The 53,274-nt window shown below is 49.5% G+C and overlaps 1 protein-coding gene and 5 non-coding genes across 8 annotated transcripts; 5 read left to right on the top strand and 1 right to left on the bottom strand.

Moving 5' to 3' along the window:
* Positions 1–8,927: 8,927 nt before the first annotated feature.
* LOC123017987 (carnitine O-acetyltransferase-like) lies at positions 8,928–43,755 on the top strand. Of its 3 annotated transcripts, none has more exons than XM_044419686.1 (14): positions 8,928–9,044; positions 15,136–15,354; positions 18,361–18,479; positions 27,975–28,028; positions 28,871–29,036; positions 32,362–32,536; positions 33,930–34,108; positions 36,462–36,562; positions 38,205–38,324; positions 39,451–39,573; positions 40,484–40,619; positions 41,591–41,653; positions 42,420–42,557; positions 43,221–43,755. In XM_044419686.1, the coding sequence occupies exons 1-14, from the start codon at positions 8,979–8,981 to the stop codon at positions 43,446–43,448; spliced, it is 1,887 nt and encodes a 628-aa protein (XP_044275621.1). In that variant the 5' UTR covers positions 8,928–8,978; the 3' UTR covers positions 43,449–43,755. The 3 variants fall into 3 exon arrangements, with proteins under 3 accessions (XP_044275621.1, XP_044275623.1, XP_044275622.1); XM_044419687.1 differs by lacking the exon at positions 8,928–9,044 and adding an exon at positions 9,134–9,327; XM_044419688.1 differs by lacking the exon at positions 42,420–42,557.
* On the bottom strand, positions 13,450–13,521 carry TRNAC-GCA. The gene has a single exon. It is a non-coding gene; the product is annotated as a tRNA-Cys (tRNA).
* On the top strand, positions 21,113–21,184 carry TRNAC-GCA. The gene has a single exon. It is a non-coding gene; the product is annotated as a tRNA-Cys (tRNA).
* On the top strand, positions 22,260–22,331 carry TRNAC-GCA. Its single transcript has one exon. It is a non-coding gene; the product is annotated as a tRNA-Cys (tRNA).
* TRNAC-GCA lies at positions 24,982–25,053 on the top strand. Its single transcript has one exon. It is a non-coding gene; the product is annotated as a tRNA-Cys (tRNA).
* TRNAC-GCA lies at positions 26,673–26,744 on the top strand. Its single transcript has one exon. It is a non-coding gene; the product is annotated as a tRNA-Cys (tRNA).
* Positions 43,756–53,274: the final 9,519 nt, after the last annotated feature.

Raw genomic sequence — 53,274 nt, 5'->3', positions numbered from 1 at the left:
ATGGTATCGAAAGCCGCTGAGAGGTCCAGGAGAACTAACAGGGACACACTGCCCCTGTCTCTCTCCCTGCACAGGTCATCATACAGGGCAACCAAGGCAGATTCAGTACCATACCCAGGACTGAAGCCAGACTGAAATGGGTCCAGATAATCATTTTCATCCAAGAGTGCTTGGAGTTGTCCCACCACCATCTGCTCTAGCACCTTGCCCAGGAACGGGATGTTGGCCACCGGTCTATAATTGGCCGCCACCTCTGGATCCAGGGATGTCTTCTTTAGGACTGGCCGGACTACCGCCTCCTTTAAAGGGGCAGGTACCCGGCCGTCTCTTAAAGAGGCATTGACCACCTCCAGGATCCAGGTCCCAATCCCGTCCTTGGCTTTTTTAAGTAGCCAAGATGGGCATGGGTCTAGTAAGCAAGTGGTAGGACGTACTTGTCCAAGCACCTTGTCCACATCATCCGTCCGCAACAACTGAAATTCATCCATTAATTGTGGACTCAACGGCGTCGATGGCATCTCCCCAGTAGAATCTGATTCAATAGTAGAGTCAAGCTCGTGGCAAATCTGAGCGATTTTCTCCCTAAAATGCTTGGCAAAGTTGTCACAGCAGGCCTTCGAGGGTGGCACAAGATCTTTCTTTGGGCCCAGATGTACCAGCCCCTGCACCACCCGAAAGAGCTCCGCTGGACGGCATTGTGAGAAGGCAATGGAAACGGAGAAGAATTTCTTCTTTGCCATCCTCACCGCCACAGCATAGGCCCAATAATGGGCTCTTAAGTGTGTTTGGTCAGAATCACCCCATGATCTCCTCCACTTACACTCTAGACGTCTCCCAAACTGCTTCATCGCCCGTAATTCAGGTGTATACCAAGGAGATGAACGGGCTCTGCCATGTGGGAGAGGACGCTTGGAAGCGATCGTGTCAATAGCCCTGGTCATCTCCTCATTCCACAGTTCAACCAGGGCATCGACAGGATCACCAGTCTTGTCAACCGGAAAATTCTTGGTTAGCTGAAGCACAGAATGGATATAGTGAAGTTTGTTCTGGATGGGGCTGACAGGGGCCTGAATCAGAAGCTTCACGAGACAGACTCAGGTGCGGCTTCTGGTGAGGGGCATTTGCAGAAAGGATAAAGGCAGGTACTCGACCGGGAATAGCCAATATGTGCACCCCAGACACCCTTCTTGGTGCCCACCTTGGTGTCTTCCCCCTTCTTACCTCTGCCTTGAACACAAGTCTTTTTGGCAGATTACTGCCTTTTGGGACTAGACACACCTCTGATGGCAGCCATGTTGTGGGAGTGCCAAGAGAGTTTTTCAAATTACCTCAAGTGCACATGGGTACAAAAGGACTAATTTCTGACTTAGGACACAATCCTATGGACTCCCAGCATTGTCTGGTGGGCCATAGGATTTTTCAGACCCCACCTGCACTCGTGCAGCTAGCATGGAAGAAGCACACTCGCTGCATCTCCAAGAGAGCGGGTGTGACTTGGAGAAGGGGAAGGCAAGGGATATGCTGGGGCTTCAGGCAGGGAAGCAGTGGCAGCTGGGGCCCTCTCCCTACCCCAATTCCTTCCAGTGCCCCAGTCTTTTTCCCTCCAGAGCTTTATCTAGATCACTGCCACCATGCCTTATGCTGGGTGTTGGATGCGCTGTATGTCTATGTGGGTGGGGGCTATGGGACCGCACCCTTCATGGTTTCAGGCAGGGTGTGGGAGCCCTCGCTAGACAGTAATTTATCTTGCTACATTTGGACCCCCCTCCTTCTAATTCTGCCAAGAGGGTGCCTGGACCCCTGCCCACAAAGTCCTGCCCTCCCAGCCCCATGGCTCAAAAGATTAATTACTGGGACTGTTTTCTCAAAGGTAATTTGTGTTGCCAACTTTTTCCTCCTGGCTCTGCTCAGTATCAGGAAATGCTGTGTGCCAAACGGGACTGTTGGTAAAGGGGCCATCACACAGTGGTTACAGAGCCCCCGCTTTACATGCAGAAGTTCCTGGGCTCAGTTCCTGGCATCTCCAGGCAGGGCTAAAAATCATTTTCCTATTCCAGGAGAGCAGCAGCCAGTCAATGGCGACAGCACCAAAGAACTGACTCAGTATAAGAACATAAGAGCTGATGGGCCAAAGGCCTATCTAGCCCAGCATCCTGTTTGAACAACCAAAGGCACCAGTCCACGTCCACCAGGGGGACCAGAATGCAATGGCACCCTCCTGCCTGCGCTCTGAATCAACTTGTAGGGAGAAGTACTGTCGCCTCCGATACCAGAGGTAGTGTATTTATTTATTTATTTATTCGATTGATATCCTGCCTTTTTCCTACGAAGGGCTCAAGGCAGCTTACATCATTCTCGTTTGGGTGCCGTTCGGGGGACGAGAGGGGGGCTGGCCTGGCCAAGGACTCTTGTTGAAATAGGCTTGCCTACTGCTGAATCTTAGGGAAGGGGAAGAATTTTTTTTTCCCTTTCTTTTTCTTTTTATCGTTCTTTTTCTCCTCCTTCGACCTGCTTTATAATTTTACCCTGCTTTAATCAGTGCTTTGAGTCATCCCTGGCCATGTCGATGTTTACATATCCTGGGGAACACACGGGCGCTGCTATTGGCGTGGTCACGGGCAATGGTCGTTCCAGCAATAGGGGCTTAACGTGTCCACGTAGAAGAAGGATGGACAGATGGCTGACACCTATCCCTCCTTCTGGTTCTGTCCCCAACCAGAGGGCGCCAGGTAGCCTTGTCAACCACCCCTCGGGCCTGACGGTGCTGCTGCTCAATGCCAGGTCGGTCAGTAATAAATCTTCCCTCATCCATGACTTGATTGTGGATGAGGGGGCCGACCTGGCTTGCATAACGGAGACCTGGGCGGGAAAGGGAGGGGATGTTGCCCTCTCCCAATTGTGCCCGCCCGGATTTCTGGTTCAACACTGTTCACGCCCAGAAGGGAGGGGAGGGGGAGTCGCGTTGGTTTACCGAGCCTCCATCTCTCTCACGGGTCTTCCGGTCCCTTCGAGAACAGGGCTGGAGTGCCTCTACTTGGTGTTGGGCGAACGAGACAGATTGGGGATTGTATTGGTGTACCGTGCACCCTTCTGCCCAGCAGTCTCCCTATCTGAGCTGACAGAGACCGTCTCGGACCTGGTGTTGAGGACCCCCAGGATGTTGGTCCTGGGGGACTTCAATCTCCATGCCGAGTCTGGACTGACCGGGACGGCTCAGGACTTCGTGGCCTCTATGACGGCCATGGGCCTGTCTCAACACGTCATCGGCCCGACCCATAAACGTGGACACACTCTGGACCTGGTTTTCTCGACGGGGCAGGAAGAGGATGACCTGAGGGTGAGAAACTTATGTTTGACTCCCTGTCATGGTCAGATCACCTCCTGGTGAGGTTTGTGCTCGAGAGCGGCCTCTCCCTCTATAAGAGTGCGGACCCGATTGTATGGGCCCGCCCCCGGAGCCGGATGGATCCAGATGGATTCCTGAAGGCCCTGGGGGAGTTTCCGGCTGGCAAGACTGGTGCTCCTGTTGAGGCTCTGGTCGAACTGTGGAACGGAGAGATGACCAGGGCTGTGGACACAATCTTTCCCAAGTGTCCTCTCCCACCGGGCAGAGTCCGCTCTTCCCCTTGGTATACACCTGAATTGTGGGCGATGAAGCGGGTTGGGAGACAACTGGAGCGTAGGTGGAGGAAATCACGGGATGAATCTGACCGAACACACTTGAGAGCCCACTATCGGGCCTATGCTGTGGCGGTGAAGGCAGCGAAAGAGAAGTTTTTTTCTGCTTCCATTGCCTCCTCACAATGCCGTCCGGCGGAGCTTTTTCGAGTGGTGCAAGGCCTGGTTCGCCCGGGTCCTAAGGAAGATCCGATGCCACCCTCAAAGGCCTGCTGTGACGACTTTGCCAGGCATTTCAGGGAGAAAATCGCTCAGATTCGTCACGAGCTGGACTCCACTAATGAATCAGAGGTCTCTGGGGAGACACCAATGCTACCGTCTGGTCCAAAATTGTTGGAGGAATTTCAATTATTGCGGCCCGATGATGTGGACAAGGTACTTGGACGAGTACGTCCCACCACTTGCCTATTGGATCCTTGCCCATCTTGGTTAATAAATCACTCCAAGCACGGGATTGGGACCTGGATCTTGGAAGTGGTTAACGCTTCTCTGAGGGAGGGTCGAGTGCCTGCCCCTTTAAAGGAGGCGGTAATACGACCGGTCCTGAAGAAAGCATCACTGGATCCAGAGATGGCCACTAACTATAGACCTGTGGCCAACATCCCGTTTCTGGGCAAGGTGTTGGAGCAAGTGGTGGCGGGACAACTCCAAGCACTCTTGGATGAAACTGATTATCTGGATCCTTTTCAGTCCGGCTTCAGACCTGGGTACAGTACTGAATCTGCCTTGGTTGCCCTGTACGATGACCTGTGCAGGGAGAAGGACAGGGGGAGTGCATCCCTGTTGGTTCTTCTGGACCTCTCGGCGGCTTTCGATACCATCGACCATGGTATCCTTCTGGATAGGCTAGCGGGATTGGGGGTTGGAAGCACTGCTTTGCAGTGGTTCCACTCCTATCTCAACGGTCGATTCCAGAAGGTAGTACTGGGGGACCATGTCTCTGCGCCATGGTAGCTATGCCATGGAGTACCACAGGGCTCCATCCTATCCCCTCTGCTATTTAACATCTATATGAAACCGCTGGGAGAGGTCATCAGGAGGTGTGGGCTGTGGAATCATCAATACGCTGATGATACCCAGCTCTACCTCTCGTTTTCCACTAATCCAGGTGAGGCAGTGGCTGTGCTGAACCGGTGCTTGGCCGAGGTAATGGGCTGGATGAGGGCCAATAAACTGAAACTCAACCCAGACAAGACGGAGGTCCTGTTGGTTGGCGGATCGGGCTTCGGAGAGGGTGGATTTGACCTGGTCCTGAATGGTGCAACACTCCCTCTTAGGGATAAGGTCCGCAGCTTAGGAGTACTCCTCGACCCGGAGCTTTCTTTGGAAGCTCAGGTGACAGCGGTGGCGAGGAGCGCCTTCCTTCAGCTTCGGCTGATTAATCAGCTGCGCCCCTACCTGGAGTTCGACTGCCTGGCGACGGTGACACACGCGCTGGTGACTTCCCGCCTAGACTTCTGTAACGTGCTTTACGTGGGGCTTCCCCTGAAGACGGTCTGAACACTTCAATTGGTGCAAAATAGAGCTGCCAGGTTCCTGATGGGGACGGGGCGTTATGCTCACATGACTCCAGTCCTCCGTCAGCTTCACTGGCTGCCCATTGAAGCCCGGGCCCAATTCAAGGTGTTGATTATGACCTATAAAGCCCTAAACAGCTTGGGTCCGGGCTACCTGAACGAGCGCTTACGTCCGTATATGCCCGACCGCCCTTTGAGATCTGCGGGAGAGTCCCTTCTCCGGGAACCCTCCATGAAAGAAATTCGGAGAGTAAGTACTCTGAGGAGGGCTTTCTCTGCGGTGGCGCCCAACCTATGGAATTCACTCCCCAAAGAGGTCCGCCTGGCACCGTTGTTACTGGTTTTTCGGCGCCAGGTAAAGACCTTTTTATTTAAACATCATTTTAATTGTTAAAATATATGATCTGGCCAGGGCAACTTCTTCTTCCTTCTCTTTTCTCCTCCTATATTATTTATTTACTTATTTTATACTGATAATTTTAATTTTATATTATTATGTTTGTAACTCAATGTATTTTTTGTATTTTTGTATTTAATGGTAATTTATTATGTTCTATTGTATTTCAATGTATTTTATTGTGTTGTAAGCCGCCCCGAGGGTTCGGCAAGGGGCGGCATAGAAATGTTATAATAATAATAATAATAATAATAATAATAATAATAATAATTCTCCTCCTCCTCATTCCCACAACAACCCTGTGAGGTAGGCTGGGCTGAGAGTCTGTGACTGGCCCAAAGTCACCCAGTTGGCTCCATGGCTGAGCGGGGACTCGAACCCAGATCGCCTGAGTCCCAGTCCCATGCTCTTAACCCCTACACCACACTGGCTCCCCAGTAAGAGATCTATAAGCCACCTTGCCTAGTAGCCATTGATAGCCTCATCCTGCATAAATTTGCCTAGCTGCTTTGTGAACCATCCCAATTGGTAGTCATCACTGCATCTCGAGGTAGCCAACTCCACCATCTAATAGGGCATTGATTGATTGATTGATTTATTAGAACATTTCTATGCCGCCCCTTGCCGAAGTCTCAGGGCAGCTTACAACACAATAAAATACAAAAGTAACAATATAAAATTAAAATTAACAATATAAAATAAATAAAAAATATACAATATAAAAGAAGTCACCCTGGCCAGATAAATAAGCAAATATTGTTATGTGTTCCTACACATAAACCACAATCAGGCAATGGGAGTTACCGAGATGCACCACTGGGCGTAAGGTATTTCCTTTCTCTTTTTGATATAACAATACTAGCCCACATTGGGCTTTTTGGTGATCTCTGACTTGAGATCACGACTGAAAGGAAAAGAGTCTTTGCAGCACATACAGTGTCATGCCCTAAAGTGCTACTGGACAGCAACTGTGCTGAAGGCAGGCAGTGTTGACTGCGAAGTTATAAATAGGAGTTGCCAGGTTTAGATGAGTTCCTTACCAGCCTGACTCTGAATAACAGTGTTTGGACTAAACCGGATTGCATAAAACAGCAACGAGCAAATTTGTTTCAGGTTGAGTCTGCTTAAAGGGATGGTGGTCAGTCAGTCACTCTTAAAAGACTGGATGCACAGACCTACATACTTACCACCTGTAAATCATACAGCTTTTATTTGGAAAGAATCTTGGAGGTCATCTGTTGTTGTTACGTGCCCTCAAGTCACCTCCGAAGCAGTTCCTTCTCATGGTGGACATGGGAAGATGGCAGCAAAATCTTGATAGTAGTACACTTTGTAACCTGGTTTATGCTGCCTAAGCTAAAGTGTTGCCTTTGGGTTCAAGGGAAGAAGCTGTTCCATCACCAGCATTAAAGAAACAGCCTAGTCAGCATGTTTGTGAAATTTATTTATTTATTTATTTATTAAAACATTTCTATGCCGCCCCATTCGCCGAAGCCTCGGGGCGGCTCACAACATAAAGTTAAAATACAAAAAATAACAATATAAAATAAGTCGCCCTGGCCAGAAAAAATAAGCATAATATTAACAATTAGAATGACGCTTAAATAAAAAGGTCTTTGCCTGGCGCCAAAAAACAAATAACGACGGCGCCAGGTGGACCTCTTTGGGGAGCGCATTCCATAGATTGGGTGCCACCGCAGAGAAAGCCCTCCTCCGAGTACCTACCCTCCTAATTTCTTTCACGGAGGGTTCCCGGAGAAGGGCCTCTCCCGCCGATCTCAAGGGGCGGGCGGGTGTATATGCATGTAAGCTCTCCTTCAGGTAATTAGAGAAGGTCCCTTCTTCTTGGCCACAGGCAGCAAAATATCTTGTCTGGCCTTACTCCTACACTCTCTCTAGGTCTGAGGAAGAGAGAATTTCAGCAGGCGTGTTGTACAAAAGATGTACGCTGCATGAAAAACTGTAGCCTAAAGAAACACGTTCAGTCAGCCATTGCTGGTAGAAGTTGAGAATTCCTTTGCTCTGGAAAGTCAAGGCCATATTATGATTAGGTAAAGCCAGTGGACAGTAGCTTGCTGGTTGGCTATTTAGAACTATACACCCCTTAGAAACTGGAGGGTGTAACTGTTAGGGAATGTTAAGATGGGGCGTGAAGCTTCTTGTGGCATGAGCCAAGGGTTCGCCCTGCTGCGGCTGGTCTTTAATAAAATTCTCTTGAATTAAGAGCCATCAGTGTTTGTGATGGTTTCTCTCCTGAGACAATTTGGACTGGCAATTCAGTCCTCTTAAGCAACCAAAAGCAAATATTTTCACAAGTGCACACTATCCAAAGGGCAGGAGCCCCTCCATCTTTTGCTAGCTCTTCTGCATTTTTTTAAACTTGCGATGTTCTTGTGCTTTTTTTTTTTTTACATCAAGTGGACCATTGATCAAGTGGACCATCAAGAGGGCTCCACACCTGCAAACCACCTGCGGTTTCTTCCACCACCTTTTGCCACATGTGTAAGCCAGGCCTCTGAGCAACATCATGGGGGGAACAATAGCTTTACAGAGAAAGCAAGACCATTGGAGAAGACAATCCTGACAGGGAAGGTCAAAGGCAGAACAAGAGGAAGGCCAAATATGAGACGTCACAAAGAGGACATTTTAGGGGGGTTTCATTCATCGGGATGCCATAAGTTGGAGACAATGTATTTATTTATGTAGGTTTTTATATACCTCCTGTTTTCCAAGAACAGTTTACAAGAAATACCAGAACTTGATGGTGTGTAACAATAAAAATCTGAAGCTACTTTCTGTCAATAGCTGTGCATGGCTAAATCACCCAGAGAGCTTCCATTATTGGGTATTACAGGAATGACAATAATAAAAGAAACATCCAACGGGTGAGGGTCTCTTTGCATATTCATATTGAAGAGTTGTAGCAGCTGATCAATTTCTGTAGTCCTGGAGAAGCTTGGCCAGAAGAAGAGGAAGACAAGCTAGGAAATACCTCAAAAACAGCACAATTGTATACATTCTCCACAGGGGCGGTTAAATACAAACTTGCAACAGCTCAATCAGGATGCATGCATCTGTCGCACAGCAGTGCTGCAAAACCATTTTGCAGTCTCGTCACAATGTGCAACCTACTTGCAAACAAATTTTGCTCGTCTGTTCGGGGGCGAAGGATGAAAAATACCTGGCTGCATTAATGCAAGCAAACGTATAATAATTCGCCTAGGAAAAATTGCGGGGGTAGAAGGCACCACGCCCATTTCCAGCTTTTTAGCTTCCTCTCAGTTTCAGGAAGTGACAAATATTTGCAGCCGGGTCAGTCAGAACTCCCCCTCGCTCCAATTCTGTAACCCCCCTCAGTTTCTAGGAGGCTGCATGGGATTCTTGCAATGGGAAGGTGGAGGTTGATGTGGCAGCCCTGGGGCTGCAGAAAGCCCCCCGTTTTGAAGACTGCGGTGAGTGGAAGCGCTTTCTGCAAAATAATTAACAAAAATTGGCGTGTGCAACGGTAGCTTTTAGTCAGCAGCGCGGTTGGGGTGGTGGTGTTGTAATCATCGCCAGTGTGCGGACGTGCAAGAAGCGGCGTTTGCACATGGAGGAGGGGGCGTTATTGGTGAGGTGCAAGCAGGCAGACCGGGGAAGTTCAGCTTCTGGCTTTAGTGGCTAGGATCCTGGAGCACGTTCAGTCGCTGGGCGATCCCGCGCCGGTCAGCAGGATGCGCTTCCGAGTAGACACGGGTGGGTGCCCGCACGCGAGTAAGCGGCCGATGAGCGCCGAGGTGCAAAGGCTTGCGTGGCGGGGGAAACGTTTTCCGCAAAGGTTCCCGCTTGCCGCCAGCGTTAATCGCTGCCTCTTTGCGAAGTGCGCGCCCCTTGCTTCCCATATGGCGAGAGCGATTAGCCGGCAAGGAAAGCTGGCTGCTGTTTTCCTGCAGAGCAAGGGAACCGAGTGCCGCTCGGCACCTGGACGAGACCTTCCCCGCGCTCTTGCGCGCTTCTATTTGTGTACGCTTAAAAGTTGAACGCAACAAATCTCTTCGGGTAAGGAGCGTGCTTAGACGGAGAGAAGTCCTACAACTCCCAACATTCCTCAGGCGACATGGCTTGCTAGGGGATGCTGGGAGTTGTAGGAATAATTCCGCCCAAATATGCATAGCATAGCTCCCTCAGGACACTTTTATTTCGGCCTGAGTTTTCTTCATCGCCATGCTTTGGATGAATTTATACATATATTTTAAAAACTCGTGATATTATGCCACTCCGTGAGTGTGCTTAAAGTTTCTCCACTGCTTCCCTGAACTTGGACTTGGTGCCCTCTCTTCTTTCCCTTCAAAACCCCCACTCCCGTCTCCAGTCTTTCTAGTTCATCTTCATTCGCTGTATAACTCAACTTCCAAGCAGCAAGTTGATAGTCGTCCCCCTTTTTTTTCTCGTGGTTTACGTAAGCCTGCTTTTTTTTCTTTTCTTTTTTTGGCTCGACTGTTTGTTTTGTTCTGCAAAACAAAGTATACACGTTGCTAGCATTTTAATCACTTCCCACCCCTTTGACATCATCATCAAAACCAGTAGCGTATTCTGAATATCACAGGCCTGGGTCCAGGCTTCTGAAAAGAACCCTTTACCTGGACTTCACTAGTGCCATTTCATGAAAACTGGTCTTGGGTCAGGTTCCTCGTTGTTGTTGTTAATTTCATTTCTGTACCACCCTGTAGCTGAAGTTCTCTGGGCAGTTTACAACAGTTTGTTAGCCAGCTTGAACGTCTGGCTCTGAGCGGTTTTCTTCCAGCAGGAAAAGAAACCAAGTGCAGGGCCATATCCAGGCGCTTGTTCTGCAGCCATTCTGTGGAGCCCTGGAATGAAACAGACCATCACTAGTTTGCAAACCCCAGGAGGAGAACCTCTTTCCTGAAATTTGCATTATGTTGGCAGATGTGCAATGTGCCCACAGGTCCAAGTATTTAAATTCGAATCAAAATTAACTTGTCATTAACAATTGAAATGTGCAGTGCCTCTTGAAGTGTCCTACTGAGTTTGCTCTGAGTTTTCTGAGTGGCTTGCCTGAGGCTCTTGCTCCTGCCGCACCCCTTAGGAAATAAGGGGAAGGCTGGAAGTGTTTATAGATTTACTGCCTGAACTGCTGCTAGGCAGTCTCAAGTTAGGCTAGGAAAAAGTTTAAAGAGGCCAGAAAGAGTGCTTGAGGCAGACTGCTCCAGTCAAGCACCTCCCAAGTGTGTGGTCCAGTATATCTGGAGGGTGCCGGGTTGGGGGAATCTTGCTTGGACTGCAATCTTACGCATGTTTGACAGAAAAAAACGTGTATCTCCTCGCATTGTGGGTGCTTTTTTCCTGCATAAACATGAGTAGGGTAGTGCCTTTTAAAGCACCCTGAGGCCATCCAGTCCTGGCCATGCCTTCCTTTGATTAGGAAAATTGCTGGCTAAACCATGAAGAAATGTTCTAGCAATTAGCTGGAAGGCTCTGGACTCTTCTGAATAGGCACATACTTTTCTTCTTCCTTCCCCACCTCTGCTTAGGATAATATCATGTAGGTTTCTGTGCATATGGCCAGCAACAAAGCTCCTGCAGATGGAGGGAGAAGCCAGGCTGTACCAAGCACCATTTGGATGAGGCTGCCTCTGGAGAATGGATACAGACCAATGGAATTTGTTCCTTGTAGGAGTTAAGCTGCCTGACTTCCCCTACACTCTATTTGTGCGTGCATAAATAAAATTCAATATTGCAAGGAATGCCTTCAGCCTCCAGCCATCTTTTCCTTCAGAGGAAACCAAGTCTGGGCAAAGTGCCGACCCTGGATCTTCTCCCTGCTCTAGCTAGTAGGGAGCACATACTAGAGACAACAAATTTGGTCTCCCATGCAAGGTTATAATGATCATATCGCTTCATAAGAGCATAAGAAAAGCTGTGCAGAGCGATAGCCCATCCAGGCCAGCACTGGGTTCACACAGTGGCGCACCAGCGGCTCTGGGGATCTCTCAAGCAGGAGGGGTGCAAGAGTTCTGCCAGCCCAAGCCCTCAGCAGCTGGCACCTGTAGGGAATAATAGTGGTGGCACATAGCCAGCTAAGCGAGCAGGCACTGATAGCCGTTTCCTCCATGAATTTGTCTGGTGCCCCTTTAAAGCTATGCTAACTGGTGGCCGTCACAACATTTGCAGAAGTGAATTGCATAGTCTGACTATGAGTTGGATGAAGGAATCCTTCCCTTGATCCGTCCTGAATCTTCCACCAATTAGTTCCTCAGTCTGGTGTCCCTCAAAAGCTTCTGACGAGCTCCTAGAATTCCAGACTTGGATGGGGCTAATGGGAGTTGTACTGTAAATCATGTGGAGGGTGCCAATTTGGGCGAGGCTGTTTAAGCCAGTTATGATGCATGCATTACCAGTGCGATCCTACTCAGACGGGTGCTCCATTCGCGATGTCAATCTCAGGTAAGTGGATCCAGGAGGACAGCCTAAGGTTGTACTCACTTATTTAGGATTACGTTCCACGGAACTCCTTGGGGCTTACTTCTGAGTAGACATGTCTAGGATCGTACTGTTCAACACTACATAAATGCAAGTGCCTTAATAATACTTGACCTGCATTTATCACTGCAATTATTTCTTTAATTGGTCAATTTAGAACGCTGCCTCTATTCAGAGTGGGCAACTTGTACCTTCCAGATGTTTTGGCTTGCAACTTTGTCAGTCCAGAAGTTGTCTGCACTTGTTTACTGGCTGAATTGCTGCATTTCTCTTTCAGCTTGCCAGAGCATTTCATCAGTAGCTAGTGAGCAAGGCCATGTGGTGATAAATCGCATTAACGATTTATTTCCTGCCTTGTTTTTCATTATAAAATCCAGGGCTTTGACTGCAGGATTCCTAGGCATTCTTCCAGGCAAGCCGGAGCAAGGTTCGGCCTACTTGGCTTTAGCAAGGTCAGCACATCACGAAAGGCATTTGTTTTCCATCTGTTCTCAGAGCAGAGTATGTAGCTTGAACTGTGCCTCTCCCTGTCCAGTTTCCTTCAACTCCAGCCAGTAGTCAGAAATACTGGGAGTTCCCGTCCAAAACACCTGAAAGGCTTGTGTCAGGCTGACTCAGTCTCTGGCCTGAGTCAGCCTCTCGAATGAGTGGGGACCGAAATGCTGTGGCCCTCAGGTCCAAGTCCACGACCGTCCGTCACTTTGCCACTTCTACACTCCTAGGGCAGAAAAGAGCAACCAAAATGATCAAGGGCCTGGAGCAATATTCCAATGGGGAATGATTCCAACAGTTCGGAGTGTTTAGCATAGAAAAAAGGTGAGGAAGGGGAGAGATGAGAGAGGTGCTTAAAATGATGCGTGATCTGCAGAAAGTGCAGAGGGAGGCATTTTGCTTTCCCTCCCATAACATCTCAAGATGATAGATTGAAAATTCAGGACAGATAAAAGGAAAGACTTCTTCATGCTTGTGGTGTCAACCTGTGGAATGCATTTCCATGAGATGTAATTATGGCCACCAATGTGAAGGACTTTAGAAGGGGATTTGAGAAATGCCTGGAGGAGAAGGCTATCAATGGCTGTTAGCCCTGGTGGCTATATGCCACCTCCAATATCATTATCCCTGTGTACACCAGTTACTGAATTTCACTTACTATGGATCTTTGTGGAATAAAACAATGACCTGTGCCAAAATATAGCATTTCTCCTCCCCCCAAAAGGGAAGGTCTTTGAATGTGATCTAAGGACCTCTTGATCTGCAGTAAAAGCTCTTGCTGCTGAACTCACCCGATTACATGGCCGATTGTCACCAAGTCCTCACACTAGTCCTATTCTTTACTCTCATGTTTCTGTAAAAAAGCCACTGCATTCCTCAAAAGGAAGGGGGCACCCGGACTTGAACCAGGGACCTCTTGATCTGCAGTCAAATGCTCTACCGCTGAGCTATACCCCCTGCACATGCACACGCCTCCCCAGCAAGCCTGCTTATGGATACTGGTTCTGCCACTTCGCTCCCTACCATCCCTTTAATGAGCAATGCCTTCAGACTCTCTCCCTGTGATGTCACTCTTCCCTCAGAAATGCTTCTGCTGAGGAGCAGGCTCTTGCACTTTTGAGCACCTCAAGTAAGTTAGAGCACCCTCTCCCCTTGTGCCCCCCGCCATGTGGGGCTGCCCCACCATGTAGTGATGACCACACACCTGGGCAGCTGGGAAAGGTGGGGCTTGGAGAATCCATGGAGCAGGAAGCCAGCCACGGTTTAACATTTCTTGTAAATCACCCCGAATCTTTCCCAAGGAAGGCCCCTAAGAAATTGATGAAATAAATCGCACCCTTGTTGGCTGCAAGTCACGGCAGGGGCAGGGAGACGGAGGGGGCCGTTGCGTTCCTGTCCTGCTTGTGAGTTCCTGTGGGCAGCTGCCAGGTTGGACTGCTGCAGGGGGCTCCCCTGAAGGCAGTCTGGAAACTTGAGCTCAGCTGCTGAGATTCTGGGTTGTGGCCGGCCCACAAACCTCCGGTCTTGCTCCGCCTGCCCTGGCCGCCCATGCGTTTCCAGGGTCAGTTCAGAACGGTTGGTTTTCATCCTTAACACCATGCATGTGTTGGGCCCAAGCTAGTTGCGGGGTTCCTTCCTCCCAGTGCATGGGAATTCACTTCCACAAGACCTATGGATGCTGTCCAGTTTGGGCAGCTTTAAAAGGGATTGGACAAGCTCGTGGAGGAGAGGACTGCCAATGGCTACCAGTGCTGATGGCAATTTTGCCTCCTAGAAGGATAAGGAAACTCTTCATCCAAAAGTGTTGGATTTGGTACGACCACAAAAGTGTTGGGATAGATGTTTTCGTCCGTAAGGCTTGGTCCACAAAAACCCAACTTCCTGTGTTCAGTATCAAAAGTATGAAAGGGCAATGGAGATTGAGTGGGTTCCTGCCCTCCACCTAGGCCGGTGGCGCCAACCCTTTGCAGCCCAAGAGCCAGATTCATTTTCAGAGAAGCACGGGGTGTATTCCCATGGTGGTGGGAACAAAGGCAGAAGCATGCCCAAAAGGGCTATTGCAGGTTGCAGTTCGTTCTGCTGGTGGCTAATCTCAGGAGGAGCAATCCAGTCTTTTAGAAGGTGGTGGGAACCGCTCAAAGACGGGGGAACCACCTCGGAGGGTGGCCAGCAGAACAGGGCTTCTCAGCCAACCTTCTCCAACCTGGTACTGTCCAGATGTTGTGGACTTCTGACTCTTATCAGCTGCAGCCAGCAGAGCTGAGATTGTGGGAGTGAAAGCCTCTCGGGGTCACCGGATTGGAGAACCTGCTTTAGCCAAGTGCAGCTCCCCTTCAGGGATGCCAAGCGCAACACACATCTAGGTTGCAGGTTAGCTCACACAGTGTCCGTGGCTTCTTTGCAGATTCTGCAGCCCTGAGTACCAAACTCCTGATGAGGGCCTGAGAAATGAAAGCACACCAGTGTGCATCTACCTGAGGTGGAGACTCAGCAGCCATTGAAGGGGTCAAGGGTCAGTTTAGCTGAAACGGCTGTCTGAACGCGGTGCGCTTGTTTCTTCTTCCCTTCCAGGTGCTGCATCGCACGCATGCGTCTTTCCCACTGCCCCGCCAGCCCCTGCCCCCGCTGGCCCAGACCATGGCCCGATACCTGCGCTCCCTGGAGCCCCTGGTGAGCCCGGAGGAGCTGGAGCAGACGCGGCAGCTGGTGACGGAGTTTGAGGCTCCGGGCGGAGAGGGGGAGCGGCTCCAGGCACGGCTGCAACGCAGGGCGGCTCGCATGGAGAACTGGGTAAGGACCCAGGAATCTCTGGCAAAGAGGGGAGTTAGAAGCGGACAAAGTGTCCAGTCCCAGCAGAGCTCCCTGTCTCAGGAATGGTTCCCCACAGCTGTTCTCTCCCATGCAAGTCCAATCATAGGCAAAGGGCTCTTAAATCCAAGAGAAGCGTTAGCAGGTTCCTCTCTTTGTTATGCCCCTTGGCTGCTCTCCCATTCAGTTAGAATCAGGTTTGTAGGCAGCAATAACCCAGAATTTTGGAGAATCTTCTTCATCGAGAACAAAGTGCATGCTGGCAGCCCATTTGCTTGCATGTGTTGTCCCAGGGTCTCTTCTCGATCATCCCAGAGTGCAGGACACAGAATAATGGGCTCAGGTTACAGCAAGCCCATTTCTGGCTGGAACATCAGAAGGAACGTCCTGGCTGTTGCAGCAGCACAACAGTGGACCCCCTGACCCCGGGAGGTTGTGGGTTCTCCCGCACTGGAGGCATTCAAGGTGCAAATGGACAGCCATCGGGGAGGGATGCTTTCACTTGGGCTCCTGCACTGAGCAGGCGGTCTGGCCTCCTCCAGCTGTACTATTCTATGATTTGGCTCACCAGGAATGGTTTGTGTGAACCAGGTGGGCAACTTGCAGCTCTCCCTAACCCTAAAACCATCATCATTGGCTATGCTAGCTAAGGGCTGGTGGAAATTATAGGCTAAAACATTCCTCAGCCCACCCCTGCAAGACGCTTAGTGTGTCATCTGAACTGGGGCCTCTGGCTTGTTGCGCCAAACCCTAGGTTATGATTCAGGGAGCAATAACCCATGATGCTCAAGTCAGACTCAAGTTGTCTGATGCTTTCTAGATGTTTTCAGTGGCAGCCCTATGCTTATGAATTGTTGTGAACCAGCTAAACTTCTTTGGCTATTGGGTAGTATAGAATCATCATCATCATCCAGAATTCCTGGCCATGGTGGTTAAGGCAGGTGGGGTCTCCAGTCCAAGACTGGAAGGCTCCAAGTTGAGCAAGTGTACTCCCCACTAGTCAGACCTCACCTGGAATACTGTGTCCAGTTCTGGGCACCAAGATTTAAGAAAGAAGCAGAAAAATTAAAAAGGGTCCAGAGGAGGGCAACAAACATGATCCAGGGTTTGGAAACACTGCCCTGTGAGGAGAGACTGAGAGAACTGGGCATGTTCAGCCTCGAGAAGAGAAGACTGAGGGGGGACATGATATCCCTCTAGAGGTACCTCAAAGGCTGTCACAAAGAGGAAGGTCAAGGTCTCTTCTTGCTGATACCAGAGTATAGGACACAGAATAATCAACTCAAGTTGCAACAACCCAGGTTCAGGCTGGACATCAGGAAAAGCTTCCTCACTGTCAGAGCAATACGACAGTGGAACCAGCGGCCTGGAGAGGTGGTGGGCTCTCCCACACTAGAGGCATTCAAGGTGAAACTGGGCAGCCATCTGAGTGGGATGGTGTAACGTGGTGTCCTGTACCAGCAGGGGGTTGGACCCAATGGCCTTCTTGGCCCCTCCCAACTCTACTATTCTATGAGTCTATGAAATAAATTCTTCCTGGTTTGTGTGATGGCTGTCCCAGTGGGGAGAAGCAAAGTCGGAGTGAACGAGCTGAAAGTGGCAGCCCATATCTTGTTCTTGTTAAGCCGGGCTTCTCTGGAGATCTGGCTTGCCGCTGGGTCTCAAGACAGACCATGCCTGCCCTCCTGGGGTGCTGCGGGGTCAGCCTCTGAGCTTTGTCCGAGGAGCAGAGCCCTTCCAAGACCTCCTTTGCTGTCTCCATTGGAGCAGGCGGGAAAGGAAGGCATCCAAAAATCCTATCCGGTACTTGCCAGGGGAATTAGTGACTGAGCAGGAGAGAGGGTTTTCCTTTTCTCTCACTGTCTTGTAATACTGCAAGATGTTATTTATATTCATTCATTTATTCATTAGTTAGTGAATATAATCATATACTTCCCAACTTGTCCATCAGGATGGTTTATAGTCATAAAAGCAGATTGGGAACAGATTTCTTCCCAATGCAAATCATAGCTTCAGAGGAGCAAATTCCTTCTGCACCATGGCAGGGGAGGAAAGGATCCGATTGTTTTTCGCCTGAATCGCTATCTACCAACCCATCTGAGTTCTTGCAAGTTTTTGTTTCTAAAACATCCACATTAAAATTTGCCCCTGACACAGTTGCACATTCTCTTGTGGCTTTGCGCCCTGCCTCTGTTTCCTCTGTGTCGAATTTTGGCTTCTTACAGAGGGCAGAACTGGCCCCTCATTCACTGCAAAGTGCTACTCGTGTTGCCGGCACGATAGAAATAAAAGTGATGGATGTTGGCCCACTCAGTGGCTCTCAAGTCTTTGCAAGACAGAACAGGGAGGGTGTGCTGGGCAGGGTGGGGGGCAAGCGGCTGCAGAAGTGTTTCCCCTCCAAGCAATTTCAGTCTCACCAGCATTGCTTTGCCAGTAATCTATTGTTACATACAAGTCTCTGAGCATACGCAAAGCGAAATGTTGAGCCCTTTCTGACATTTATTACCCAGAACTCTCTTTATGAACTCTTCCGCATCTCTCCCTTGGGGCAGAGTCCTGGGAAAGCGCTCATGCCGGCAGTCTGTCTGCTGTGTACCTAATTGGACTTCTCTCCAATGGTGAGATCCAGCGACCGGGATCGGGTTTACCTCTTCGAAAGGCAGAGAAACTACCCATTTCACTGTCCACTCACTCAAGAGGCTGCAGTTCCCCCCCTCCCCCATTCCCACAGCCAAGTAGACTGGTCCCTTCCTCTGCCCCTGGGCTGATCTCCCCCATATGTATTTCCTGCAGAGTCCATGACCTCAGACTGCAGTTGGAGCTTGAACCATTTCAGAAACAGTCTCGTCTTCCAAATCTGAGTTGTCAGTCTCACGAGGACGGGCCACCTCCCAGGTTCTGCCAGGAGACATGCACACAATAAGGAGAAAGTCTTGCAGGCTCTCTCTCTTGCTCCAGATATTCTAACGGCCTTTTAATTTATCCCAGATCACAGACTGGTGGATTCAGTCTGCCTATCTGGAAAGCCGCCTACCCCTGGCCATCCACTCGAACCCGGCCGTTGTGCTGCCGAAGCAGGATTTTAATGATTGGAAAGGACAGCTGAGGTAAGGACTGGGGTGGAACGGGGCTCGGGGCAGCTTTGGGGGCCCTTGGGCATGGCTCTGGAATGGGAAATGGCAAGGAGAATGTCAGGGTGGCGGAAATCCTGTCCTCCTGGCCTGCTGGCGGCTTCCAGTCTGCGGCCGTTTGGCTGCTGTGCGAACAGAATCCTGGACAGATGGGCCCCTTTTTGAACCAGCCTGGCTTTTCTTGCAGGAAGGCTGTGTGTTTGCAGAGCTCCTCGTTTCATGAGGACTAGCAGCTATGTTTTGCCAGCTTGCCATCCAGAGCATCCACTTGATAAAGGAGGATCTCCCCATTTTCCTTCCGAAGGAGCCTTCGTAAGAGTAGTTGCAACTCCCCCTTCTGCGAGGCACAGAGGTCCTGTCGCTTCCTCCAGGATGTTGTCAGTCCTGCAATCTCTGACCTGCGCCTCGCTTCTCCCTCCTTATCATCCCCTGGAATGCGCTGTGCGGCTCCTCCCCGTCTCTCCTCAGAATAAACAGCTTCTTCCGAGCACTTCGGACCAGTGCTGCAGCTGGTGTGGCTTGGAACAAGCTTCAGCCTTTAAACCTGAGGCCAAGTCCTATTCCAGAGGCTCTTGGGGGAAGTATGGGAGGCCTGGTTGTGGGGAGGGGGGCAGAAGGGCAAATGGAGCAGCCCACGAACAGCAGCATATTTTAGCTTGAAGTGCTTACTGCTTTAGAAATGCTTTGTGAGGCATTTCGGCCTTTGCAAAGGAAAAAAAAGCACAAACAGGAAAGCCCTGGACCAGCAACAGTCAGGAGAGGTGATGGGGCCAGGGAAGGCCCTACATGATGAGGCCTACCCCTTCGGTTCTCCAGTCCTGGCTTACAGTCTTCAGAACAATCCTATTCAGTGGCTGAGGGTCTGGCCCTTTCCTCCTTCCCTTCAGGAATCTGGGTGTGGCTGTGGATGATGGTGTTCCCACACAGCCAGCCCAGGACTTGGATCCTTCTGGGGCTGACGTGTGACACTGGATCCTGCCACACAGTAAGGAAGCCGCATGAGCCGCATGCGGGCAACTCGTGGCCCTCTGCACATTCATGGAACCATAGAATGGTAGAGCTGGGAGGGGCCACCAAGTCCATCGGGTGCAACATCCTTAGCAGAACATTCAGGATAGTTTCCTGGTGTTCATCTGGAATTTGCCTTCCTGGAACTTGAGCCTGTTCTGTGTTCTGTACTCTGGGATGATTGGGAAGAGGTCCTGGCCCTCCCCGGTGTGACGGGCGTTTCCATGACTTGAAGAGTGCCGTCCTACCTTCCCTCGGTCTCCTGTTCTCAAGACGAAGCGTCCCCCAGTTCTTTCCTTCCCGTTCCCAGGTCATCCGTGGTGCCCTCCTCTGAACCTTTTCTGTTTCGTATGTGACTTTCTCAAACGGCAGTGTCAGGAACTGGATACGGCACTGCAGAGGAGGCCTAAGCAGCGCTGAGGAGAGGGGAACTAGTGCATCAAGTGACTCGGAAGGGATCCTTCTACTAATAAAGTCCAGAATAGCACTCTCCTTTTTGCAACCCCATCACAATGTTGATTCATGCTCAGCTTGGGATTGACAGCGATCCCAAGCTCCCGCTCATTGGTCGTATCGTCGAGCCAATTATCCTCCATGCTCTAGCCATGCACCTTCCCAGGTGCAGAGCTTGGCACTTGTCCCTGTTAATTGTCACTGTGTCGCTTTCAGCACAGCACTCCCACCTATTAACATCACCTTGAATTTTGTTTCTGCCTTCCAGGGCGTTAACTATCCCACCCAGTTTTGTGTCATCCACAAATTAAATAACCATTTCCTGAGCTTCATCAGGTGTTGAAGAGCGCCAGGCCCGGGACTGACCCTTGTACTGCCCCACTTGTTATCTCTCCAGTGTGTAAAGGCGCCATGAGCCCAATTCTGTAGCCAGCGGTGAAGCTGCCTGACAGTTAATCCATTTAGTCCATGTTCAGCTAGTTTCCTGATCAGGGTATCCTGAACACTTTGCTTCAGCAGCTTTGCTGAGGTCAAGATACATGTTTTCCACAGTTCCACATGACATTTCCACGTTTCCTGATTACAAAAGGAGATCAAACAGGCAGGGTTTCTTTTTGGCAAACCCATGCCAGCTTTGTGTAGTCACCACATTGCTTTCCAGGCGTTTGCAGCCCCACCGCTTGCTGATCTGCTGCTGCAGAATTTTCCTTGTTGTGGCTTCCCTGGTTGCACCGTGCTGGATAAATCTGACGCAGCCCATCAGTGGCCCACCCTGGCACAGGGCACGGGCTGTGCAGTTAGTTTTCCTGCAAATCCTTCTCGTTGGATGAATGCTCCCCGCTCCGCTGAGTTGGTGTGTGTGTCCCCGAGCAGCAAGCTATTACTGCTGATGTGACTGCATCTGTCACGACACACACCCGCCCTGTCACCCAAACGCTTCAGAATGAGTAACCATGATTAGAGAGTTTATCCAAACAAAGAACTAGTTGAGCATGATGTAAAATGAAGCATAATTATAATTTGTGTGGGTGGCAAGTAACATGGTGATCTCTGCAATTAATAAACCTGCTATTGGCAGCAGATCAAAGTGGACTGAGTGAATGAACCAGTATCCCTAACTAGACTTCTTGGGAAAGAACAATGGCGTAGGGGGTATAGCTCAGCGGTAGAGCATTTGACTGCAGATCAAGAGGTCCCTGGTTCAAGTCCGGGTGCCCCCTCTTTTTAGAGGAATGTATTCTCAAATACAGCCTTCCCTGTTCCTAGGAACACAGAGTGGATAGAAACTAGAAATTCTTTTTAGCAGAAGACTGTGTGAAGGAATGGTAGGACAGACAACATATTCTATAGCGAAGCTTTTAGTGATGCAAATGTGTATAGGAGTTTAGCTCAGTGGCAGAGAATTCAGAATCAGACCTTGAGGCCCCAGGTTCAAATCTTTTGGAGGTTGCATTTTGAGTTCCTGTGCTCAAAAGCTCCTTATGGATGAAGTCTAGAAATACTAAACAGATAATGCAATATGAAGTATTATTTTTCCGCATCGAATGAAAAATGCAAACAACATTTATGTAATTTACCATGCTGATTCAGCAATCCATACATTTTAAATGGCTTAAATGGCCAAAGTGTTTTTCTGGTGGCAGTGGGTGAGGCTTCAGGAAGGGCACTCCGAGGTCTGAGACACGCTCCGTGGGCTTTCCATCTGGCCATATGGGTGCGCACTGTGGGAACAGGATGCTGGACTAAATAGACTGTCGGCCTGATCCAGCACAGCTCTTCATTTATGAGCCCCAGCATGACCGGCGGTACAACTGTCTGATCCAGGGAGAATCTTGAAGGCAGTGGGAGATCTGGGAGATGCTTTATCCTTCTCCAGCCCTTGGGAGATTTGGCAAATTGGTTAAGATGTTAGAGGGCCTATTCCCAGTGGCAAGATAGCAGACATATTCCTGGACAGTCCAAGGAATTCTCGCATTTCCCGCGGAGGGCAGAGAAGTGTCTGTGGAAAATGGCTTGCCAACCCTTGGAAATCTGTCTCTGGCTGCCACGGAAAGTTGTGGGGGTGAGATGAAGGGGATGCCATGGCTCAAGCTCCATGTCGGGTGACACTGTGCTCCGATGAACCTTTTTCGATGCACAAATGTGCAACGAGTTCTTACTTAGACATAAAGTTGTACAGAGAGTTCCCTTGTAGGTATAACGCTTGAAGGCCATTAGTCATAAGTATAGGGCAAAGAACTGTGTAGCAAAACCACTGTCCATAACTAGAGTTTAGGTGACAGATGATTTTGTGTTGGGGGTATAGCTCAGCGGTAGAGCATTTGACTGCAGATCAAGAGGTCCCTGGTTCAAGTCCGGGTGCCCCCTGAACTTTTGCGGAAGTTAATCAAAATTTTAGCATTCCCTTTTCACAATTTCTCATGGAGGGTAAAATTCAGACATATTTATTGGAAACCTTGGAATGAATGATGAATGGGACCTCCCTTATTTTTAATTTCTTCCTTATTCATTCAGTTCTTCCTCCACCCTGTTTTTTGCTTTTCACAAAAGGTACACAAGGCAGCTTATGTAAAATCAATGTAACATTAAGCAAGATCTCCTAAAAGCAAGTGAACAAGCAAGACCTCGAGCTGTTGATATCAGCAGCAGAATATCCCTTAAATGTACCAAGGCCGGCTGGCCCGAAAGTATCTTTCTTCCGTGCCTGAAAGTATGGGCCAAGCAAACATCTCCTGGAATGACTCCAAAGATCCTTCTTGCTGCAGTGGAGAAGCCTCTCCCCCCACCAGGTTCATACCCTCCATATTTCAGGTGGCAGCAGAACCCAAACCCAAAGGGGAGCCTCAGAAACATGACAAGTCCTGAAGCATGTGACTTTTTAAACCTTTACAGGCTATTTCGGGGCACTGCATCCACACAGCCATTCATGCATACAATTACTTTGCTATTTATGTATGCAGTAGTAATACTTATATACACTTTAATGTAATCTCTAAGCAGTTTACATATCACTATTAAGCACTTCAGCCAAAGTATCATTAAAAGACAATTCAAAAAACACCAAGATGGAGCGGTCACTTTTAGATTAATTGCTAGCCAGAGAACGTCTGGGTGAGCTGGTGTGTTTTCAGGAGATTTTTAAACGACAGTATTTGCGGCTTCCTTGGGGGCGGGGCAGTACTCCAAGGAGTAGGTGCCACCAGTGGGAAGGCCCTCCTTTCGGATACTGCATGGCAACATGTTCATGCAGATACACACCCATTCACACACTCAGACATGCACATTCTTGCCTTGCACACACAGATACACACCCCCTCAGAGACATTTTTTTCCTCCACAAAGACACACAACTCCACTCAAGACAGGGCTCGCTCTAGCTAACAGTGTTTCCAAGGAAAGCAGTTCCTTATTTATTTATCTGCCTTTCCTCTCTTGTGAGGAACCTTAGGGGGCGCACAAACCTCCCCTTGCTACGACAACCCTGTGAGGTAGCTTAGACAGAGTCAGTGCCCTGCCCAAAGTCACCCCGTGAGCACTTCAGTGACCCCAACACACCACACTAGCCCCTATTTTCACCTCTTCCCCAGGAGGGAAGGTTATTCCTTGCTAGCCATGGTGCTAGTCCAGGAGAAGCTCCCAAGATCCTGGAAGAATTTCTAAAAGTGTGTTTGCCATTGGCAAAGGGGAGAATAGAGTCACATCTTCCTGCTTGGGAATCCTGGAAAGTTTCTCTTGGGCTCCTTGGTGTTCTTGAGTGTGATCTCTCTGTGAGGACTAAGAAGAAAAGAGCTCGTGCTGCGTCCATCCGGAGGCTCAGCTGTGGGTGGTAGGTTATTTTTGGGATTTCCAGAGAGTGATATGCCAGCTCTAGATTTACGAAGAAGGAGATGGTTCTTTATTGCAGTAATGCCCGAATGCGAGCTCGATTTCCATTACATTTAGCAGCAAGCATCTTACCCTGCGCAACGAGGGTCTCTGCAGGGGAGGTTCCGACAGAGTCAGCAGAATCCCCTTCAAAGGGAGGCTTTGAAACCAGAGCACAAAGAACATGGTGGGCTTCATAGATTACGGTATTCAGCTCATGTGTACAACATTCTACCCATTTCAAAGGTAGGATTATCTCATGGATAGTTTTGGTACTGCTATTTACACAGGCGCTAAGGAATAATGACATTCAGTGAGCGAGTAAGGAGCAGTCGCGTCTGGATGGTCGAGGTTCTTCTCTGTCTGCCATCGGAGGAAAGGCTTATCCTCTCCTCTGGCCTGCAGAAGCAGAGGCTGATGAGGGGTGTGCAGGGCTGCAGGTGTGCAGAGTGTGTGGTCCTCGTACTGTATTAATACCGGAAAGGAAAACTCGGCTCCATGGAAGCAGACTGTCTGGGTCAGGAGAACGCTGACTAAAGCTCTGTTGTGCTACTGCAAGCACCTAGCTTCTGATGCCAAGCCAAGCAAGCATTTTAAAAAGCTGGAGACCCGGGCCTAGCTTTTTGGGGTTCAGGCCTGTAACTCCACCTAATCCAGCTTTCTGCTCCCAGAGAGTAGCCAGTGAGAGGCCTACATGGGAGGCCCATAAATAGAACAGGAACGCAACGGCCCCCTCCGTCTCCCTGCCCCTGCCGTGACTTGCAGCCAACAAGAGTGCGATTTATTTCATCAATTTCTTAGGGGCCTTCCTTGGGAAAGATTTGGGGTGATTTACAAGAAATGTTAAACCGTGGCTGGCTTCATGCTCCATGAATTTTCCAAGCCCCACCTTTCCAAGCTGCCCAGATGTATGGTCATCACTACATGGTGGGGCAGCCCCACATGGCAGGGGGCACAAGGGGAGAGGGTGCTCTAACTTACTTGAGGTGCTCAAAAGTGCAAGAGCCTGCTCCTCAGCAGAAGCACTCCTGAGGGAAGAGTGACATCACAGGGAGAGAGTCTGAAGGCATTGCTCATTAAAGGGATGGTAGGGAGCGAAGTGGCAGAACCAGTATCCATAAGCAGGCTTGCTGGTGAGGTGTGTGCATGTGCAGGGGGTATAGCTCAGCGGTAGAGCATTTGACTGCAGATCAAGAGGTCCCTGGTTCAAGTCCGGGTGCCCCCTTCCTTTTGAGGAATGCAGTGGCTTTTTTTACAGAAAGAGATCTGAACAGAGAATGGGCTCAAATTCCTGGAATACAATTTCTGACTGATCATCAAGAGAAACTTCCTGACAGTTAGAGCAGTCCTGAAATGGAACCAGTTACCCAGGAAGGTTGTGAGCTGTCTCACTTTGAAGGCCTTCAAGATGTAGCTGGACACCCACCTGTCAGGGATGCCTTACCTGGAGTCCTGAATTGAACAGGGGCTTGGAATCGATGGCCTTCTTGGCCACTTCCAACTCTACTGTTCTATGATTGTACAATGGTTGGATGCGATAACTTTAAACATTTCTAATTTTCATTGAAATTGTGTTAGTTTAAGCGGTTTTAAATTTTGTTTATTGGAACTTTATGTTTTATTGTTCTATTTATATTATTCTTCCTGTGTTTATGAGTTGTTGTGAAGCACCTAGAGAGTTTCAACTCCTGGATGGTATGGAAATGAAAATCGCCACCATCATCAGAAAAGACAGAACAAATTAGAGGTCTAGGTGGCAGTCAGTTGGACACTGGTGTGGTGGAATTAATCAGCAACAGATCAGGAAGCCCTTGGTCCCCTCCAAACACCTCCTCTTTTTGGGAAAGAGAAACGTGATAGTTCTGCATTTTTAGTTTTTCTGTCCCGCAAAGATTTAGGGTGGGCACAATTTAGGAGCACCATTGGCAGAGGGTATAGCAAAGCAGTGTTGGAGTGCTGTACCTTGTACTCTTTTTCTGGCAGTGGTGCTCATGTCTTCTCAAAGAGCAGCATTTGCCAGTTTCGTGAGCTGGGGAGCGGTGGGGGACGGGGAACTGGTTTGACCTGGCCGTGATCCTCTTAATAGGTAGGCTAGAATCAGACTGTTACTTGCCCGTATTCACCTGTTGGTTGTGATGGCAACGCCAGGTCTCCCCAGCCAAAATTTAGCATCTTAATGATGCCCAACCCTTTGCCAGCTCACTGTTCTATCCCTGTTGGTCAAGCGTAGCTATCTGGGTGTTAGGTTCTATACTCTGAAATTAATTGCCACGGATGCCTTGGTTCCCTCGACTTGCTTGTGGTCGTGGCCGGGTCAGGATGGAGAGCTCCCTGGCCTTCAAACGGACCATTGCGCCGTTCTCCAGGCAGCTGCTGTAAGGTGAACCCTTTTGCCCATGCAGGTCAAGAGATGCAAATGGCAAAATTGCAGTAGCTAAGAACTCTGAGGTCAGGCCCATACATTTTGCCTGGCCTTGGTTGCCGGACAAAATGCATGTCCTTCTGATGGGACAGAGTCTTGGTTGTCCTGGGCTCTCCCACACTGGAGTCATCCAAAAAGAAAGCTGGACAGTCCTGAGTGGGATGGTGTGAATCGGTGACCTGCACTAGCAGGGGGTTGGACCCGATGGCCTTTTGGGCCCCTTCCAGCTCTACTGTTCTATGATCCTATGAATATAATGGACAGACGTGCAAGAGGTTGTCCCTTGGCAGAAACATTTATGTTGGAAGAATTGCCTCCAGGGAGAACACTTGAAAGCATTCCTCATTCAACTGCTGGTGGAGAACTATGTGGCAAAACCAGTATCCACGAGTATGCTTCCTGTTTAGACCATTATATGTGCAGGGGGTATAGCTCAGCGGTAGAGCATTTGACTGCAGATCAAGAGGTCCCTGGTTCAAGTCCGGGTGCCCCCTGAACTCTTTTGGTTGCTTGCTTTTAAGGATTTTGTTGGAGTTTTCGTCGTCATCTTCCTGAAGATCATAGTGGGTAACCTGTGGATATACCTCATGAAAGATGATGTAAAATGAACCTGTTAACCAGAAACCTATAGGATATATTTAGTTTCCTTTCCTAGAAATCTTGCTGACCAATACCTGCATACAGTGTAACATGTAGGTATTTTGGGTGCCCCCTTTCCCCCCATCACATTAAAAGTTGTGTGACTGTGGGTCTAAACAACCCTTGGATGTCTCTCTGCTCCTTCCTTGCCTGGCCCATGGGACATTTATCCCAAATGGACCAATTACGTTGGAAGTTCTGAGACTCCAAAGAGGAGGAGTGTAGTTTGAGAAAATCCTCTTAAGCCCACTATTTTATTTGATGGCTTTACAAATTCCATTTCTAGCCCTCTTTCCTATTCTTTTTTACTTTTACTATGTACAGAAAGCAGTGGATAAAATCTTTCTGCAAATGTGTAACCAGCCTGTATAGGTTTAGCCTTCTCTAGCCTGATGTGTGGCAGATGTTTTGAACTTTAACGCCACTCGACCCACATCTCCCTAGTCCAACACTCTAAGCCCTGCGAGGGTGGCTCTCAACTTTGCAGGGTGATCGCTATTCAGAGCGATGTCCATGAATCCGATGCAGTGGACTCTAGTCCTGGGGAAGACTTCACACTCTTGGGCCACACCTAGCCCTCTGGACTTTCCACATCTGCTGACCCCACCTGCTTTCCTCCAAATTTCATGAGTTCCAGCTTATGTACAGTTTTTCCCCCATACTAAAAAGCCGAAATGCCTCCCCGCGGCCTAGCCTTGTTTTCCTTTGACACAACTCCCTTTGTTTTCTTCTTGCCCACACTGGAATGCAGCTCGCAGCTCTAAAACCGAATTCAGCCCTTAGGCTGAAGAGGTTTCTCATACTTGTGCTAGTCCATGAATCTTATCCCATAATAAATGTGTTAGATTTGATGAGGCTGCAAAAATCCATTATTAAAATAACGATAATGCTGAGGGACAGGGTTTTTGAGCATGAAGGTGCTTTCTCCTCTTCGGCAGGTAGCTTAGTTTTAAAAAGCAAAGAGCACCTCTGAACATGTGCAGAGCAGGTTTATTGCTGGACATAAGGAGCTAGCACTGCAGAGTGGCCACTAGCTCAGGTTTCTGCCTAGGTCTTTTAACCTGAGATTTCTCTCTCTCGTGCAGGTTTGCTGCAAAACTCATTGCTGGTGTGCTGGATTTCAAGGCAAAGATTGACCAGTGAGTACTCTGGCTGGGGAAGATGGGAAATGCAGAGATATTCGTGTAGGGTGTGGTGTTTTCCTCATCAAAATCGGGGGGGGGAGGATGTAAGTGAAGCCTTATACTTGGAAATTGGCATATGCCACTTGTTCTGCCAAATGACAAGGATCTTGCCACCTTTATGTGTCTGGATGGGGTTGCATGAGCCTCCTGGTGGCTAGGCAAGAGAGGATGGAGAGCGGTTTTGCAAAGGGCTGCACGCACCCTTGGTCAGTAGTCATCCGTGGGGTGACAGTAATAGGTTTGTGGAAGAAGGAGAATCATTCAGAGATTAAAATGCTTTATGTTTTGTTTTCAGTTTATTGAAAGACTCCTAACCATTTTAACATTACTAAAACATCAACAGCGCACAGTGCATACAATCTGTCCTGTGCTGTTAAGCAAGCCAGACAATAAGGCAGACTTTGAGATTGGGGATCAGATTGTAAGATAAATTTCATTGTTTATTTTTATCAAGAATAACATCCTGTTTCAGTTTCCAGTCGTGATTAAAAAGATTTGGAAAAGGATGTAGCTGTCCATAACCATTCTCTCTCTCTCGTTTCTCTCTCTCATGCGAATTGCAATTAAAATGATCCTGCACTTTGTGTGGGTCTGAAGTACAATTTAAACCTCTGGCGGGCTGCAACCACTGTATTGGCGGCTGGACGACGCAGGTGCTGAGATAATGGGAGCAGCTGTAGGTCAGACCTAGGGGGATTAGCAGAGCTAAGCTTGGTCTGGTACTCAGAGCAAGAGCCGCCTTATGGGCTGAGACTGGAAGGGCACTGATGTGCTGATCTGCTCTTCCCTCATGCCAGCCAGACCTTGTTGGTTGAATATTCCCGGGGCTACCCTCTCTGCATGGATCAGTATTCCTGCCTCTTCTCCTCATGCCGACTTCCAGGGCCCAAGCACGATTCTGTCTTGCTGCCTCCTCCTGGCCGGAGACCCCCCACCTACATCACTGTAGTACGCAATTTCCAGGTAATTATTCCTCCAAAATGGTCCAAGGGAACCGAAAGGGTTTGCACATCCCAGTCATGAATAGTCTAAAAGGTATCCACTGTGCAGAATGAAGAGAGGCAGGCAAAAAGCTCCGTGTATATTCAGAAGGGTAGGTGCAAAGACCCTGAAGAGTTGTGTCATGTTGCACTGCACAACTCTGGCGCGCCCACAACTGGAGTACTGCATCCAGTTCTGGTCTCCACATTGTAGGAGAGACATAGCTAGGTTAGAATCTGTTCAGCGCAGGGTCACAAGGATGGTAGCCAGGATGGGAGGGATGACATGAGGAGAGATGGCGGGAACTGGGTCTTTACAGCCTGGAGAAGAGGAGACTTCGAGGGGATCTTTTAGCAACTTCTGGGCATGAGAGGGGATGTCATGTGGAGGGGGACTGTGACTTTGTCTTTGCTGCAGTGGGAGGCAGAACTCATTCCAGTGGGGCAAAGCTCAAGGAATCCAGGCTTCAGGCTGGATGTCAGGACGTACGTCCTGATGGTTTAGGACCCCTAGGATGTGGAATGGGCTTCCAAGGGAGGCGGTGGAGGCCCCATCAGTGAGGCTGTTCAAGGCAAGATTGGACAGTCACATGTTGCGGATTACATGAGCAGAGCTGGCTGGAGTCGGGGGTCAGACTAGATGGCCCAGGAGTCCCTTTCTATGTTTCTATGTATTTTAGCCTAGTTTTCCCATATTGTGACATATGAATGATATGAACATGTGGCTTCTAGGCATTGTCTGGGCTCCATAGGATAGTTCAAGATTTCCAGGTCCATCTTCAGAAATGGCACTCCAACCTCAGAGATGCAAGTCAGAGCTCGCACCCCGTCCCAGCTCATGTTGAAAGACCTATGTTGACTGCTCTCTGAGGTCAGGGAAGCAACTTTGGAGAGGGGCTAAAGGGGGCTTTGAACAGCCAGGATATGAGGTATCGTAGAGCTGTTTCAGCCTCGTTCCCTTCTCCTCCAAAACACCCTTGCTGAGTGGCTGAAGACGGCCGCCGGAGTAAATGCAGAGCTAGAGTAGCAGCATGGCCAAGATCCCCTCCGCCTCGCCTCCTCCTCTCTACTGGATGCCCATGAGCCTCTGGGTTCAGGGGCTTACCAGCATCCTGATAGGACTGCATCCACTGAAGGTTTCACACGAGGCTGTCTAAACGCCACGTGCTGGACTCCCATGAAAAGGAGAAAAGGGACCTTCCTCCACGGACTCCCAGCATCCACATTTTAATAAGGATGAAGCAACCGTGTAGTTTGTGAGTGATTCAAACCTGTGCAAGCTTGGAAAAGAGGCTTGCAACTCCCAGCATGTTGGGGAAGCCTCTTAAACTTAATAGGACTGTGCCTTAAATGTGTTACATAAAAAAGGACTCGCCTCTCTCTGGTGTTGTTTTGATTATTTCAGTGGGTGTTTTATTGCTGCTGTAAAATCTCCTGTCTGCTATTCTGTTGGGTTTTGTGGATTCTGTTTTTTACGGTCTTTATGGGGCAGGGAGTTGGTAATTGTGAACCACCTTGTAATTTTATAAGGAAAGGCAGAGTATGGAAGTTTTAAATATTAAAAAAAGCTGCAGTTTGGTCCTTAGGCTCTCCAAAGCCAGACGTGCCTAATCACGCCTGATCTTGGAAGCTAAGCATAATCAGGCCTGGTTAGAATCTGGATGGGAGACTTGAGTCCGGCACTGGGCAAGGGGTTGGACCCTGTGGCCTTCTTGGCCCCTTCCAACTGGCTGATTCTGTGATTCACCAATTAAAGGATCTGAAGGAGTTGGGCTAGCAGAACGTCTGTGTCTGACACCCTAGAGAGCTGGAGCCATTCAGAGCAGACCCGGGATAAACAGACCGCTGTGACCTGGGGCAAGGGAGCCTCATGTGCTCCTAGGATCTGGGGGGTTTTACAGGATTCTCTGCCTCTGACCATGGAGGCAGTGTGCTGGGGAGTATGGGTAGAGCTGTTTTCCTCATGCTGCATTTGTGCAGGCATCTGGTCAGCCACTGCAGCAAGAAAACAGGAATATAAGGGGAAAAAACCCTTGGTCTGATCCTGCAGGGTCTGCGTATTATCTTCTTATGACTCTTGTGCCTCTTGAGAGAGGACCTTCTCCCTTACTAACTGGCCTTGCCACTGAGTTCATCTGAGGGCAGGCTGCCCGTGAGTCCACACAGACCTGACTGGAGTCCCCCTAGAGAAGGGCCTTCCATGTGGTGGCCCCTTTTCTTTGGAGCGCCGTGCCCATGGCAGTAAGGCAGGCATCAGTCTTCCTAGCGCTGCCTGAAAACATCTTCATTTCAGGAGGCTTTCCTTGGTTGACCAGCTCCTTTCTTGACATCCTGTTTTAATTGTTTTGATCTGGTTAATTTTCCATCAGCGATTTCAGCACCTGGCCATGTAGACCCTGAAATAAATAATCGACTGGCCCATGGGGGCGGGGGTTGGATCTCTGGGGTATTTGAGGGCTTTAGGCAGCGGGTGGCAGCCTGTCCTGTGGCACCAGGATCCCTGAAGGAGCGCCTTCTCCCCTATGTGCCCTCCCACCCCTTGAGATCTGAGGCGGAGGCCCTGCTCCGGGAGCCCTCCTTGAAGGAGATCAGGAGGGAGAGTACCCAGAGGAGGGCCTTCTCTGTGGTGGCACCCTGACTATGGAATACGCTCCCTGGAGAGGTTCGCCTGGTGCCAACAGTATATTCTTTTCAGCGTCAGACAAACCCCCCCCATTTTAATGTTTAATTGATTTTAACTAGGTTCTTAGTATATCAATTGTTGGATGCTGTGGTGTTGGTTTTATTCTACTTATTTTTTGTAAGCTGTCCCAAGATGCTTGTAGTGGACAGGATCGAAAAGCTATCAATCAATCAGTCAGTCAGTCAGTCAATCTCGTGGCCCTCCGCATGCAGGTGGTCCTGGGCAAGGGTGCTGGGTAGGAAGGAAAAGTGGGCAGATGAAGCAAATGGGGAGAGCAGAAAGGGAGAGGCAGCGAGATGAGCAAGAGAGAAGAGGAGCAACCCGCCCGGCTGCTCCTCTCTCCTTCCGCCTCCCTCCCTGCTCAGCTCCGCATCCGATTCCTCCAAGGGACTCTGGCCCTGGACAGAAAAAAGGTGGTCCAACCTTTTAAATCTTCCTTAGGTTCCAATCAGTGCCTTGAATCAGTGCCTCCAGAAGGGAACTAACTGTTCCTTGTCACAAATGACTTGCTCTCTTGTAAGCCATCCAGAGACTTTTTAAAGTAATGGACGGCATAGAAATTTTTTAAATAAATAAATAAAAAAAATGAAGACCGGCCTCTCTGTGCCTTTCGTTCCTCCCCCAGTTCTTCCAGCTCGAGGTGTACAACAGCGACGGGACACCGCTCACCGTGGATCAGCTGCACGGGCAGCTCCAGCGGATCCGGGCCCAGTCCACGAAGACCAATAAGGAGCCCTTGGGGGTGCTGACCAGTGACCACCGGCATACATGGGGACAGGCATATACCACTCTCATGAGAGGTAGGGGTGTGTGGGGCGGGGGGGGAGCAATGTGCTCTTATTGCAGTTTTCTTCCTTGCTCAGCCGCTGCCTGAAGCCAACACACTTAACCATGGTTTGCTTTAAATATCATTCAGTGTTGCATCTGAATACCTAAAGCAAGAGTGGGGAGTCTTTTTCTTTCTTTTTTTGGCCTTTGAGAAGGATTCCAATTTGGGAAGAGTCATGGGGGGGCTGTATTCTAGCAGAGGGTGGGGCTAAAGACATGGGAAAGGGCCTGTGGCTGAGAAAGCAATCTGGACAGGCCAAGAATGTAATTCTTTCCCATCTGGAGGGTGTCCCACCAAGCACCTAGAACAGTGTCAAATCCTGTGCTAGAACCCTTGACTTAAACCCTGACTTAACCCCAGCTCTATTCCAGATCAGGAAACCATGGTTTGTGTTAACTCCGATTAAATGTTGCTGAGGAAACCATGGGCAAAGCAGTTGGTCAGCCTTTTCAGCATCCTTGCTTGTAAAGTGATAAGCGGGCCTTTGTGGTTTCTTTTCATGCACACTATTTCTGAAGATGTGGGGCTGATTTACGCATGCAAGAAAATGAGGGAGCAGAATAGGCGGAAGGGCTTCAACTGCAGATGGAGGCATATCCCACATTTTGGAGTGATCCTTACATTAAAACCTCCTTGCCCCGGAAAATCTGCAAAGCGGACAAAGGGCTCAGCTCAAGGCCTTGTCCTTAAGGTGTGTGCTTCCTGCATGCAGAACAAGCAACTGCCTGCTTTCCATGCAGGGTAGTGTTCCATCCCTTCCTTAGTATGAAGTGGTACAGTCCTTTCCTCCATGTGATTCTGCTGCCTATGGAGCCCTTGCCTCACTCAGGGTTTCCCTGTCTGTTCTGTATCTCAGCCATGGTGAAGAATTCAGGCCTGCTTTAGGCCAGTGTGGAGAGCAACCCTCCACCACAGGGGTGCCGAACCTGAGGGCCAAATTTATATTTCAGAAGCTCTCAGGGGCCTCATTCTGGTCATGGGCTTGCTTGAAAGCAGAGGAGAAGGGGCCAAAAATACTGGCATATTTTAGTGCAATGGCTCTGCTCGTCAGTAACTCAGCCCTAGGAGAGGCATTTAAACGTGCTAGAATAAGGAAAAGCTATACAGAAGTCAGAAAAGCACCAAACAATTCATAACTGGGGAAACGGGGAAGTTCTGGGAGAAGGAAGTTAAGAATCTTGGAGATGCTGTGGACATTCTTGGATCCAGCCCTGATCCTTTGCTGTGCAGCATCCTCCGTGGAGCGTCTTCAGATGCCTTCTCTGCTTAGAAGATGGTTAATTCTCTGTCTGCGGCTCCACAGCATTGTGACCTTGTGTTTCTCTCCCTGCCCCGTCTGCCCGGCCTTCCTGCTCCACCTCCAGACAAGCTGAACTGCGAATCGGCACGTGCCATCCAGCGTAGCCTTTTCACCGTCTGCCTGGACTCTCCCGTCCTGAAGGTGTCGGACGCACGCGCCACGAGCCGCCTGGCGGCCCAGATGCTGCATGGGGGAGGAAGCCACTCCAACAGCGGGAATCGCTGGTTTGACAAGACGCTGCAGGTGAGAGTACGATCAGGGAGAGAACAGGGTGAAGGGGGCATGATCCCTGTGCTCACACCTCGAGGCGCTTACCGTGTCCGTCCGTCCTCCCTCCCTCCCTCCCTCCCTCCCTCCCTCCCTCCCTCTCTCTCTCTCTCTCTCTCTCTCTCTCTCTCGAAAACTTTTCTATACCGTCCCATAGTTAAAAGTCTCAAGACGGTTTACAGCAGATTAGTCAAAAAACAAAACAGAAACAAGAATAACAACAATTGCTCAGCATCTAATGATTAAAATGTAAACCCTCCACTGAAACAAACTAACAATTAAAATACTGGGAGAATAAAAAGGTTTTCACCTGATGCCGAAAAGGTAGAAGCGCTGGCGCCAGGTGGACCTCTCTGGGGAGCGTGTTCCACAATCGGGGCACCAGCGCAGAGAAGGCCCTCCTCCGGGTACTCACCCTCCTAATATCCTTCACGGAGGGTTTCCGGAGAAGGGCCTCTGCCTCAGATCTCAAGGGGTGGCAGGGCACATAGGGGAGAAGGCGCTCCTTCCGGTATCCCAGTCCCAAGCCATTTAGGGCTTTATAGATCATCACCAGCACCTTAAATTGGGCCCGGACTTCAAGCGGTAGCCTGTGTAGACAATAGAGGACCGGCGTGAACACCTGCCGGGCCCCGTTAGTATCCTGGCAGCTCTGCTCTGGACCCATTGGAATATCCGGACCATCTTCAAGGGCAACCCCATGCAGAGCACGTCACAGTAATCCTCTGTGTGGAAGTCACCTCCCAAGGAAAGTGCTCCCACCCCAACTATTATAACTTTTCTTCATGGGGAAGTCCTCCAGTTCCTTGATCATTTTCCTTGCCCTTTTCTGCCCTTTTTCCAACTCTGCCATATCCTTTTTAGCTGTGGTGTCCAGAACGATATACAGAATTCTAAATGGGCAGTAGGAGATCAGCATTTTTCCTTTCAGTTCCTTTCCTAATTCCTTGCCTAATATTATGTAGTCCAAAAACACCATCTGTGCACAACAGGAAGGAATCTGCAAGCTTGCAGGCCGGTGGGGGGGGGGGGACCAGTGGTTTGCAAAAGTACAAAAACCTGAAGAAAAAGATTGGGGTGGGGGGGCACCTGTGGCTGGATGCCTGAGGCAGGAGCACTCCCCACTGCAACATTTTGTTGCAGCTCAAACCTGCCAATCACAGTTAATTAGAAGTATAAAAACCTGCTGTTACTTGTTGGACCTATTTCCGTCCTGCACGAAGGAGCCAGTTGTCTGCCTAATGGAATTTGCTGCAGCTTCCACAACTCTTTTGTTGGCAAATAGAAGGCCAGACAGGATACTGCATGAGGCTGGATTTAGCTCGAGGCCTCCGGTTGCTAAAACTTCCTTTTGTTCTAACTTCTTGATGTTTGGTGAACTTGCCTAGATCTTTTTGTGGGCTGAATTAATTTGTGGGGCTTTTGTTTCCCCAGAACAGTGGACACAAAAATCTGAGGAACGTCTTCTTTTCTGCCCTCCTCTTTTCTATTTCTTCTCTCTTCCCTTCCATTCTTTTTGTTGTTGGTTTTTTGAATTGCATTTTACAGTTTAGGCATCAAGGGGTGGGAATACTGGGAGGGTGATCATGTAATGGGAAGAAGGTTGCAGTTCTATGAGGAAGGGCAAAATACATTTATTATTCTTACCATTATCATAAGGAATATCAGTATTACTGCTATTAACATGATAAACAACAGCAACTATAATAGCAACATTTCTATTGTACTTCCAACTGTTCAAAGTGCTTCACATGCATTTTCGAGTTGCAATCCTTATGAAAGCCATGGAAGATAAGCTGGCATTGTTATCCTACCGTGTTGCAGATGGAGAAACTGAGGCTGAGTAGATGACCACTGAGTCTGCTAATGGGAGAGGAGAGAGTTGAGCCAGGGCTTTCTAATATATAACTCAGTCTTTCAGTCGCTATTGTGCATCGGCTTTCATTATAGGCTGGCCATTTGTGAATGCATCTTACTTTATTGTGCTGTTTATACTTTAAATCCAAAAAAGTTGAATAATGAAAATACATATCCATGTATTTGAGTTGGCATTGTGTCACCTTTAGGTAGAAATATGCATTTAATGTTAAAGGCAAAAACTCTCATAAAGCTATTCTCTTTCCATCCCCATCTCTCTTCTTCCTTTCCCTCATGCACTTCCAGCCCTTGTTTTATGGCTCTGTTTGCTTTTACTGCAATTCTTCATCATGTGTATTTTAATGCATTGTATACTGCTCTGTGCTCTCTCGTTCTCCCTCTCTCTAACATTATAAGGAGCACCTTATACATTTATAATACATAAATGCTTGTCCTTTCTCCTGACTCACAGTTCATAGTGGGAGAGGATGGTTCCTGTGGGGTGCTTTACGAGCAGGCCGTTGCTGAGGGGCCCCCAATTGCCACGATCATAGACCACGTGCTTGACTACTGGTAAGAGGAAAGGGGTGGGGGGTGTCTGGGTCGGACTTCCTACCGGCCCCTGAGGGGCTGCCTTCGGCCCAGAGGACCTGAGGTCCTGCGCCCGTGCTCTGCAGCCTTATGTGATTTAGCTGCCCCTTAATTACCTTTATGTCATTTGTTCAATGTGCACCCTGCCTTTTTCCTGCGGGGAACCCAAGGAGGCCTACAGAACCCCCCTCCATGTTATTCTCACAATCACCTGTAAGGCAGGCTAGGCGGAGAGGCAGTGGCTGGCCCAAAGCGACCCAGGGAGCTTCACAGCCAAATGGGGACTAGAACCCGGGTCTCCCAAGTCCCAGTCCAGCCCCCCCCCCCCCGCACTCCCCTGCCACACCACCGCTCACCAGCACTTCAGCCACCTTTCTGTACCCGGCTCCAGGTGTCACGAGTGATGCACAATGCCTCGTTCCTTCCCTTCCTCTTAAGTATATATGTATTTGGGTAGATTTGTAATTTTTAATCTGTGATACGAATACAAGTACATATATTACTTGTCAGCTCTTCAAGAATCTTTTTTTAGAAATTCAACCTATGCTTATTTTTATTGTGACTTGTCAACAAAAGAAAAAAAACATACACATACATAGATTTGTATATATCCATATCAATGCATGTGAAATCAATCATTCAAAAGAAAACATACACATACATAGATTTGTATATATCCATATCAATACGTGTGTAATGCATATATATGAAAATACAAGTTTCTAGCAATTACATATAAGCTTCAACAAAAACAGGGCATGTAACCAAATTAGTATATGCTTGAAGGTGGCATCTACATGTCACCTATCATAAATATGAAAAGTGTTATGAAGCGCTCATTCCATAGTATTAAAGAAGTTGAACATTTATCCTTCCACTTCTGCTATTAAAAAGGCATGGAGAATCCATTTATGCTGACCATTTGCTAGCTAATATGAAAAGGCCATGTACATCAGTGAATATTAGAGGCTGTTGTAGAACAGAGTGTATCTGTATAATAACCTCCTTCTAAAAAGAGGCAGTGATTGGGCACTGACAAAACATCTTTAGAAAACATATTAAAGCATTGCCTTGCCAGCAATTAACTGACGATCTGTGTTAAAGAGCCGTTGTGAGACCTATTAATTCTTTGAGTTAACCTGCTTCATGGCGTTACTGGAAAAGGTCGGGAGGTGCTCAGCAGGACAAGGAGCAGCTGCAAGGTTGGGGCTCCAGCAGGGCCATCTTAACAACATGATGGGCCCCTGGCAAAGCAGTGTACTGGGGTCCCTTCGACAACTGCAACTATTGTTAATTTTGGAGGTGTTCCAATTTTCCAAGGGTTAACATACACAGTTTAGTATGGGGCCCACGGGCAAGTGCCCATCAGGCCCGTGCGTTGACGGCCCTGGGCTCCAGAGGTTGGCCAGCTGTGGGAGCCCAGCTGGAGCAATTGCCTGTGGCTGGTGCCAGATAATGCTAGTGGTGGGTCTGGATTGAAGCAGTGGAGGGCAGAGAAAAGAAGGGGGCTGCCGTTTTTCTTTTTCGGTAGAAGTGGGTCTTTCCTATGTTGCTGACCTCAGCTGCTGTTTCTTTCAAGTACATTTCAAAGCACCTCTTTTTCCTCCTGATTCCTGGATTCCAGCAAAGATCCTGTCCCAGTCCGTGCTCCACTCATTCCTCTACAGTTGCCCAAAAAACTCTACTTCTGCATCACTCCAGAAATCAAACGTGACATCGAGCACGCCAAGCAAAACCTGAACATGTGAGTGTGCCGGGCTTGTATTTCAGGGCGAGTGGTGATAAAGGAGGGGCTTTCTCAGACAAGTTGGGGGTCCCGCTGCAGTTTCGTTATCTGGCATCCCTCAATTTGAAAAACAGGTCCACCTTACGCCCTGCACCGGGGTTTCTTTAAAAGGTCCCTGCTGCAACTCAGAGCAAGGAATGTTCTTTTCAATCCAGAGGAAGCAGGGAAGAATTAGCCAGCCCTCCAGGCCAGAGAGAAATGGCAAAGTGAAGGAGGCCTCTTTGCCATAGAGTAAGAATTCAGAATATTCTTCGCAGTAAGCTAACACCCTCCAGATGTGCTAGACTACACCACCCATCCTCCCCAGGCAGCAAGACCATTGCATGGGGAACACTAGACATGCAATTGGATGTTTTTCAGGATGGATCAATATGACGCTAAGTAGGACTGAGGGAGACAATGTCTTTTGGCACTATTTCTCCTTGTATTTGATGTGAATGGCAAACACGGACCACTTAAGACCGTACAGAAGTTGCATCAGGCATGCCAGACAGTCGAGTTCAGGATCCCTGGTATGATGCAATGTTAAAAAAGATAATTAAGGGCTGCTTAAGTGCTTCAAGAGTATAATTCACAGGACCAGGAATTCCACAAGTGCACAGCTACCATTAAAACGGACTTTTTCCTAGTATCTGCCAAACTGATCAGCTATAATTGCAGGCCGAGACCAAGGCCTCCGAGACTGATCTTAGGAATCCGTCCTTGCCCAAAGTTTTGTAGGTGCCTGAGGGGGCCCTAAGGTTGGTGCAGGCGGCCCTTCAGACCACCTGATCCCAGACTCTTTGGGATTCAAAGGTTAGCACCCGCACTTAAAGCTGAGACCAGAAAAGAATGGGAAACCAATGCGAAGTGGCTGTGACAAGATCAAAGCACTTGGCTACCTCTCCGAGCAATGGCAGCTGATGTTTGCACCAGCTGAGGCTTCTGCTGTGGTTCACTGCAGCTTCTAAGCTAACCTTGGCAGGAGGAGGTGGGGAAAACAAGGTACCCGAAGTCTGGCATAGCGAGGAGGTGGAGCGGGAGGTGTGCAGGCTGCAGCCGAGGTGCACTGGCTGACTCATCTCTCTGGTCTTTTCTCTACCAGCCTCATCACCGACCTGGACATCAACTGTTTCACTTACCGCAGGTTTGGCAAGGAACTGCTCAAAGGCCAGAAGCTGAGCCCAGACTCTGTCCTGCAGGTGGCGCTGCAGTTAGCCTATTACAGGTGAGCGCCTGTCCAGCCAGAGGATGCTTGGAGGGACCGGGCGGGTTGGATGCCTCCACCTTTTTAAAAGGAGAGGCGCCATCAGCCTAGCTAGCAGGGGCGAGCAACTTCTGGGCCTCCACATATCTTGGCTGTGGCTGATGGGAGTTGTAGGCCAAAACATCTGGAGGGCCACACGTGGCCTACCCCTAAGCTAAGACAAAATGAAAGGTCATGCTTTTGTCTTTGTCACATTATTTACCTAGGGTGTATTTATTACCTGAGGGAGCGCCTCTCTCCGTCCATGCCTTCCCGCCCACTTAGATCATCTTCTGACGTCCTCTTCTGAGTATCCCCCATGAGATTAGCTGGGGAAGGGCTGGGGGGCGGCATTCTCTGCTGTGGCACCTGGGCTTGGGAATTCGCTCTCCAGGGACACACAGCTGGCACCGACCCTGCTTTCTTTTAGGCACCAGACAAAAGCTTTCTTGCTCTGATGGGCATTTGACTAATTTCATTTGTATTTTGTTGTTGGTTTATTTAATTGATTGGCTTTATTTTATTTGATTGTATTTATATGGTTGCATTTATATTGTATTTTAATTTTACTATGTTTTATGGTTTGTTTGCTATTGTTATTTATTTTTTGCTGTATTTTATATATATTTATATTGCACTGTGCGCTGCCCAGATAGCCTTTGGCTATGGGGCAGCATACAAATGCGATAAATGAATACAATAAATAAAATATTGTAATATGCTAGCCTAGCATTTTGTATGCTAAGCCAAAGAACCGTCCAGAGAACGCTCAGGTTATGGGACACCGTAGAAGTATAATGAAATAAATAATAAATAAAGTTATATTTCTCTGTGCTGTGAGGCACAGGAGGATGGTGCGAGTGCATTAGACTGTCTGTTGTACTTTCCTCAGAGCACATGGGGAACTGGGTCCCACCACCGAGTCGGCCTCTCTCCGTCGCTTCCACCGTGGCCGGACGGAGACTATCCGCTCCGCTACCTCTGCCGCGCTGGCCTTCGTCCAGAGTACGGAGGATGACAACTGCCAGGTATTCCTCTCTTGCACAGTCCCGCCTCTAATGAGAACCGAAAGCGTAGCCCCAGGGAGTGAGCTGCAGTAGCCATTGATGCAATGAGCATTAACTGGCCGTTCACTGGGGAGGCCTCTCGCTGTGCAGGCCGGCCCTACCATTGGGCAGAGTCAGAGGTCCTCCTCAGACAGTCAACCCTAGGAGGGAGCAAGGTGCTGTCCTCATCTGCGGTGTGAGATGCTCTTCTGCCCCGGCAGTAAGGCAAAGGTGGGGAACCTCAGACCGGGAACCTAAATGCAGATCCCAGTACTACTCTCCAGGGTTCCCTGCTGGCCACCACCATTCTCCCAATCCCCAGGCTTCGGTGCAGCCCACTCCAGAGGGTTGAAATTCCACTCCTGGACTTAGTGACTGACAATAAAGGCTACCATGTTGTAGTAGTTTGGCTGTAGATCATGGGCCTTGGGCAGCCCGCAAGAGTTTTTACACGCTGGAATTCAGCCTTTGGACTGAAAGGTGTTCATTAACCCCATAATAAAGTCCCTTTGGTGGTCCTTGGCCTTGCGGGTGGTTGCTGTTGTTTGTGATACTATATTTTTCCCGTGTGAGGAAGCCGAGTGGCTTACGCAGACGTCCTCCATTCTGTCCTCACTACAACAGCCCGGTGAGGTTGGTTAGGCTGAGAGTGAATGACCAGCCCAAAGGCGCCCAGTGAGCTTCATGGCCTAGTCAGAACTAGAACCCGGATCTCCTGGGTCCCCCGTCCAGCAGTCTGGCCACCCCACCGCACTGGCTCCCTACCCTTTCCTCAGCTTCTCTTCTTTGGGGCCTGAACACGAGGAGTGGCCATGGTCACCCTTAAGACACCTCTGTGCATTTCAACCACAGGCCACTGCCGGGATTTTTACATGTGTGTCTTGCAGGCCGCCATGCCTGGTAAACCCCCCACTCCCATCCATGACCCCGTTTCCTTCCTCTCTCTGCACCAGGCCCCGGAAAGACTGAGTTTGCTGAAGGAGGCGATCGAGGTCCACAGCACCCTCACAGAGCAGGTGAGCATCTCCTCACGAGAGGCCCTCCAGGTGTGTGAGGGGAGGCCTCGGTCTGTGGAAGGACCGGTGGTCGAGGGCCTTGATGGGTTGCAGCCGCTTTCCCCCCACCTTTTCCTTACTTGCACCGTGGCAGCCGATGCCTGTGGGAAGTCAGTCGGGAATTCTGTCAGAACACAAAGTGGGACCAGGGATTCGTGCCTTCCTTAGAAACACGAGCTGCTCAGGGTAGCCTTGAGGCAAGAGATGAAACCAGGGAGGCCTCCAGCAAAGCAGAGATGCAACTACCGTTCGAGGGACTTCAGCTGCCCACATGCTGGCTAGATAAAAGCACGTGGCAGCCCTGGCAGGTTGGATTTCTCAGTGTCACAAACAGCTGGTGATCCTGGCGTCAGGGTGTGACTTGCTCAGGAAGGGCCCCTTGAGGGGGCCGTGCAACCTGGAGCCGGCATCAGTGCCTGGGTGTGAGTGGGGAGGGGGAAGCCAAGGGGAGAGCTTCGTTTTAAAAGGGCAAATGAAGCAACTGTAGGGGGAGATTCAGACAAAGACACGCGTTCCAAACCTTTTCCCTGTGCCATTTGTTTGACCAAAATCACACCACCCTCCCCACAGAAGATCCGATAACAGCCCCCCTGCTATCGAATCTCTTTAGACATGTGCAAACCTCATGGAGTGGGTGGGGGTTCCTGCCCCGGGCACCCACCAACCTGCTAAGATGGCGGCTGCAAGAGGGCACCCCAGGCAGGCCCAGAATCCCCTTTTGTTGCAGGCTCTGGATGGGCAAGGCATCGACCGCCATTTGCTGGGGCTCAAACTGGAGGCGATTGCCGACGGATTCCGTGTGCCCAAGCTCTTTATGGACACTTCGTTTGCTGTGGCTTCTCACTGGAAACTCTCTACGGGACAGGTAGTGGCTGCCAGATCCTAAATTTGATCTCTTGGCTTGCTTGGTCGGATTGATCACAGGATAATGTTCCATCCCCCTCTGAATTCCACATTAGAATTTATTTTCCCTAGATAGTCAAGTGCCGTTTCCTCTCTGATTGCCAAGGTCTTCCGGAAAGATCTTGTTCCATCTGGAAGCTTGCGGACCTCGGCCTAAGCAGTGTGGGCACTGTGCGTATGGAGCGCTGTGGCTGATTTATTACAATTAGGATTATAATTTCCCTCATCTTTTCTATACCACTCCATAGCCAAAGTTCGCTAACTGATAGTTACCCTAAACCAGGCTGGGCTGGGCGAGCATGTGACCGGCTGAAGGTTGCCCACTGAACTTCATAGCTGTGTAAGAATTTGAACCTGCAGTCCAGTCCAGCCATCTCAACATTGGATGAAGGCTTTTTGTGTCAAGTAAAAACAGAATTCACCTGATCGATGAATCTTTGTTGAGATGCATCCATTAGTGAAACCATGTGACGCTTACAGTTCTTCACATTTTGTGGTATATTGCTATTTTCAGGGTTAGGGCCGTGGTTCATCACTGCGATCTTGGGGAAAATCAGCCCCCCGCATCTATTTTCCAGAGGGCCCAGGCGAATGGTCCGCTGACCCCGCGTCCTTTCTCCCCCAGGTCACTGCCCGCACGGATTGCGTGATGTGCTACGGGCCACTGGTGCCCAACGGCTACGCCGTGTGCTACAACCCTCTGCCTGCGCACACCAACTTCGCCATCACCGCCTTCAATTGCTGCGAGGAGACCAACGCAGAGCACCTGGCCAGGGGCCTCCAGCAGGCGCTGGATGACGTGGGGGCCTTGCTGGGCATCTCTGGCAGCGAAAGCCACGACAGACAGTCCTGAGGCACACGCCACGGCTCTGTTTCCACAGAGGAGTCTCTCACCTCTTCCCAGCACTCCTTTGCCCGTCACTCTGTGGGCCTCGGGGCACAGATGGGCACCCTGCCTGACTTTGTGCCGAAGCTTTGTGACCCACCAGTCCTCCAGTGATCCTTCTTTCCCATGATGCTCTTTGTGTCCTTCAGAAGGGACCAATGGGAAGGCAGCCACTCTTGGGTTTTGTTTTGTTCTGTTTTTTTTACCGTCTTAATTCAAAGCCAAATCTAATTTATTTCTAGACTAAAGAAATAAAGATTCTTTCAGAAAAGAGGCTTGGCTTCCATAGTTTGTGGTAAACAAAACACAACATGGCAAAGACATATCTAGCGTTGGGATCCATGGATGGTATTGGATTCTGAGTCTATGGACGGGTCAGCTCCATTCCCTCAGCGTCTGTTTCCTCATCTGTAAGATGGAGGCACGATACTCCACCACGCAGGATTGGTAGGAGGGCCAGTGAGATCACAGGGCATTAGCCCATACCCCTGGGTAAGCTTTGCTTCTCCAAGTCAGGGTTGGGGAACCTGCCCCCCCCCCCCAAGACTGCTGGGTCATGACTCAGTCATCCCGTGTGGGAGCCCATGTGGCACAACTCAGTCTGAATGGGACTTGGGTGATCCAGATTCTCGTTGCTGCTCACTGAATCACTTTGGGGGAGTCGCCAACTCAACCTAGCCTACCTCGTAAGGTTGTTGTGAAGTGAGACTAGAGGGGGGAGATTATGGAAGCTGTCTTGGATTCCTTACAGGAAAAAGGGAGTGTCAATAAAATAAAACCCACTGTTTAGCATACTGCCTGAGGCTGAAGAGAGTTTTAAGTCCAAGAACATTTCAGGCCTGATCAAAAGAAACACAACTCATGCTGGAAAACACTTCCTTTGTCCAGCTTGTGAGAGAGGCCTGATCAGGACTAAGGGAAGCTGCTGCATTGATCAGAGAAGCAGTGTGAGCTCTGGAGCGGCACAGAACTCACGGTGAGGTACGTAATTCACAGAGGCTGTAATTCTGTGAGGATCCCAGACAAGGCAAGAGGAATGTGCAGACAAAGGTCACCTGTGCGGCTCCTTCCTGGCAAAGCACTGACAGGGCTGCTTTCAGCGGCCTTCAATGTGGACGCTTTGGAGCGAGAAGGAAAGAGACTGAAGCACAGACCTCTTGGCAGGACCTGTCTCCTCCCCACCTCCTAGAACACCCCCATAGCCCCTTTCCCAGGTTGCTGTTACAACCTTGGAGAAGCAGCCCACCGTGAGTTGGGGAGGGGCGTCTGAGTGTGGATTTGCAGCGATGAGGCTGGGGCGATTTTCCGACCTTGTAGTTGGAAGCCTGAAAAGCCGGACGGCTGCCTCGTGCTCTCCAGTGGCCACAGGATGTCACTGCCCTGGGACGTTGATGGGTTGCACAGCACCAGGAGAAGATCCATTGTATTCCTCGGGCCCTGGGCTGTGGCCCTGGGCTCAAATGGTGGTAGATAGTCATGGGTTCGAATGTGGACCTTACGGAGCAAAACTGAACCAGGGACAAGAACCCAAGACTCGAAGGCATAAAGGAAAATCTGTTAAGACTGTCGAGCAGCATTGTAGAAGTACAATGTGGTTAAAAGGAGGAGGAGGAGACAATGCAAAGAGAATAATAGCATTGAGGGACAAAGAACTAAAAGCAATATGATGAATTACCACATTGCCTTCTAATAATTCCTCCATCCCTCCTGATTTCAGAACAGCCTAGGTTTCCTAGCCCTTCTACAAACAGCAGTTTGAAGGTACCCAGTGTTGTGGTCTACAGTTCCAAGGACTTGCTTTGTTCTCCAACAGAACAAAACAAACATTAAAATTTATGTTCATTTGGACACGAGGTGGGGGGGCATTGGGACTTTTTAACCTTTCAGATATGTTCAGAAGTTCTCAGGAGAAAATGTAAAATTAGTGGGGAATCATCGGAATGGCAGCCAGTGACAAGCAGGGTCCCTCAGGGCTCTGTCCTGGGGCCGATCCTGTTTAATCTTTTCATAAATGACATGGAAGAAGGGGTGAACAGTCTGCTGATCAAATTCGCAGACGATACTAAAACTGGAGCAGTGGCCACAACTGAGGAGCAGGTACTCCAGATCCAAAAGGATCTGGACAGACTATGGAAGTGGGCAGGAGACAACAGGATGGTGTTCAATGTGGATAAGTGCAAGGTCTTGCACTTGGGGCATAGGAATAGCTGTCATAAGTACAGGTTAGGTGATAAGTGGCTGGAGAGCAGCACTTGTGAAAGGGACCTCGGGGTGCTGGTCAACTGCAGGCTAAACATGAGTCAGCAGTGTGATGCGGTGGTCAAGAGGGCGAACGCCACCCTTGGTTGCATAGCCAGATCGAGTGGCTTCTAGGTCGAGAGAGGTATTACTGCCACTCTATAAGACTCTGAAGTGCCCACAATTGGAGTATTGTGCTCAGTTTAGGGCCCCTCATTATAGAAAGGATATAGCCAGGTTAGAGTCAGTGCAGCGTAGGGCCACAAGGTTGGTGGCCAGTTTGCAGGGGATGCCATATGAGGCGAGACTGAGGGAACCGGGTCTCTTCAGCCTGGAAAGGAGGAGACTCAGAGGGGATCTGTTGGCGACATACAGGTATGTGAGGGGATGTCACACGGAGGTGGGTAGAGACCTGTTCTCCCCTGCAGAGGAAGGCAGGACGCGCTCCAACAGAGCAAAGCTCAGGGAACCAAGGCTCGATTTAGATGCCAGGAAGCACTTCCTGACAGTTAGGACCCTGAGGGTGTGGAATGGGCTTCCACAAGAGGTCGTTGAGGCCCCATCGGTGAGGGTGTTCAAAGATAGGCTGGATATGCACGTGGTGGGCATGTCGTGAGCGGAGCCAGCTGGAGCCAGGGGTCAGACTAGATGGCTCGGGAGACCCCTTCTGACTCGTTCTGTTTCTATGTTTCTATGCTATGATGTGCTTATTATTTTTTTTCCATTTTATTTATCAGCTACATTTCTGCGCTTCCCTGCCCCTACCAAAGCTGTCTCCATAATTCACAAAATATGGTTGCAATACTGAGACATAAATATATGTTGTGCAAGCATCTTATCAAAGCCAATCTAGTTATGTTGAAGCTGCTTCATCTACTGGGCCACCTGTCAATATTTGTCAGACTTTATGAAGAACAGTGTTTGTAACAGAAACAGTGTTTTCCTTTCAGGTGCTTGGGTTTCTCACTGCAGTCAATTGCCTTGTTTCAACCAAAATCACAAGGTGTTTGCCCAGAGCTGGGCTTTTGGCTGTCATCAAGGCTTTTCTAGTAATTTGCAAAATTCAGTAATATCTTGAGTCTTGCATCTCTCTGTTAAAATCAGGCATGAAAGGGACCATAGCATTCCACTATAAATGGAAAGAAAAGGATCCCTCTTTACTGAGATATCAAATGGTAAGAATAACTATAATATACAATATCAATGTTGTACTGGGGTTAAAGCAGTCATCCAAAGCAAATTCTTAAGTCAGAAACACTCCATTAAAGAGGTGATTACAACAGTCTAAAACACTTTCCAGGGGGTACATGCAATGGTTGTTGCTGCAAAAAGAACAAAGGTTAGTGTAACACCGTAAAGACTAACGAAGACGGGATTCGCTCTTGTAGGCTGCCATCAGCTTTATTCCAAGTATACAATACTGTCCTAAATTAGTTTCAAATCAGCAGCAAGTCCTTTAAAACAGAGGTGCTAAATCCCATTTCAAAGCAGCTCTCAGGTGACTTTGGGGCCAAGGCAAAAGCAGGGGGGAAACATATCAGTCTATTTCGAAAGTAACTGCAGTCTTTTGCAATGAGAGAAAAAACTGCACGAAAGCTGGAAAAGCACCAAATGGTGGTTGTGGGGAAGAGGGGCCAGAGGAGGGGACTTGGCCATGTGAGGATCTCCATAAGGCCAGATTTGGACCCGGGCACCGCTGCTTCAGAAGGAAAAGGCAACGTGGGAAATAATGGGGTTTGCTTGTCTTCATGTGTTGCTGCTCATACAAAATCATCACCAGAGGTCCATCTTTGCATGCCTCCATCGTCTGATGGAGAAGGGGGGCTACAGGGCTGTTACCGACAGGAACAGTTCTGAACTAACATATGCTGCCATTTTGGTATGTTGGCCACACGTCCCTTTGCCTCTGGCCCTGCCCACCACCAAATGCAGCACGTACACCCCCGTAGTTTCTCTGAAGCTGAATCTGCCCTCGAATTAGACCCGGTTCGGCACACTTGGTCCTCAGCAAGGGGCAGGGGCCCTGCCGAGTTTCAGATGGGCTTTCCCGGCTGTGCGTGGAGATGCTGGGGTGGAAGCCAGGCTTTGGCGTGGGGAGCCTATGTTTTCGCCTACTGAACTCTGGCTGTGGTTCTTTTCCAGTACATGCTTTTGTTTTAATTTGGTCATAATTTCAATCTTTTGTAAGCCATTGTGTTAACATGTCTGTGTGTGTGTATGTGTGTGTGTGTGTAAAACCCTATATATATATATATGTATATGTATATGTATAATTTATTTATTAGGATATTTTTATTCCATCCAATACAGTTTGTCTCTGGACAGTTTACAATATAAAATACCTAATAAATACATCAAGCAACAACAAGATAAAACATGACTGAAGATATCAATAAAAACATAATTATATTTAAACTTTAAAGTATTGGGTAAATAAAAAGGTTTTGACCTGGTGCCAAAAACCTTTTAATGTCGGCACCAGGCGAACTTCACTGGGGAGCGCATTCCACAGCCGGGGCACGACCACAGAGAAAGCCCTCCTCCGGCTGCTCTCTCTCTCTCTCTCTCTCTCTCTCTCTCTCTCTCGTGTGTGTGTGTGTGTGTGTGTGTGTGTGAAACCCACAGGAAATAAACTCCCTTTCCTACATTTCAGCAGTCCTAACTGTCCTTTGGAAACAGGTCACTCAATACTTGCATCACGGAGGGAGCAGCAGTTCGTGGCCCTCCAGAACTTGCAGGACTGCAGTTCCCATCAGTCCCAGAAAGCATAGCCCTTAGTGAGGGTTGGTGGGAATTGCAGTCCAGCAACACCTGGAGGACCGCAAGTCGCCATGCCTTCCTTCAGCAGTTTTATGGATGGTGTCCCCGTTCACACATGACACTTGTCCCGGAGTGTGCCCCTGAAAGTCGTTGGGGCTGCGCCCTCCGGGGAGGGGAGCGAGCCCTTCTTGCGCGGCAGCCGTTTCCCACGCGTGCCCACCCGAGGACCCTCTGCGGGAGAGAAAGGGGGGTCGTGTGGGTCGGCCTGTGGTCCCCCACCTGGCCGGCTGAGCCGCGGGGGGAGCCGTGCGGACTCGCTGGGAAGAGGCTGCGCCCGCAAGCCGCGCGCGGGAGGCAGAGGGGGCGCTGGCGGGGGCGGCAGAGGCGCGCCTGCCCCTTTAACGGCCCCCTTCGCGCGTCCCCGGTTCGCGCTCCCTCGTTCGGGAGAAGGAAGGCAAGCACCGCGTGGCTCGCTCGGGGGGGGGGGGGGGGGGGGGGGCTTGGGGGGGGGGGGGGGGGGGGGGGGGGAGGAGGGTGTTTTTGGTGGGGGGTGACGCAGAGCGCTTCCCCCCTCCGCCGGGGCTCTTCCCCACCGCCGCCCCCACACGCGCATTTGCCAGCAGCCGCGTCGCAGGCAGCAGAAATGTCTTCGGAGAAAGCAGGTGAAGCAACCGGGGACGATGCGGGTGGCCCCGCTGGGCTGGCGGGAACGTGTCCGCGCCGTGGCGTTTGCCCGCAGTGGCTGGCGGGCTGCGGAGGAAGGAGCCTGCCTCTGCCTTAGGCAGCATGCCAAGCCTGTCATGTTGATTTCGATTTTAAATATTCCCATACCTGTCTGAGATGCTCATGGGGTGGCGGGGGGGAGAGATGTGTAGTGAAAAAAAGAGTATTTGAGATTTGCAGGGCAGTCGTGTTATTCTAGCATGTAATGAAATGTGTGTGCGTTGCTTTCTCCGAGGATGAGGTTTGGATGAGGCTGAACACGGAAAATAAAGGCACCGGGCGAGCGTGCACGGATCCGTCCAGATTGTGTGCATGTGTACCTGGAGACACAGCAACCGAATTCTGCATGTGCCTGTGTTGTTGTTGTTGTTGTTGTTGTTGTTGTTGTTAAATTGGTGGGGTTTTGTTTTGGAACGGTGAGGAACAGGCAGATGGACAGATGTGCTTCACTGAACCCAGATGCACATATATACACCGGTCGGTCACCAGATGCAGGACAGTTGATTTGCGAAGGGCTGGCATGGGCCGCAGCGAGCGTCCGTGTGCCTGCATTATTTGCAGTTCGGTATCAAACCTAGATGGAAGGGAGGGTACTTGGTTTGGTTACAGCTGGGGGATGGGTTGTGGTATTATTGGATGTTTCCATGGAGGTTGCTGGGACAGGTCTTTGAGCCTGTGTGTGTGTGTGTGTGTGTGTGTGTGTGTGTGTGAGAGAGAGAGAGAGAGAGAGAGAGAGAGAGAGAGAGAGAGAGAGATGCAACATTCCATGTCTCTGTGTGAACGAGTCCGTGTGTTCGCATCTGTTTATGATGCCACCCATGGTGTGGTTGAGGGTTTGGTGTCTCTCATGCAGCGTGTGGACTGGGTGGCAACTGGACGAATGGGTGTTTCTTGATGATACCAGATGACCTGACACACGGAGCTCCTCCGATTTATGCTGCTTCATAAACAGCACACAGAAGGAAATGTGTGTCCGAATTTGTGCAGTGGAGAGACCGGACATGTGTCTGAGGGTGTGGGGCAAGGTGGGCAGACGCGGTCAGAGGTGCGAAGCAGACGGCATCGGAGTGAGGCTGGCACTGTCTGTGCAGGATGTTGTTTTGAGCAGCAGCTGTGCAGGCATCCGTGCGTCCTGGAATTCGCACACGGAAGAGCTGCATCAGGATGCAGCAGGAGTGGGAAGGAGAGGGGAGGTGTTGTTAAGCAGCAACTGTGGGGCAGGGCAAATGTGAGGGGCAATTAGCAAAGGCATTCAGCGCGAGGTTGCCAATATCACACTGCCCTTACATGAATCTATAGTGCGACCACTGAGCATGCTCAGTGGTGCTGGCCACTGAGCCCCAGGAAGGGGGATGCCGAGTTGGAAAAGGTGCAGGAAAGGGCACCTGAGAAAAAGCAAGGGGCTGGAATAACTCCCCTGTGAGGAAACCTGTGGGGTCGCGCAGCTCAGAAGAAAGGCCAGTGAGGGGAGGCATTGTCAGGGTGTGCAAAAGCACGCGTGGCGTGAAGGAAGCGGAGAGGAGTACATTTTTCTCCCTCTGCCATAACACCAGAGCCCAAAGGGCCGATTCGTGGGGAAGTCAGGACAGATCAAAAGCAGGGACTATGGAATTCAGTTGCATAAGAGGCAGCGGCGGCCACCAAGCTTTAAGGGGAACGGGACGGATCCACGGAGGAGAAGGCTTTCCATAGCGACTAGTCCAGATGGCCCTGTGTTACCCCCAGAATCAGGGGCAGTATGCTTAAGCACGCCAGCTGCAGGACAACGTGGGCAGAGGAGCCTTTTGCCCCCCTGTCCTGCCTGGGGTCCCCCATGGGCAGCCAGTTGGCCGCCAAGTGAAGCACTTTCGGACGAGACGGACCTTGGTCTGACTCAGCCTGCTTTCCTTGATTCTTCTGTACCCCTGGATGTTGAACGCAGCATTTTTTAAAAGTATCTGTAATGGCCTCTCTTCGTGTGCATCTGTCTTATCAAAGGGCATGTGAGAGAAGGAAATGAGTGGGGATTCAGATCTGCCCATGAGGCCCTGAGGATATGCAACCATCAAGTGGCCAGTCATGAGATGTTGTCACAGTCCTTCGAAATGTTTGTGAAAGATGAAACAGTAGCTCAGAACTCAGTTCACTTCAGCACCTCCCTCACTCATGAATGTCACACACTGGTGGGGTGGTTCCTGATGGAAATGGGGGTCCACTCTGCATGTGTAGGATTCCACACCATGTTGTGTCATAGTGTTACCTGCACACCCTCTGATAAAGCAGAGAAGTGGTATGATTGGAAATTACAGATTCCCACATGCTACAAATGTCAAGTAGTAAATTGGGTGGCCGCCACGTCTTTAACTCACTGGAATTTCATGCCTTGAAAGAGCATGATGCAAATCTAAAGCCATTAAGTGCCTATTGTAAGAAATGTATGGGAAGCACTTATAAGCATTTACAAAAGTGTTGTATTCACAATGTGTGTGTGTGTGTATGCAGATGGACCCACAGAACACAACTGACTAAATATGTCCAGCAGATAAGGCATAATTTATGCAAAGTTATGCATTTTTGCTCCATTGATTTTATTGTAAGATATTTCAGCACATGATCACTGTTCTAACCAAAGCCAACAAGACTCAAAAGGGCCTCGTTTTCCTGGATGTTGCTGTTTATTTTATTTATTTATTTTTGGATTTATATCCTGCCTTTTTCCTACAAAGGGCTCAAGGCAGCTTACATCTCCTCCTCCATCTTATCCCCACAACAACAACCCTGTGAGGTGGGTTGGGCTGAGAGTCTGTGACTGGCCCAAAGTCACCCAGTTGGCTCCATGGCTAAGCGGGGACTAGAACCCGGGTCGCCTGAGTCCCAGTCCCACGCTCTTAACCACGACACCACACTGGCTGTTGTGACCCTTTCTGGCTTGACACTGAGATGCGAGGAAAAGTTTCTTTTGCAATTTGCTGAGTTTGCTCCAAATAGGAGGTGAGACAATGTGGACTTCACAGTTGCTTTCTTAAGCCCCGTATACCCCCATATCTGAGTATCTTACAAGTCATGCCCCACTCTTCCTCACAGTAATTGGCCAAGGGACATTTTCTGAGTAGCAACCAAGAATATGAGAGGAAATGAACGGTGACAAAATGAACCGTGCAGGGCCTGCAGTCTTAGGCATGAACCCGAACCCGTGGCCTTTCTCTACTCCAGCCATCTTTGCCGTTTTATGTACCTTTTGTAATCCACCTATCCATCCACCATCCCCCCCTTCTCCCCGGGGCACTTGTTTCTCCTCTCTCTATAAATAGAGAGCAGGCAGACACAAACAAGGTGACCTAAAAAATCAGTAACGGGAATTTCATTCATCCTCTGGAGGGGAAGCCTACTTTGGAGAGCGAGGCGAGATATATTGGGCCGCATTTGGGTAGGAGGAAGTCAGACAGAAAATAAATATTTAGATTTTATATCCACGTCTCAGAGGCTCCGTTTAACTTACATGCTTTGTGTGTGTGGACTGCAGTGTTGAACAACCGCAAATGGTCTGGATGGACAGACGGACGGATAGACAGATAGTACAGGGTACCTGTCAGTATGCAGTAGGTGTGGGAAACTTAGGGCTACACCTGATACTCTTGGGCTCCCCAATAGCCTGCTGCCTTCCTCCTTTCCCCCAACCACCAAGTAGTTTGGTGGTTTCCCAGCTTTTGTGCAGTTCACTCCCCACTTGAAATGGTTGAATTGCCTTTCTGAAGGCTCAGCTATTATCAGGAAGAACTTCAAGCTTAGATATGAAGGTAATTTGTCCCCACCTCCAAAACTGAATTTAGGCCTTAAACGGCTAAGAGGTTCTCCAGGCTTGAGCTGAAGGATCAGACTGAAGGGGTTGCAAAGTTGTGACAAGCAAGACACTGAGCATTGGTCAAAATGGAATAGCTTGTACTGAAATTACAGTAGGGCAAACTCACAAGGTGTTCCCAAGAGGAAAACACCTGTATAAACCCACCCCGGATAAACCACCATCTTTCATTTAAAGGCATTGGCTGGGTTCAGACAGCACAATAACCAACACTCAAGGGCTGACTCTACAATG

Source organism: Varanus komodoensis, unplaced genomic scaffold (genome assembly GCF_004798865.1).
Source record: "Varanus komodoensis strain SLA01 unplaced genomic scaffold, ASM479886v1 scaffold107, whole genome shotgun sequence".
In the NCBI taxonomy this organism is placed as follows: Eukaryota; Metazoa; Chordata; class Lepidosauria; order Squamata; family Varanidae; genus Varanus; species Varanus komodoensis.
Note: the sequence above shows the minus strand (reverse complement) of the source record. Positions and strands in the feature narration are given on the sequence as shown.

Coding starts and splice junctions, on each gene's coding strand:
- LOC123017987 (XM_044419686.1), top strand. CDS start 8,979: ATGGGAAGGTGGAGGTTGATGTGGCAGCCCTGGGGCTGCAGAAAGCCC. Junction 36,563..38,204: donor GACCACGTGCTTGACTACTG/GTAAGAGGAAAG, acceptor CCTGGATTCCAG/CAAAGATCCTGTCCCAGTCC. Junction 39,574..40,483: donor CTGCAGTTAGCCTATTACAG/GTGAGCGCCTGT, acceptor TACTTTCCTCAG/AGCACATGGGGAACTGGGTC.